Below are 72,089 nucleotides of genomic sequence, written 5' to 3'. Positions count from 1 at the left end.
TACACAAGATAAATAATCTCTATGTCAGAAACATAGAGTAGATCTTTATAGTAGGCAATATAAATTGCTGCCTAAGCACGGTCTCTGGGCAGAATAATTCACAAAGAATTAAATGCAGCCTTTGTTTAGGACTCTAATACCTTGTGTAATAGCAAAATAATATGATGAGAAAGAGCAATCCAAAACTTTTATTTTGATTAAAAACACAATGTAGGTAATCATCATGTTTCAGAGAAACAAGATGTAGACCTCTCAGTAACAGATGATTAGATCACTGCTATGGCACGGTCTCAGGGCAAAATAATTCACAAGGAATTAAGCACAACCTTTGCCATAGACTCTATTACCTTGTGTTAATTAATCAAAATAACCAAGATATGTATATTGCAAATTTTTTAATCCATTAAAGATGAATAATCTTTAATGATATTCATATCTTAGTTAAATTGCAACTAAGTTACTAGCAGATTTAACTTGTATGTGGCGCAAAAATGTGTTTTGGGTGCACCAATATACCCGATTCTATTATAAAATTACAAATGTAACATATATGTTAGTGCAAAACAAGGGGTTGGATGCACCAACATAGTTCAATTGAATTATCAAAGTCACATATGTAAAGAATATAATAGAATCAAGATGGCATTGTAATATAATATAATCAAACCACAAAATATATTATAAAGTCAATATCCAAGCAACAACAAAGCACAAAGTGCTATAGTTAGTTAGTAGCATTAATTATGCAAAATCCCATAGAATCAAAGCAAAAAAATATTTCCTATATTAGCCCTCGTAGCAAAAATGGTTTGACTGCCATTTTGCCCTATTGATTTAGCCTCACATGAGCCTAAATCTTAATTAACTATCAATTAATTAAGAGAATTCGATTTTGTTGCAACTAAAAATATTTGCCAAACAAAATTGACAAACTATGTATATTTAGACATGAATAAATTTCTGGTCTTTGAAATAAACTATGTATAGAGTAAAAATTCTACCATACTGATTAGATCCATGATGAAATCAGGAAATCATAGACACAGAAAAATATGTCTAAATATTAACATAGTAAACTAATTACAATATATTATTATGATGCGATTTATGAGAATCGATGCGTTTCAAAAAAAAATTATTTACAATAGGTAAATAATTCGCATCATAATTTATTTAGATCAGATATCTAAAACGAGCAATTATATGAGGTATAAATGCAATATATATTGCAGTATTATATGGAAGGCTAAACAGGATAATTTAGCGCCTCAAATATAAATATGCAGAACTAAATAACCTAAAATGTAATAGATAAAGTTTTTTTAGAGGAATAGATAAAGTTTTAGGAGCCTTATTATAATTCTGCATGGAAGAGAGAGGGGATGGGCTTGGCTTGGCGCCGGCGGCCTGCTGCTGGCCCATTGACTCGGCTCGGCCCGTGTAGGAAATGAAGGGGGGGGGGGGGGGGGGGGGGGGCGGTTCGGGATGCATCCAACCCCCACCCCACGAACGGCCGCCGCCTGCCCCAGGGGGCGCCGCCTCTTCCTGCCCTTGGAGCCCGCCGACGCCCCATGGTGCCACCGCCGCCGCCCCTTGGTCGCCGCCCCTTGGCCGCCGCCCCTCCAGCCCTTTGCGCCGCCGCCGTCGTCGGGGCCTCTTGCCGGCTGCACCGCCGCCGACCTTTGTGCGCCGTCGCCGGCCGTTTGGGCGCCGCCGCCGGCTGCTTCAGCACCGCCGCTTGCGTGCCTCCCAATGCCGCCTGCGAGCGCCGCCTTGCGCCGCCGAGTGCAGCGCCATGGAAGGCGCCGCTCTGTGCTGCACCGCCGCCTCCATTTATCTTCTATCTTGGCTACGCGTCGTGCCCCCATGGCTTGCTGCCGGCCTCCGGACCGGAGAGCCCCTGGGTGGCGGGGCGCGGCGGTGCACAGCCGCGACGCAACCGAGTGGTGGGTGGATGCCGTCTCTGGTGGTGCGGGGATCCTCGTCGATGGCGAGTACCCTGGTGGCCTGGCATCCAGTGCCCCTGGTGATTGGTGAAGCGGCGTTTGCGACCAGATCGGCCATGAAGTTCTGCAGGGTGATGGCCATGGCCTCTGGCGAAGAAGCGTCCGCCCAAGTTGCGGAAGCAGGAACCAGGGCGACGTCCAGTTTTTTTCGAAGTTTAGCCTCGTGGCCTTGTTCTTCTCAGTGGGTGCAAGTTCCAAAGTTGTGAGGCCAACAGGCCTTGGCCATCTCCAGCGCTCAGTTCTTGGCGAGAGGGTCGACTCGGCGAGTTCTTGTCTCGATGGAGAGCAAACCTGTCAACGTATTTGAAAGTGAAAAGGTTGTCCTTTCTATTATGAATAATAACTTCCTAGTGACATCATAATGATATCATTAATCTAATTAATTATGTAATTATAGAATTGATCACTAATTCATAATTCCTTCGTAATAAGGAGAACTACCATGACATCACCTATATGCATGCAAATCCGAAATTAAAGAAGGTATAACTATTAAACCGAGTATCCATATTAAACTTGTATTACACCATGGACAAGATCTTCAAAAGGAATATATCTGGTGGAAATCACAACTTTCGTGAAAAACCATACAAATCACGACAAAAAAGTTGTCTAAATTCAAAAAAAATCACAGATATAGATAATATGATGATACACAACTTTGTAAAATATCTTGTCGAAACTCGACTTCGTTTGTGAGATATAAAAATAACAAATTTCTAACAAATCATTTGGACAACTTTCTGGTTTGAAATTTGTTATTTTTATATCTTACAAACAAAGTCGAGTTTGGGCAAGATATTTTACAAGGTTATGTATCATCATATCATCTATATGTATGATTTTTTTGATGAATTTAGATGACTTTTTTGCCGTGATTTGCTCGGGTTTTCACGAAGGTTGTGGTTTCCACCAGATATGTTCTCATCTTCAAAATAAGACCACTCTTGTCTATATTTGCAAAATATTTTTGAAAAATATATTTTTAATACTAAATAATTAGTTTCAGTAACTAGACACAAATATTTTAATAACACAAATAAATTAACATAATAAATAAATAATAATTTACAACGCACAAAATATTAAAATTTGCAAACATTTAATTGTATTGTCTAAATAATAGAAAATAATTATTGCGAACAAACAAGCTAACATAGCCGAACAATTTAATCTACAAAGCGAACAAATTATATTATGAACATGGAATAAAATATTACTATCCAAAAAAGATTAATAGATGGATTGTACAATAAGGAGTAGCACAAGAATCTAAAAACTATAAAAAAGAAAGGTACATAAATAATAGGTAAACAGAGTGGAATAAAAAAGATTAAAGAATAAAAGAAAAAAACATGAGAGAAGGAATAATGGGAAAATAAATTAGAAAAATATATCAATAGTTAGTACAGTTGTCGTGGAGTGAGTATGTAAAAAAGAATAGATTAGGAAGTAAAAATATTAAGTGAAAAAAAATTAGATGGGAATGAGGGAAAAGCAAACCAAACAAAAGGTTAAAAAAAAGAAAAAAAGTATAAAGTGTTATAAAGAAAATAAAAGAAATAACTTTATACATCTAGAACCAATTTTACGAAATAGTGAAATAAATTAAGATACAAAGTGATCTGCCATGCCAAAAAAAAAGAAAAAAAAAAGAAAAAATATTACAATGAAGTAAGAAAGAGAAAGAAAGGGAAGAAAGAAGATCACGTCAACAGAAAAAGGGAAAAATAGCGGAAAGCAAAGATAAACGGAAAATATGAATCATCTCCAGTATGTGTGATCCATTGCCTCAATTAGTTAACATTGTAAGAGCATCTCCAAGAGTTTTTCTAAATTTCACTCTTTAAATCATCATTTAGAGATTCATGTACATAAAAATCGCTGTTTATCTTCACTCTTCAACAGTTTTTTTATATCTTGTTTAGACTCTAGAGAGTTATTTTTTCTATTCATCTTTGGCTAGCGAGAAATCCGGAATAGATAATGGCTATATTTGGATAACCACTTATAGAAGCTCTTAGAGGCTATTATCAAAATCTCTATTTCTAGCAATTAGGATGAATATAGAGAGTCTCTTTGAGATTCTTTGGAGTGCTTCACGTGGGAGGCAAAATGGGGGCGCGTCTATTCATCGCGCGCGCGAGTAGGATCGTGCGGGTCGCACACGTACGGCGGCGAGGCGGAGACGGCGGCGGCGAAGAGGCGGCGGAGGAAGGCGGCTCCGGTGGCAGGGGAGGCGGATGAAGGCATAGGACGGCGGCGGAGGTAGAGGGCGGCGGCGGCGGAGGTGGAGGGCGGTCGGCGGCGGGGCAGCTTGTGCGATGAAATCACGGCCACCCACACGCGCTGTAAATAGACGTCCCCGGCAAATGGAGCCACACCCAACTCATCGGGCAACAGCAAGAGGCCAGGAGACCAGAGGGGTCCAGTAACTGACCACTTATGCAACTACTAGCAGTGTCGTTTTATCCACGTCCGATTCGGTCTCATCCAGACCTCCAACCCCCAAGTCGTTCCTTTTTCTCATTTATCCGGTGCTTCCGGATCCGGAAAAGCGGGCGAGGCGGTTTTTTTTATTTTTTATTTTCGTTTTTTACAAAAATATATTTTCGATTTGAAAATTTACAGGAATATACCCCGGCCGCCCGGCTGCCGGGCGGCCAGGACCTGGCCGCCCGGCAGCGGGGCGGCAGGGGCTTTTGTGCAAAAACTTTTGCTCAAATAATTGCGCGCAGGTCCCTGGGGGCCGGTCGCCCGGCAGCCGGGCGGCCGGCCCTGGCCGCCCGGCTGCTGGGCGACCGGCTCTCCCACCCTTATATAAGGGTTGGCTGGTCCTCCGCCCCTCATTTACATCACTAAAATTCCAGAAACCAAGAAAAAAGAGGGAGGGAGGGAGGGAGAGCGGCGAAGCCCTGCCGGATTTTCGAGCCGGCGACTGCAGGTAACCAAAATTCTTCTACGCTTTACAAATTTATTATGTTGTAATTATTTTTGTTGAAACAGTAGATTAGCAATCAATTTAATTATTGTTAGGAGTGCTTAGTGGTACATTTAGGTGCAGTTACTTGTAATGATTAGCGTTGATACAGTACCTTTAGTGTTAGATTAAGTATTAGAAAGTACTAGAAAATTGTTATAGAAGTATTAGAAAGTCTTAAAAATTGGGAGATAATATTAAAAAAAATTAGAAATTGTTAGAAAATTATAGAAAATTTTAGAAAATGTTAGAAAATAGTTTAGCAATCAGTTTAATTATTATTAGGAGTGGTTAGTGGTACATTTATGTGTAGTTACTGATAATGATTAGCGTTGATATAGTATATTAGCAATATAATTGCTCACTTGTGATTGCCAGGGCTCAACACCATGGCATCCTCAGGATCCACCTACATTCCATGGAATAAGGTGACGGAAACAGTCCCCCAAAGAGTCCGGGTGCCTATGTGTTTTTGCGGATCCTTGTGCAAACTAATGAAATCAAGGGTTTTGGGGGACGACTTTGGCAAGAGATTCTTCATGTGCGAGAATTACGAGTACGACCCGCCCATGCATTACGGCAAGGACCGAGCAAATATACTACAAAACACTATCAGAGTTTGTCACTTTCAAATCTAGTAATGACTTCTAACATGATTTGGGGAAAGACTCCACCGCCTCTATGTGATTTCGTGCAGTGGTTAGACACCGAGCAATCTCAGCAGGATAAGGACCACGTGGAGCGTCAAGCAAGGTGGGATGCACAAAGGTGGCAACGAATGCTGCATGAAGAACAAATGGAGGAGAAGCGCAAGAAAAACCAGGAAGAGATTCAGAAGTGGATTGCAGAAGTGGAACGTTAGAAGGCAGAGGAACGTGAAGCTGATAGGGAGAGGAAGCGAGAGAGGGCCCGCCGTGCTAAGGAAGCAGGGTCTGAAGCTATTAGGAAGGGAAAATATCCCCGGTGCACTCAGTAAAGCACCACCATGTAATCCCGGCATTTTATATTTCCTAAGGCATGTTAGGTTTACTCACAACACGATGTTATCGTGTTGCACATGCCATGCTTTTCATTGTTCAAGTTTCTAGTAGTACGAACGCCTTAGGCCTCTGCTTTGTAATCGTAGCATTGTTTACAAAACTGTATTGCATACCGAAAATTTATGATTCGTAACTACCCTTCTATTTTTAGTACACTACATTCAGTGAGCAATATAATTGAAACAACGTACACATTTAGAACTACAATCAAGAAATCTTACTACACAAATACCTTCGTAATATTATATACTACAATCTGGTGCAAATACATATCCATACATAACGAAATGTAATTATCACACACAGGTCGGAATACATATCCATACATCTGGTTCAAATACATATGCACACATAACGAAATCTAGACGCGACGGGCTCCAAAATCCGGAGGCAATCCATCGGTGGGATTTCCAGAAGGTCAAACCTTAGCACCAGCATTATCTTCTTGCATTTTAGTGCACTTCTTGTAAGTGTGGCCATCTGCTCCACGCAGGTTGCATCTTTTTTTCTTCTTTCCTGCCTCAGACTCATCCTTACCGTTACGGATACGAAGTGTCTGCCGTTGACCTACCCCTCTCCTAGCATCTGGATTGAGAATGTACATTGGAGAGATATTTGGTGTAGTGAATGATCCCAGACTGACTATGCCATATATCTCATGGCCCCAAGTGTGGACAGCTATTTTTTTTCTGTAATATTGTGAAACAAAAACCCCCAGGATCTAACCCAGATTCTGAACATGCCGCAATGACATGAGAGCATGATAAGTGGAGAAGCTACGGCTTCTTGCATCTGCAAAAAACCTTGCCTTCCGGCGTTATCAAGCAATCATGAACGACCCTTTGTCTACAGACCCCCTGCCCTGTCCTGTCCTTGCATGAAACCTCAAACCTTTGATCCTTTGTGCCCATGGAGACCACTCTGTGATATTGAGCTTTTTCAATCTTTTCTTTCATGTAGTTAGTGACCCTATTACAAAAAATCACACCTGGATCATTAAGTAAGACAGCAGCTGCCTGGTACCGCTCTTTGAAGTACCTTGTGCATCAGTACATGATGAATTCAACTATGCCAACAAGAGGAAATCCATGAACATGACGCATTACCATATTGTAACACTCTGTGTGGTTGGTTGTCTCGATCCCATATCGACGACCACCAGTGTCGTATAGAATTGACCACTTCTCCTTAGGTGCATCCTTAATCCACTGTGCGAAAGGTCCGCCGCCGGAACGTCTCCGGCTGGAGGTTGAGGCCTGTTCCTTTAGCAGCTCGGCGCACATGTTATCTAGAACCTGCCACAATGTATCAAACTTCCGCTACTGATTCTGAGTGCACAATCTCTTGAACAAATTCATAAGTTCCTTATTCTTGAAGGGCTCATAAAATTTTGCACCCATATGCCTTATGCACCACCTACTCACAACATCTGGCCATAGAGGAGGCTGTCCTCGACTTCCTTCATGTAGTTGTCTTATTGCTGCTAGAAGACCACATGTTTGTCACTGATGAGGCAAACATCAGGCCTTCCAGCAACAATGTGAATCTTCACACGTTCAAGGAACCAGTACCAGCTCTCTGTGTTCTCATTCTCAACAAAAGCAAAGGCGATGAGAACCACCTGCTTGTTGCAATCAACTCCAATCGCTGTCAGTATTGTCCCCTTATATCTTCCTGTCAAGAATGTGCCGTTAATACATAGAACAGGAAGACAATACATAAATGCCCTCACACATGCACCAAGGCAGAAGAAAGCACGAAGCAGAAACCCAGGTCTCCCATCTAAACTCGGTACAATGTAGGTATCAGCCGCGCTTCAAGGATTTCTCTGCACAATTGCTGACAGCATGTGATGCAGGTTATCATATGATGCCTCATATGTGTCAAATCTCATCTCAAACACATTTTGTTTTGCCCGCCAAACCTTTGCATAACTGATTTTGTATTGAAAACGGTCGTCGATGTTCCTAATTATCAATTTTGGCTCATAATCAATTTTATCCAGAATCACCCCATACATCTTCTTGGCAACGAAAGTGGATGTGATGTTACGGTGAGTTTGAGCAACAGTAGTTAATCTACATGTATGTGGTGTAACAATTGAACACTCGCAGTGTGTCTTGTACTTGCCCTTGTAGGCATGTACTCGCCATGTATAATCGTCATTGACACACTTCACCTCATATTCTTTGCTGCTAGACTTCACAACTCTGAATTCCTTCCTCAACGATATAGCCCAAAGCTTCACAACATCTTTCACAGCTTCAATGCTAGGATACTTTGCCCCCTGCACAACCTCATTCTCTCTGTATTCGTACTCATTACTCCTAATATCCTGTATCACTAGATTTCCAAAATCCTTGCCTCGCCATTCACCTAGCAACGGGTAGTCCTCATCGTCTAATGAGTCCCCCACATTCTTCCATCATTCGAGCCTCTTGGTCTTCATTCTGTACAGCTTCCACTATTCCAGGTATCCGCTCCCCCTCATCAGCTAAACCTTGCGGCTCAGGTAGAATGACATGCACGTTCTAATCTTCTTTTTCTCCTACCTGATCAGCTATACCTTGCGGCTCAGGTTCTGTGACATGCATGTTCTGATTTTCATTTTCTTGTTCCACTAATTGGTTCATATGAGATGATGTACTTGTTGACCCTTCACCGAAATGGGCTGCCTTCTGGTGAATCTGAATTAGCATTGCAAGAGGCTACCCGCGGTCAAGAGCTGTTTGCATATAAGTCCGCCATTCTTCGGTGTTTCCTATAAGCATCAACTCTCAGAAATCCCCTTCAATTTCTCAATTTGTCACAGTCTGAACGGTTAGGAATGAGTCTTTGGATTCACATTGAATATCTCGTGAAGCCATTTGCGTATGAAACCAAAAATCCTCTCTAAGGGTTTATCTATTCCGCACTCTCTTCGTTCAAAAGCTGATAGATCTACTCCATACACATCATGAGAAATATATCCGTCACCATAATGAACTTTAAAACGAAGCTTGCTCGACAAATCTGGACACATAATCATGATATTAAATTGATTGCTAATCTATTGTTTCAACAAAAATAATTACAACAAAAATAATTACAACAAAAATAATTGCTCGATATATCTGGACACACAATCATGCTATTTGTAAAGCATAGAAGAATTTTGGTTACCTGCAGTCGCCGGCTCGAAAATCCGGCAGGGCTTCGCCTCTCTCCCTTCCTCTCTCTCTTTTTTCTTGGTTTCTGGAATTTTAGTGATGCAAATGAGGGGTGGGGGACCAGCCAACCCTTATATAAGAGTGGGAGAGCCGGTCGCCCAGCGGCCGGGTATATTCCTGTAAATTTCCAAATCGAAAATATATTTTTGTAAAAAACGAAAATATAAAAATAAAAAAATAAAAAAACCGCAGCGGGCGAGTGTAGATCGATTGGGCCGAATATGCTAATATAGCCCAACAGCGGGCGTGCTTCATCAGGATGATAGATGTGGAATTTGCAGCATATGCGATATATAGCATATTCGGTTTTAGAGAGCATCTTATATACTACCTTGTCCTCTTTTGATTTCAAATCTAAATTTATTAAGACATCGACGGCATCAACAATGTACTTTAAAACCGATAGTATCTATACGCATATATTATTTAAATAAAGAGTGTTACATAGTTGAAAGTATGTACCATGACAAATTTAGTAACATCAGCATTATGCTATCAATCCATGAATCTATAACCTTTTATTATTGATGATCAAAGCTAAAAAAGCTTGACTTATGATAAAGCTAAATAAACTTATATTTAGGATCAGACGGGTGTAAATTCAGGTGATGTGTAGGGGAAAAAAGAGAGATGTAAGATAGAGGGTGCGCTCTTGCGGGAAAATAGTATAAGGGCGTTATAGCATAAGTTACTTCGGCAGGAGGATTAAATATAAGTGTTAATGCAAATTGGTGGATAAATAAGTCATTTTCTTTGCTACCTCCCCCTGGTCATTTTTCATAAACTTAAACATCTTAGAGCATCTCCAGCAGTCTCCCAATTCCCAATCCAACCACCGTATTGGGAGAGTAGATAGGAAACTAGTGCTCCAGCAGTCTCCCAAAACCTTTTCCTTTTCCCAATAGTTATTGGGACATCCCAATAATTCACCTCACCTCTCCCTAAATAAAGGGGGAGTTGTGACTCTCCCAATAAGATAGTTCGATTAGGAGAAGGTTATTGGGAGACTGCAAAAGCAACTCTCCCGATAATCCTAAAACTGTTATTAGGACATCTCCCAATACTAGTTAGTGGGAAGGAATTATTGGGAGACTGCTGGAGATGCTCTTATCCACTTTTTAAGCAGTTTGTGCTTTAACAGTTGGTGAAAAATATTTTAAAAAACAGAGTACAGTGTGTGCGCACACCCACGTGAGGGCGCGCTCACGCACCCACTCTTACGAATGCACAAATCCACACCAATCTGTATGGCACATCTAAAAGACTAGTGGAGATGCACGTACCACAGGCACGTGTTTTAAAAAATTAAACCCTAACAAAATTTTATATTTATAAAAACCCAAATCAGCGATGGATCAAATGGAGAAAAGATTGGGAGCCGACAAATCTAGACCGAAATCAAGCGCTGCCGCTAGCCGCGTTCACTGTCCTTGATGGATTATGCAATTGGATAAACCCTAGCGAGTCACCAGAACAAACTATGGACAACAAAAGAAAGAACAAGAGATAATTACAACAATAATCAATACGAATCAGTAAAATAAGAAGAAATTCAATGAAAAACCTTGGATTCGGGGGCCAACGTGCTGGTCCTGCTCGCCGTTGCCGAGTCTGGACTCCAAGACGTGGTCTTGATGCTACTTCTACGGTGGCGTCAGTGGAGACGGTATCGTGACGCCGCAGCCCAGCAGCCGGCCTAGGGCGGCTGCCCTTGCCACCTCCACGACGGCCACAACCCCGGCGATGGGCCCTGGAATAGCTGCGGCGCCTGCGCCGACACCACCGCCATCGGCCTCCACGCCACGTGTGCCTCCCACAGCCGCGAGCAGAGGAGGGAGGCCGCGGCGCTCTTCCTTGGAGCGGGGACACTTCGCGCGTTTGAGGACGCGGAGCAGGAGGTGTTGCGTGGCGTGGCACGGCGGGCGTCTACTTCGGGGACGGCGAGGAAGACCCCGAGGACGGCTCCCATCGCCTTCCCCTATGCACCGGTGAGATGTGGAAAGAATGGGAAGGAAGGGGTAGGGGAGTGGCGGGGGATGGGGACAGGAGCGGGAGTGGGAGGCGCGAGCCGCGCTACGGCGGGCGAGGGGGCGGGTGGAGGAGACGGCGGTGGAGGTGCAGAGGCTAATTGACTGATCGATTGATTGATTGATTGATACTAATTACCAAATAATAGGAGCAACAATTTAGGAAGAAATTAGATTTGGGTGCAACAAAAAGCAGGGCTGATAGTTTGTCCCACAAGACATGTATTTTTTATTTCACAACCATGCCATATATATAATCATACAATATTTATTTCATTTAATCAGAGAATACACGACTGATTTCCATCTATAATAGTATCCATAATGTAAATATTTTTAATTGAGAGCTACTTAATTTGATTCGATATATAGTGATTTATATAATCTTCTTCTATAGAAAAGCATCATGTGATTACATCTCTACCGTGCAAAGTCATGTATATATTTAGAGAAATTCCACACACCTGTCATTCTTCCCTCTCCAGAAAGTCATTAGCTTTTTTGACTCACCATGTCTTCTCCTAAGTCGACTACAAGTCTACAAGCCCCACTTTCCAATGGTACGACTTACCTGTGGATCCAAACAGCATCATCATTGGCCATATTGATGTGCTGGACGTACTCAACTTCTCATCGATGTGCAGGTTCTGGGCATCGATCTGCAAGGAAAGTAATATGGATGCTAAGGTTACACAAGGAAAGTAATTAATCAATTCTAAGTGAATAAGAAAAGTAAATAGAGAAATTTTAGTAAAACATAATATACATGCTAAGATTACACAAGTAATTAATCAATTCTAAGTGAATAAGGAAAGTAAATAGATAAATTTTAGGAAAAAATAATATGCATGCTAAGGTTACACAAAGAAAGTAATAAATGGTACAAAGGTGAGTAAATAAAAGTGCTTGGTGTAAAAAGTATTGACATTTTGGCAAAAAAAATTTAGAAACGTCAAAATCAAGGGTCTCCATATCTCCTGTCAAACCTCTCGTGCTGACAAGTGGGATCTCTGTGAAGAGTAAGGTGGGCTTAATGTAACGAACATGGCACCATTTATGCCATTTCAAGTGATTTTGGTGATCGAATGACAACACAACACTTGGACTAATATGATTGTTAAGATGATCATTCTCAGGCTTTTAGGTTCAAGTGATGACAAAGAGAAAGAGAAAATAGGCGTAGCAAGGCCCGAAGGGCAGCCCCTACGGGGGTTCCGCTACCCGGTTAGCGGACGGGGGTCGAGGGGGAGCCGCCCCTCGCGGGTCTCAGGGCAGCGCCCTGAAAGCTCTTCGGTCAGTAGCACCGGAAGAACCGACGCCATGGGCATCGGAGCATCCGATGGTAGTCGGAAGAACCGACGCCATGGTACTTTGGTGCAGAAGGGAGTCGAAGCCAAGTCAGCCTATAGGCACCGGTTGAACCGACGGATCAAAAAGGGGCATCGGTGCATTGGCCGTCCTTTGTACCAGAGACGATGTCAGGTGCCCAGGAGAAGTGTCTTCAGCACCGGTTCAACCGATGGGGCATCGGTGCATACCACCGGTGTAATGACGTCAGCGTCCAGGAGAAGATTCCTTCAGCACCGGTTGAACCGGTGAGGCATCGGTGCAAAGCATCGGTTCAACCGGTGGTCTCTGCGTCAGCCATCAGGAGTCCAACGGCTACTTCGTGTTATGAGTGACCGGATGAACCGACGCTACCCTGCCAAGAGGCATCGGTTCTTCCGGTGGTACGCAGATTTTCAGCTAACCGTTGGAGCAACGGCTACAAGACTTGGTGGCCTATATATACGCCTCACCCCGGCCATTTGAAGATTGCTGGAGTTGCTGGACATCCCACACACACCCAAGAACATCTCCAAGCCATACAAAAGCATCAAGATCATATCCTTAGCCCTTAGCACACTTTGAGAGTGTTGTGTAAAGGATTAGCTCTTAGTGAGTGAGATTGCAAGGCCTTAAGCCTTTGTGCTGTGGTTCTTTAGCGAACCAAAACAAGAGGTTGGTGCGCCGGCACCTTGGAGCGTGGAGCTCGCCGGCAACGTCATCGACCCTCCGACTTGGTGTGGAGCGGCGACGACACCTTTGTGCGGGGGACGTGGAGACCCCCATCCTTTGTGGAGAAGCTCCTTAGTGGAACCCGGGGCCAAGGTGACCGTGATTGTGTTCACGGAAGAGACTTGGTGGCCGAGTAGCAATACTCTTAGTGAGTGCTACAACAACGTGGATGTAGGTGTGCCTTTGTGGCTAACCGAACCACGGGATAAACACCCGCGTCAAGAGTTTGCTATCTCCTATCCCGCTCTTTAAGCTTCCGCATTTCTTTCTAGTAATTTGTATGCCTTTACTTTCATAGAATATTTTCTTGATAGGAAAGGCTATAGGTTGCTAAACTCTTTTGGGATAGGGGTTTTACACTAGAACAACCTAGTTGCACATATTGATAGCATGTTTTAGTTTAAGTTTTGTGCAAACTAGTTGGAGCCATAGGTCTAAGTTTTTATTAGTGCCTAATTCACCCCCTCCTCCTCTTAGGCTAGAGCACCCGATCACTTTCACTTAATCTTAGTAAGGAGTTTCAATTCTTTCATCATTTATAGTATAGATTGGATTCATAAATCTTAAAATTGATGAAATCACAAATGCTTTTAACGAGCATAAATCATCAGAATAAACTCAAAAATACTTATACTTCGTTATTCATAGATCTATAATAAGAAATACTTGTACTTCCATTCGATTTTATATGGATTCCTCTAACCTTGGGCCCAGACCGTGCGGGTCTCACGTCATCCTAGGACAAAACCGCAGTGGCTGTGTTTAGTTTCAAAATTTCTCTCTCCAAATTTCACTATTCACCTATCACATCAAATTTTTTGCTTCATGCATGAAGTATTAAATATAGATAAATAAAAAAACAAATTGCATAGTTTTGATGTACACGACGAGACGAATTTTTTTAGCCTAATTAGGTCATGGTAGGACAATAATTATCACAAACAAACGAAAAGTGCTACAGTGTACTACAATGTTCGATGTGACTCTTTTTACTACTATTTTACGGATCTAAACACAACTAGTCTTAGCTCGACAGCTGAGATGACCAGCCCGTTACCTCTTGCCTTGGCTTGTTTTTCCATCCTCCTAGTGCGCGGTGCGGGCACAATGCGGTTGGCCACACACATGCTAGATGAGACGAGACGATGTCTCTCCCCTCTCTCTTGACCCGGAAGGAGCGTGGAGAAGAGTGGATGTTGGGCATATAAGGAATGAAGATGAAACTCGTATTCATAAAACTTGCTAATGGAATCCATAAATCCAACCAACACCTCTAGATTTTATACAAAATTCAGATTTTTTATTCCATATAAAATTCTAGATTCTCAAAATCCAATGTCCAATCCAAATAGGATCTTGAAATTGTTTGTGCCCGCTCAATAAACACTGACAATATAATATTGAAGGATTCATTTCTTGAGATTTTGATTAGCTTGAGCGGTGATGGCCGCGCTCGATGCAACATCGCAGCTTCTAGCTCTGCCGATCTAGTTGCGGGGTCCCTCTCCTCTGACCCTTGGGTCGTGGTCGTGAGGATCTCCCAGTATCCTAGGATAAAATCACGGTCCTGGTTTGGTAGCCGAAACGACCAGCCTGTTGCCTTTGGCTTGGCTTGCTTTCCATCATCTTGTTACGCGGCGTAGTTGCACACGCGGTGCTATTAGCCACTCACATGTTCGATGAGATGAGACGACCCCTCTCTCCTCTCTTTTGACCCAGGAGGAGCGTGGAGACAGTGTGGATGATGGGCATAGAAGGAATGAATGAAACATGTATTCATAAAAATTGCTAATGTAGTCCATACATCCAAACTGAGACATGTATTCATAAAATCTGCTAACAGAATTCATACATCTAAACGACACCTCAAGATTTTATACAATGTTTAGATTTATAATTCGTATAAATTCTAGATTTTCAAAAATCCAAAATCCAATCCAAAAGAAATCTTGGAATGATTTTTGCCCCTCAATAAACACCGACAAGATAATACCGAAAGATTTATTTTTAAAAGTTTTCATTAGCTTGAGCGGTGATTCCTGAGCGGCGATGGCTCAGGGTGGGCATTCGGTTCTTCGGTTTGATTCAATTCGGTTCCTCGGGTTTTAAAAAATTCGGTTCCTAAAAAATAGAAACCGATCGGTTCTAAGAAATTTCAGGAACTGAGTATTTCGGTTCTCGGTTATTTCAGTTCGGTTTCGTTCTAACCGAACTAATCGAAATTTGTTAGCAGAAACTAAGATAACAAGAAAAACATACATGTTCTATAATAAATTTAAACAATACTTCATCTATTTTAGTGAATAATAACTGAAAAAAGAACAATAATATTACAGTAGGAGAAATAAATAGCAATTGATATATGATACATCACATATAAACTAAATATACTCTTATAAAATGCAAGATTTTATGTAATTCGATTCTTTCAGTTAATTCGGTTAACCGAGAGTAGGAACCAATTTTTTTCCAGTTATTTCGATTCTATGACTTTTGGAATCAAACTAAGAACTGACTTTTTAATTTTGATTATTTTGATTTTGATTCAGTTATTTCAATCTAGTTTTTGGTTCTCGGTTAAGCCCTTGTTTAGTTGCATAATTCAAAATTCCAAAAAAAATTCCGGCACGTGCATGGAGACTTAAATCTAGACGAAATAAAAAACGCATTGCACAGTTTGCCTGTAAATCGCGAGACGAATCTAATGAATCTAATTAGACCGTAATTAGACGCAAAATTGCTACAGTAATGCTATAGTAAACAACCTCTAATGACGAATTAATTAGACTAATTGGATTCGTCTCGCGATTTACAGACAAATTTTGTAATTAATTTTGTAATTAGTTTATATTTAATACTTTAAATGTATAAAAATTTCTTTTCAAAAATTTTACACCTTGCAACTAAACAAGAACTAATTATAACTACCGTGAGTGATGGAAGCGCTCGATGCAACATCGCATCTTCCAGCCGGCCAGCCCTGCCGCCCCGGCCGCGCGGGTCTCCCGTCATCCAGGACAAAACCACGATCTTGGCTCGGCAGCCGAGATGAGCCCACTGCCTTTGGCTTGGCTTGGGGCACTCTGTAAAATTTTTGAAAAAGCATCTTTCTACATTTGAAGTACTAAACATATACTAATCACAAAAATAATTGCAGAACTCGTCTGTAAATCGCGAGACGAATCTAATGACCCTAATTAATCCGTCATTAGAGGTTATTTACTGTAGTATTACTGTAGCAATCTAGCATCTAATTACAGCCTAATTAGGTTCATTAGATTCGTCTCGCCATTTACAGACAGCAGTCGCAATGCGTTTTTTATTTCGTCTAGATTTAAGTCTCCATGCAGGTGCCGGAAATTTTTTTTGGAATTTTGATTTTTGTAACTAAACAAGGCCTTGCTTTCCATCCTCGCGTTGCGCGTAAGGATGGTAAACGGATAGCAGATATCCGAATTATCCAATATCTATATCTGTTTAAATATTAATATGGATATCTGTATCTATATTCGAATTTAATGTGGTAGTAAAGTGGATACATCCGAATTCGATTTTCATTAATTTTCTCTATCCGATTTCATATTCGTATTCGACAATATCCGACACTATCCCTATCTGTTTTCATTCAAAAACTATTTAAGAAATTATTTTTATTTCTGACCACCCATATTATTAATTTTATAATAAAAATATAACAAAAAAGATTAAATTTACTTTTAAATATTCTTATTTTATCTCAAAATTACTTTATATTTTTTTATTTATATATAATAAAATTATTTATATGTTTATTGCAATATATTTTAGTTCTAATTTTATTTTTATGTATTTATTTATTAACAATAAATAATTTTTTTAACTAAATATCTGTATTATATTATTATACTTTATTTTGTACCTGTATAAAATTTTATAAACTAAAACTACTAATAAAGAAATAACTAAACGTTAGCTCATATATCAAGTCAATATCCGAATTCGAATTCAAATCCGAGACATCTGTTTTGTATTCGTATTCGAGAATATCCGAATCCGTATCCATATTCAATTTAAAATGTGATAAATAATACTATTCGAATCCGATTTCATGCTAATCCGAATCCCATCCGTTTCCCGTTTGATCCGTTTCCCGTCTTGGTTGCGCGGCGCGGTTGGCCACACACAGGGCAGGCGCCAGGCGAGACGAGACGACCCCTCTTCTCCTCTCTTTTGACCCGCCACCCTCTCCACTGACGCCGCTCCTCTCCTCGTCTTCCTCGGTCCCTCCCCCTCCCCCTCCTCCCGCCTTGCCTCTCCTCCCTCCCTGTCGACGCGGCGGCACCTATGATCCACCCCCGCTGCCACCCGCTGCGGGCCTCCTGATCCGCGCCCCGGCCCGAGGAAGCGGGCCCCGACCGAGATTCCGACGCTCCACCCCCTGCGCGGCGCTTGTCAGATTCGCCCCGGGGCGGCGCCTCGATTCTGTCCGCCCCCCTGCTGTCCGCGGTAACGAATCGATCGGCTTCTCAACCCTCGCCGCGCGCGTCTTCTTTCCTTTCTCCCGCGTTGACGGTACGAGGTGTTCGCGGCTCTCTGCAGCATCTGGTTGGGGGCGCTCCGGCGCGGCGCTTCCCGTCCCTGGAGATGTCCGCCGTCCAGGAGCAGTTCGAGATCAAGTTCCGGCTGCCCGACGGCACCGACATCGGGCCCAGGCGCTTCCCGCCGGCGTCCACCGTCGCCACGCTCAAGGAGACCATCATCGCCCAGTGGCCCAAAGGTGAGCTCCCCACCCCCCCGCACGCGCTTTCCCTTCCTTGCGATGCCAGCGCCGTGTAGTTTCTTAGCACCGGTGAGTGGCGCCGGAGCTGTGCGATCGGTGTTGGCGCGCCCGTCGCTTTCTCGGGTCGGATTCCACCCCTGGGACGCCCACCATCTAGTTTGGAATCTTGAGGTGTACTGCACTGTGGCGTCGCCATCAGCAGCGGTCAGTTCCAAGGACCAATTATTGTGGCATTGTATCTCCACCAAAATGTGAACCAGTATACTTTTATCAGAGTAATCTGTTGAGCTTGCTGCCAATCACATTACATTGGCGCTATCATTTCTGGAACCTTTAGTGCTCGATGTTTGCTTGATGTACTGATGTGTTCGTATCGAAATTAATCTCTTCTGTTTCTTGCGTAACGTGTGTATATGGTACAGCAAAATGATCGATCCAAATTAACTTTTGAGTGACAGTGACAGCGATAGGAGCTTAACAAATGGAGAATGTTAGAGCTGCAGAAAGTAGAGGAGGAGACCTTACATTTTAAGTGAAGGGAGGAGTTCCTAGGACTGTATGAAGCCATGTGCCTAGGATAGCAGTTCTGTATTTCCTCGGGGCAGCTGAGAAAGTACAGTTGACTTAAGGAACTGATACATTCTGGCTTAACTAGTAATTAATTTTCTGATTTGCACATGTTTTACTACTCTTTTGTACCACTCCTAGTGTTAGCAGTTTGTACATGACTTTTTGTGATACTGAATACACTTGAAACAAAAGGACATCATAATAAGCTGCTGGTTGAACTCCCAAGTCTAGTAAACTGCTGGTTGAACTCCCAAGTCTAGTAAGCTGCTTGTATGGTTTCCAATTATAATCGTGGCTAAAATGACAAAAAAATTCAGAGATAAATAATATAAGAATCAAGTATTTTGGACTTATTACCTTTGTAGCAATTATCTACAACTTTGATGAAATATGGCACCAGAGTAATGGTGGTTGTAACCTCAGCCTTGAACACAGAACCAAATCATGATAGAAGGATTGTGTCAGGCTAATTTGATTGGTGGCAAATTCTGCCCACCTACTCTTGTTTTCTTTTAAGGTTGTCCTTTATGGCTAAGGTTAGGCTCTGCTTGAAACAAAAGGACATCATGATAAGCTGATACAGGTTGAATATCTTGTATATTGAACTACTTGTATGGTTTCTGATTAGAAAAATACTTGGAGAATGGGTGGTGTTTAAAACAAGAGCAAATTGTAGTGAAGGAAAAGGTCATATAAGAATCTGAGCTTTAATTCTGCTTGTAGCAAGTATTCATTGGTTTTTTTAATGAAATATCATAGCTGAATGAGGGTGGTTGTAACCTCAGCATTGAACACAAAACCACACCATATTAGAAGGATACTGTGTTAGGCCAATTTGATTGATGGCAACTTTTGCCAAACTGCTACTGTTTTCTTTTGAAGAAATAAGGGTCAGTTGTGCTTATGGGCTAAAGGCTAGGCTACTAGGTTTCAGCTTCAATATTTAGAACTTTTCTTTGGATAACTAACAAGTGCTTCAATCTAGCCAGGCACAAATGTTTCTGATAGTTTGAGATCAAGCTAATCTATACTATAAAGATCGAAAACAATTGAAAACGTTTCTCACCCATATTAGGTTTGCCATACCCCTCACGCTGGACCCACCTGTCGGGGTCGAGGGAGGTGGGAGGGGGTGCCGACCTATGGAAATCGCATGTTCGAGAGCGTTTCTGCCAAAAAGTAATTTCTTTTCTCACCGCATGTTTTTTTACCCGCCCGCGCATACCCCACCACATAAACAGAGGCTGGCTTACCCCGTCCGCCGTCGCTGCTTCCTCTCCCTCCCCCTGCTTTACACGACCTCAGGTCTCGATGCCGCCGTTGCGGGTCTTTCCTCATCCGCGCGACCTTCACGGTGTGGGAGGAGGCCACGACCTTCACGGGGCCCCATGCCGCCCGCGTCCTGCCGAGGCGCCCCCAGGCATGTCAACCCCGTCCTTCGCCCTCCCATGGCCGCGCCCTACTCCTAGGACACCTCCTCCCACGAAAAGCACCACCAACTCTAGCCTCGCGACCGTCCGTCGCCTAACCTTGCTCCAGCCGGCTGCCGAAGCTAGCTTCCCCTCCCGACCTTCTTGCTTGAGAACCATGGAGATTGTTTCCAAGGAGAAGAGACATGTGTTATTGAGAGAGATTTGGAGGAGATGGGCAAGTATGTAGAGCTGCTGGACATGGGGGTGCGTGGCGCGGTTCCACCTCCACTGCCCGCAGACAGCCACCGGCACCGGAGACGGCCGCAATTGCGAGATGGCGAGTCCACGACGGCCGTGAAGATGCTGCAGGGGTCGGACTGTAGGAGCCCGCGGAGATCATCCTCTACACCATCGTCTAGGCCAAAATTTGCTCCCAGCCCGGATGGTGAGATGGCGTATGGTCACTTGCTTCATGAGAGGTAGAAATGAGATGCTATCCTCTTTTCTTTTTCTTCTTCCCCTTTCCGTTTCTGTTGGATTTTGCCGTGAGTGATTCATTCGTTTCTGGGTGTCCAACTGATTTAGGATAAGGTCAGTTTGCAAATAGGCCTCTAGCAAAAATCGAAAACAGAATTCACTAGTATGTGCCTCTATAAAGATATAGAACTTTAAGATCTAATCCAACCTTGCATAACTAACCTAAGAATTTTTCCAATTCGCAAGCACTATTCAGTGTATCTTGAAAAACCTCCTACTAACCTCTGAAGTATAGAGTTACTAACATTTTTCTATATCTTTAAACCTCAGCTTTGTTCCTGTTGCAATAGGTTTGTATCGACCTAAACTGACCTAAACTACGAGATAGCAGTGACGTCTATCATGGTACATATTTTTGAGGTTTAATTTCAATAGTAATTTAATTAATATATAATTCAATGCATTTTTAAATTAAAGACTAATTAGGTTTTTAAATCACGTGCATGTCGCACGTGCATCTATGCTAGTTAATGAGTAAACTAAAGACTGATTGTTACACCAGGTTTTAAGAAGAATAACCATCATAGTAGGCATAGGCAATAGTGCTAGAGATCTCGTGATCTTACCACCGGTAATTGCTGTGATGCTCCAGTTAATACATATTACAGCAACTTAAGCACTGTATATATGTAAATTACTCCCTGCAAATGCTTAGTGGCTTCTGCTTCCAATTTGAACCGCAGGGTGTCTTGGCAACAACAAACTTTTTAAATACCTGACATAACTTCATGTGGCCATTTAAATGAGTTATCTGACAGCTGGCCATTATGTGACATACTTTTACATGGTAAGGAAGAGTGGAGTGACAGAAACAAAACCTAATTTAAAGTTCCATGGTTCTAGTTGAATAAGGGTTTCGAACAAAGGGATCATGCTACCAATCTTCTAATCTGATAATACTCTCGAGACAGTGAATTTCTAGGAAAATTTTCTAGTGCCATCTGCCCATCCTAGCCTTCTTATTATTACATCTCTTGGACAGTAGATAGGGGGAACCCAATTTAGTGCTGCTTGGGTAGGCTATTTTATCCTTTTGTCTTGCTGGATCTGTTCACTTCATCTAGCTATTTCAACTTGAATATACTCAATCTAGTGCTGTGTCTCTGTACACCACCAAACTGCATTCAACTTCCTTTCAGCATGTGTTATCTTATTCTGTTAAGCTTGTTTGCGGTGTTTTTACTATTCCTTCTCAACAGATAAGGAAAAAGGTCCGAGGACTGTGAACGATCTTAAGCTTATTAATGCTGGGAAGATATTGGAGAACAACAAAACCCTGTCAGAATGCAAAAGCCCGATCTGTGACTTCTCTGGGATGACAACGATGCATGTCGTCGTCCGTGCACCGACTTCAGGCAAACAGTCTGGTAATTTTCTTCCTTTTGCAAGGCCATGTAGCTTCTTTCTGTCACATGTCCTTGAATATGATTTGTATTCCGTGTGCTGATAACAGATAAAAGAGCAGCAAAGAAAGCAAAAGATTTCAGGTGCGGTTGTGCCATCATGTGACAGCATTGTGAATAGTAGCAAAAAAATGTTGCTATTTCAGCTCCTCCCCCTTTGCCCCTCACCCCTTTTTTTCCGCTCTCGCTAGAGTGTTGTATTATGTTCGAGGCGCTTCTCCTTTTATTTCCCTTTGATGTATCGCGGGCAAGCTGCTGCTGCAGTTAATCACCCAATCATGAGTTGCGTCAAGTACAAAATTTGAAGGATGCTGGCTGTTAACTACCCTTAATCATGAGTTATGACGAGCACACAGTTTGAAGGCAGCCATTAGTGTCTAATTTACAAGATCCATCTTATGCAATTTTGCATGGTTTCACATTCTCTTCTACTATATATGCCACCCCGGTGACTTGTATTTAATGTATGCCTGACATACTAGATGAACTTTATGGAACGGCATTCAATTCATCAGCCATCCAATTTCCACCTTTTGCTACTAAAGCCAATGGCAATCTGGTACGTGATCTTCCTCTATCAGTTTGCTGGCTATATCCTCTGAAGTTAAGATGAGTACTCCTATGTTTTGTAATTATTGTCCACCGTACAAGTTGAGACAAGCCATCAGTCATCGCCTGTTGATCTCATTCTGCAAACAATCACCATGAGGCTGTAAAGCCCCAAGTGGCATCAAAATGCGCTACAATAATACGAGTGACGGTGATATTTACCTGTCCGGTAACAAGAGTTGGTGTCTAATAGGTTGTATGCTGTCGAACTTTGTTAAACTGCAGTTATCTTTCTGAATCTTTAGACTGCATGAAAATGCTATGCGTAGTTTTCCTTTGGGTAAGTCTGTACTCTTTAACTCTTCCTTCTGAGCACTACCAGTGTAGGAATGATCTAGTACAGTAGTGTTTTTTTTTTGTGGCCAGAAAACGCAGAAATTAACGCTTTTTTTGTGCGAAAAACGTGAATTCTTTTGCTGGGGATTTCGGAACGCAACAAATAAAACAGGGCGCACGCCGGGCCAGAGCACGGACAGGCGGGGCGGGACTGGAGCAACTCGGAGTCTCGGATCGGGACACTCGGTCACCGAGCCCTCGGCGCAGATCCCGGCCGCCCAGCGCGAGATCCGACGGCGCCGCGCGCGCACAGCACGCCCCCCCCCCCCCCCCCCCCCCCCTTCTCCCTCTATCATCATCTTCCTTGCGCCTCGCCGTCTCCACGGCCTCCTGGTTCGCACCTGAATCTCCCAGAACCTCCGTCTCCTTCCTCGTCCAAAGGCCCCGCGCAAACCGATTTATACCCTTCCGCCCGCCGCATAGAGTCATCTGTTCACTCCTCTACCCAATCCAGAGTTCCATCCAGTCTTGCAGACTCCGAACTGATCCTCTCCGAGCCCTCTGATAAACCGTCGGGGAAGTGTGTTACCGCCGCCGCAGGGCCCCGCCATGGCCGCCGCGCCACCGATGTCAGCCGACGTCCTCAGCTTCCTCCCGTCCGCGCCCGCCGCCGCCGCCGCGCCGACGCCGGTCGTCGCCGCGGCGTGGGGCGCGGCGAGGGCGGGGTCGGTGAGGAGCAAGGCGGCGCTCAGGATGGCGAGAGGAGGAGCTGGCCTGGCTCCGGTGGTTGGGAGGAGGCCCCACCGGCGGCCTCTCTCCGTGCGGTGCGACGCCACCAGCCGGGACGGCAGGGTACGACACCGTTTGCTCGCCTGCCTGTTCGGTCCGATTTGGGCACCATTTTCTTTTCTTTCATTTGGAATAATAATGGCATATTCAGTTTTCAATTCCGGTGTCACATTCTTCGTATGTACTTTTTTTTTAGAAAATCAATGATTCATTTGCATCCCATTTCTATTACAGACAAGTGTTTTTGACAGCTTTATAGTACTACGTATGCTTTTTTGAAGAGCCAGCAAATTCTACAGCTAACCTTGGTTATCTACTTCGTCAACAGATTACACAACAAGAGTTCACCGAGATGGCATGGCAATCAATTGTCTCATCACCTGAGGTGGCCAAGGAAAGTAAACATCAGATTGTGGAGACTGAACATCTGATGAAGTCCTTGCTGGAGCAAAGGAATGGGCTTGCCCGGAGGATCTTTTCCAAGGCGGGAGTCGACAACACAAGGCTTCTTGATGCTACAGAGAAGTTCATCCAGAGACAGCCTAAGGTAGTTTATCCTAAACACAGTTCGAGAATGTTTATACCCAAATGAAGTTTACCTTCCAGTTCCAGAGGGCAGTACATCTTGCTGACTAGTATGAACTAGTAAGAGTATATCACAACATGAAAAATGCATTTTATTTCACTTCACTGAACCAACATTTTTTTTATCTCACTATATATTGCTTGAAACTAAAAAAAAAACTTCCGGTGAGAGTTTTTTAAAGTTCTGTTCAATGATTCAGGTATTAGGTGAAGATCCTGGTTCCATGTTGGGGCGGGACTTGGAAGGTCTGATACAAAGAGCAAGGGACTTCAAGAAAGAGTATGGTGATTCATATGTCTCAGTTGAACATCTAGTCCTTGGCTTTGCCGAAGATAAGCGGTTTGGGAAACAACTATTCAAGGATTTTCAGATTACTGCGAAGACCTTGAAATCAGCCATTGAATCAATCAGAGGGAAGCAAAATGTAATTGATCAAGGTATGGGCCTTCTGTGTCGACTTAATTCTTGAAAAGATTGTAACAGTGTCAGAATAAGATTTGTTCTCCCTGCTATAACGACACTGACATTAGAATGCTTGGACCTCATTTGTTTCCCTGTTTGTGCCCCAATAAAATTGCATGATGTATTTTCTTGTAACCTGCATGACGTAACATGGGAAGTAATGCAACATGTGCTGAATTAGGAGCGACATATTATACCTACTGGATATGAAAATTTTCACCTGAAATTATGAATTTTCAATAGATCCTGAGGGCAAGTACGAAGCTTTGGAGAAGTATGGAAAGGACCTGACAGCTATGGCACGCCAAGGGAAGCTTGATCCAGTTATTGGAAGGGATGATGAAATTCGAAGATGCATACAGATTTTATCGCGGAGAACTAAGAACAACCCGGTTTTGATTGGTGAACCTGGTGTTGGAAAAACAGCTATAGCTGAAGGGTAGGTCAACAGTACATTTTACACAGCATCTCACCGAGTATTGAAACAGTTCCACTAACTTGAGTTTTGTTCCTTGTTTAGGCTTGCTCAGAGGATTGTACAAGGAGATGTCCCTCAAGCTCTGACAAACCGTCGAGTAAGTTATCCATTAATGTCTCATGTTCTGCGTCATATAGACATCAGAAAACCTTGTTTCACATGTTTCTGGAATACATTGCACAGAGGTGGCCCTTGTTGGCTATATATATATATGAAAATTAGATCTTCAGTTGCCATTATGACAATTTTTTCATGTTGCAACTAACATTTGAATGATTCATTTGTGATTTGTACGTAGGCTATCCATTTGTTCAATTTCTTTGACCTTTAAGTTACTGGTATTATTTTAATGTTTGATGCATACAAACAAATTCATTCTGTACATGCATTTTACGTAGAGATTGAAATATCTTGGAAGTTACTGAGTCCTTTATATCATGGGCAATTTCTGGCGATGTATCTTTAGATGTTTTAATCATTTTCAGAAGTATTCAACTATCACTAAACAACTTGATACTAGTTTATGAAACTTATTGTTTGTTTGAGTGCACCATCTACTGATCTTGGAAGTATTAGTGTTATCTAAACTGTAAACTATTGTACTTTCTGTAGCTAATTTTTTAGAATTTAACCTGTCATTGTTAACTTTCTTTCTATATTCTTTCTATTGTTTTCTTTTGAACAGCTCATTGCACTTGATATGGGTGCTTTGATTGCTGGTGCAAAATATCGTGGAGAATTTGAGGATAGGCTAAAGGCTGTTCTCAAAGAAGTTACAGACTCTGATGGACAGACCATTCTTTTTATTGATGAGATTCACACAGTTGTTGGAGCAGGTAACTATATGTAGGATGCTCTATTGTTTCTTTGATTCTTAGATCTTTTCTGCCTCACATTTAATTAATTTCAAGTGAAATCATTTTATTTGGTAATACTACCATTATTTGTTTTTTCAAAAAAATATTATGAGCCCCAGTATTTGAGACCATTATTCCTTGGTCTAGGGATGGGGGTACTAGGTTTGTAGGTTGGAAAAAGTAGATGCTCTAGGGCAAACTACAGTGTATTCCTTATATGTCAAAATGCTTGTTGTTTTTGCCTTCTTTATGATTTTCAAAATATTTGTGGTTCTACAACTTCTAGGCAACTTTTACATGCCTTTTCTAGTCTTATCAAGGTTGGAAATAGCGGGCTATGAAGTTTAGCGGTAACTTTCTCTAAAAGCTATAGAATAGCTATAGCGAATCTATAGCGGGCTATAGCGAAAGTTAAATCATTTAGTGGAATGATAAAATAATAAATAATCTCATACAAATTATAAGTATCGTTGGTCTAACACCTAAAATTTGAGTCTTAACACGTCTCTTAACTACCCAACAGTACCCAATTGACATTTAGCGCTGCTAAGTGTCACAAAAACCTATTTAGCGGACATTTAGCATGGCTAAATCTCATAAAACCTCCTTTAGCGGATATAGCGAACAAATATTGTATAGCGTAGTGGTAGATCTCCTAAAAAGCTATTAGCGGGCTATAGCGAGGCTATAGCGGGCTATTTCCAACCATGAGTCTTATCCATCATTATTTTAGGAAATTTATCAAGGTTTTCATCGTATTCCAGGTGCCACAAATGGTGCAATGGATGCTGGTAATCTTCTCAAACCAATGCTTGGGAGAGGAGAGCTACGTTGTATTGGTGCAACAACACTTGATGAATACCGCAAATATATTGAGAAAGATCCAGCACTAGAGCGTCGCTTCCAACAAGTTTATGTTGACCAGCCTTCAGTTGAAGATACAATCTCAATACTACGGGGACTACGAGAGAGATATGAACTGCACCATGGTGTACGCATATCTGACAGTGCCCTTGTGGCTGCCTCTGTTCTTTCGGACCGTTATATCAGTGGACGATTCTTGCCTGACAAAGGTGATTTATCTGACTCAATACCATTCTTAAGCTTGTACCCTGCTAGATGCTGCTGAGCTATTACTACTGCAAGATGTGGTATTTCTAATAGGAGGTTATTCTTTGTTGCAGCAATTGATCTGGTTGATGAATCAGCTGCCAAGTTGAAAATGGAAATAACATCAAAACCTACTGCTCTGGATGAGATCGATCGTGCTGTCCTGAAGCTTGAGATGGAGCGTCTCTCACTTACAAATGATACAGACAAAGCTTCAAAGGACAGACTATCCCGCCTTGAAGCAGAACTATCACTCTTGAAGGATAAACAACGTAAATTGACTGAGCAGTGGGAGCATGAGAAGTCAGTGATGACTAAAATTCAATCTATCAAAGAAGAGGTAAAATTACTTCTCCACAAAGATTTGCTGTATGATTGATAAATGGAGCAGACAACTGACTTACATTTACTGTTGCCACAGATTGACAGGGTAAATGTGGAGATACAGCAGGCGGAACGTGAGTATGATCTCAATCGTGCTGCTGAACTGAAGTATGGCAGTCTGAATGCCTTGCAGCGCCAGCTTCAAACAACAGAGAATGAACTAGATGAATATCAGAGTTCAGGAAAATCCTTGCTAAGAGAAGAGGTGACTCAAGATGATATAGCAGAAATAGTGAGCAGGTGGACAGGTATTCCAGTCTCTAAACTAAAGCAATCCGACAGAGAGAAGTTGCTGTATCTGGAGGAAGAGCTGCACAAGCGTGTAGTTGGTCAGGACCCTGCCGTAAAAGCAGTTGCAGAAGCTATTCAGAGATCCAGAGCTGGTCTGTCTGACCCGAACCGTCCTATTGCCAGTTTCATGTTCATGGGACCTACAGGAGTTGGCAAAACGGAGCTAGCAAAAGCCCTTGCTGCTTTTATGTTTAACACTGAGGAAGCTGTTGTAAGGATTGACATGAGTGAGTACATGGAGAAGCATTCAGTCTCAAGATTGATTGGAGCTCCCCCGGGTTATGTTGGGTATGAAGAGGGTGGTCAGCTAACAGAGGCTGTTCGCCGGAGGCCATATTCTGTTGTCTTGTTTGATGAGATTGAGAAGGCTCATTCAGATGTCTTCAATGTTTTCCTTCAAATATTGGATGATGGTAGGGTTACTGACTCCCAAGGCCGGAAAGTGAGCTTCACCAACACTATCATTATCATGACGTCCAACGTTGGGTCGCAGTACATACTAAACATGGACGACGAAGGCGGATCATCTGATTCAGGCTATGAGAACATAAAGAAGAGGGTTATGGATGCTGCAAGATCAGTATTCCGCCCCGAGTTCATGAATCGTGTAGATGAGTACATTGTTTTCAAGCCTCTGGAGAGAGAACAGATCAACAGCATCGTCAAATTACAGGTAAAGTTTTGTACTTCTGCAGGGTTCAATTTTAATACCTTTTTGCATCTACAAATACCTCAGCTGGAATAATAAGATAGCAAAAACAACCATGTTCCAAGATTGGTGGTGCCATATGAGATGCAAAAATAAAACTATACTCATCTTTCTACTGAATACTGATCATATGTTGTATTATCTTGGTTTGAACTTTGGTTCTTCCTGTGATGCAGCTGGCAAGAGTACAAAAGAGGATTGCCGACCGAAAGATCAAACTTGAAGTCTCACCTGGAGCAATTGAATTCCTAGGAAGCCTTGGGTATGACCCGAACTATGGCGCAAGGCCAGTGAAGCGGGTGATTCAACAGTATGTGGAGAACGAACTCGCAAAGGGCATCCTCAGAGGTGATTTCAAGGACGAGGACAGCATCTTGGTAGACACCCAGGTCACAGTGCCATCGAATGGCCAGCTTCCACAGCAGAAGCTTGTTTTCCGGAAGGTGGGTGAGGAATCAAAATCCACTGCCGAAGGCGAGAAGTTCTTGCCAGCCGTCTGATGGAGTACCATTGCAGACTTGGCAGTTTACAGATTATGAGCAATAAAATGTGCATATAAGGGTGACAATGATAGTTTGTTCCTTCTGGGCATAGAATAGTAAGAATTCCTATTTGTTCTACTTTACACTAAGCGAAAGTTTATGCCGATTAGTGATTTTTGTGCGGGTGCTGCCAAGATTTTTTGGGCCAGTGATAGAAGTGTCCGTCCTTTCCGGTAGCTGTTTGAGACGCAGCGGTATGGGAAGAACTAGTCTGATCGATGTTCAGTTCACTCGGTACGAGACGAGTTTGCGTTCTGAACCAATTGATCATCCTTCTCGGTTCCATGGCTCTAGTTTTGAAATCCAACTAATCTCTTGCCACTAATATTGAAGCTGATCTGAAATGGTAAAATAGCACTTCGCAAACAACATATGGTTAGAACGCTTCAATTTTTGATGGATGAGTTTTGATATCATAGTAATGACCATATACGAATTCTTCATCAGGGGGTTTACATTTTAAAATACTTTTACACGATGCTAATTTCATGGTCATGAATATAGTCATACTAATGGTGAAATGGGGGCACTTGAGAGTGGCGGACGCAGCAATTGAAGATTGATTGTACATAAATATTAGCTAACTTAAAAAAGATAAAGGTTAATGAAAAAAATATTAAAGGGCACATGGTACAGTACAAATGCTTCTTTAATCTATTATATCCATACAATATTTGAAACTAAGCTATCAACTCATAAAGAAGTTACAAATTAACTTGACGAGGCTGCTTTTGGAAATGGAGAAGATGTCTTCATCAGCAACATATAGAAAAACTACTCAATAAAATGAACCAAACAATAACTTAGGTATTGATCCCCATGCTATTTTTAGCTTGTTTTTCACAAAATTCAAAGCTGAAAAATACCTTTTCAACACTTGCTGCTGCAACTGGCAGCACAACAGCACTAATTTTGAAAGCTTATATGAATGTATGATATGCTTATTTGTTCAACAAATGAGACTGAAAGATGTGCAATATTCTTTACTTCAGTAAATCTTTCATCACCATATATCTGCTATGGCCTAGGCCTACGGCCGGGTGATGCTTCCGCGTGGAAGCAAAGCCCGCCATCGCCGACGTGCACCCAGCCACCACGGTTACCGGGCTGTGCAGCAACAGGGCTTACAGGAGGGCATTGGGCGCCAGCAAGCTGAGCAAGCAGGCCAGCCCAAAGGCCTAGTTCTCTAATTCGGGCTCAAATAAACAAGATCTAGCCCACATACTTACTGAAATTTTGTCCAAATTATCGGGTAATGTACACCCATGCACCTCTACGCCCCTGATCTGAGACCGTATCGGATCAAATCATGCTTCAAGAAGGTTGGAAAAAAAAAGTGTACCTAATTTTTTTTTGGGACAAGTCACTCTATTAGTATCTCATTTACGTGATAAGGTGTATTGTTTAGAGATACACTGTTTACATATGTACCTCATGTCATGAATTTGTGTAACAAAAATTATGTATCAATAGGTGATCGTTGATTAAAAAGTCTTTTGCGACCATGTCTAAGCATGTTTTTTTCATTAAAAGGATTATTGATTAAAGACTTTTTCATACAAAACAAGCTCAATTTTTTTTGCGAAGGGAAGGGGACTTATATTAAATCTTGACAAAGTACATCTCCAAAATATACATGAAAAAAATATGTAGTAAAAAATACAAAAAAATTCTATCCAGATTCCTCCATTATCTTCTTTCCCAATGTCTTCCCTCAAATGTCGAAACCAAAGTGTAGTCCTCATACCGAATCTAACGACCAACCCCAAAACATTGGACATACCGCAAGATCCAACGCTTCGGAACTAGTTCAAAACACATCTAAATCGCTAAAAGAATATTGGTGGTTGCATCGTTGGGTATAGCATAGAATGTAGATTTATCACCTTTAAATTTTGATTTTCTCTCGTGATCACCGACGATGAGATCGATGATCCATAGTCGTTGTGTTCGTAGGGGGTTCCCAGAAGGACCCCTCCCTTTGCAGATAGGGGCTACAAATTGGCCACCTACCAATGAAATCGATTCTTGTAACGACGATCTTGTCGTGGCAATCACCCAAGTCATTGGAGAAACACACAAACCCGAGATTATTTGGAATCAAACCCTAAGACACTAGAAAATTGCAGGGAAAAGGAAAAAGATGGGTCTCCTTCCCTTCTCATCTCCAAGTAGACGCACCGGAGAAGAAGGAGAGGGGCCCTAGGTGCGACGGCGGTGGCGGCGGTGGGCAAGAGCGGCAGCTCTCTCCTAGGGCAAAGGCGGTGGCTTCCGAAACAAATCGAATCGGCCTTTGACGCTTTTCAAAAACAAGCTCAATTATACATACTTGTAAATGGATGACTGCGGTAGCAATGGAAAACCAACGGGACGATATGACATATATGGCGAGTGCTACAACTGGAGGTTCAGGTTTGAGACCTGCATGATTCGTGCCAAACCCCGTGTCCCCATCTCGGGTGATACATAAACCATGATGCCTATGCATCATAATAACAGTAAATTACATAAAAATAAAATTACATAAACGTAGACAGCTAATTTTATTTTTTTTTGTTTTTCGTGACATGTAAATCGCGATTCAGGACTAGCTGGCAGGGGTCTGACGTCTGAACTTATTTCCTCTCTCTTGGAGTCTTGGCGAAGAGCGAGCGGGACAAAGGCTTGATTAACCAGAGATCGGCTCGAGCTGTATGGGCAGGCCCTTCTTGAATTCCACGTACTGGTGCAGCATGGGAACGTCCTCTTCATCCATCCTCCACCTGCATGCATTTACTTGTTGAATGAATTGATAAAGAAAGAAAGAAAAGCTTCTGCTACTGTGCAAGTTAGTTAAGCATAAAACATGAATTTCGTGACTGATTAGGTAACAAAATTAAAAAGCAGAGTCCTACTGTTACTTAAAACGACTACTAGAAAGAAGAGAACTGCAGGTTGATTCACAAAAAGGTCTGGGATTTGTTTGGAAAGTACATCCGTGACATTGTGTTTGTTATTTTGCGTTCAGTGTCGGTTTTCCTGATTTTCTGCCTGTTTTATTTAGGTATGTTTTCGTGCGCTTCTTATGCGGTTTTATTTGCCTGATTTCCTCGTTTTTTCATGACTGACGACTGGAGTCTTGTTCAGTTCATTAACAAGTAAAGTACCTGTAGTTGAGCACAAGGTGGTGCAGGAAGAAAGCAGCCTCCACTTTGACAATCTCCGATCCAGGGCAGAGCCGCAGTCCACCTCCGAACGGCGCGAAGCTCTTGCCAGCCGGCTGGCTCAGCCCCTGTTTGCAATTCGGAAGACAGATAAATTATATCGATCAAAGATTCCTGAAAGATCTCTCTCTCCCCTGATGTGACAGCCAAACTAAGGTCTTGTTTAGTTCCCTTCAAAATTCCAAAATTTTACAAAATTCCACATCACATCGAATTTTTAAACACATGTATGAAATATTAAATGTAACTAAACAAAATAATTAATTATATAATTTGTCTATAATTTACGAGAAAAATCTTTTAAGCCTGGTTAATTTATGGCGGGATAATAATTACCAGATACAAACGAAAGTGTTACAATACTTTACAGATTCATTTTTATACATCTAAACAAGACGTAAAAGAAGAAAGATATACATGAAGGACGAAAGATAGATATATGTATACCTCCCATCTGCCAGGCTGAAACTGCTCGGGCTCCAGATGATGCGATGCGTCAACGTGGACAGCACCCAAGATGGGCAGGACCTTCCAACCAGCCGGGATCACGTATCCTACACCCATCATAAATGAATAGGGACCATGAATAGGGACCACATCAATAGACTCATTATATTAGTATTTGCTTCAGAGTTTCAGAAATCACGAGTTGTTTTTAGCTCATTCAGCCGTAACATCAGCAGCTTGTCTATAGCTTTTACCTTTGTAGGTGACGTCCTTGAGAACCTTCCTGTGCACTAGCTTGACGATGTTACCACACCTCAGCCCCTCGTTGATAACCTGGCACGCACGCAGCAGGGCGAGCAGAAGAATCGGCTCAGCAAACAGTTAAGCAAAATCGCTAAAAGTTTAACAGTGAAGTCAAATCGCTGATGGAATTGGCCACACATGTCTGGTCGGTAGCTACTTACACGAAGGGTGTACTCCATCTTCCTGTAGTCGTCAGGCGTCAGGGGCTCATCCTTCCCCTTGGTGGCTCTGATGGCCTCATGCTCTTTCTGCAGGCATGCAGGTGCAGAGATCATCAGCACAAGTAATAGTAGTAGTAGTAGTTTAGCACTTTAAACTCATATAGATGCTGATGAACTGACGATAAGCTAGCAGCAGCGTGTTGGTACCTTGAGTTGGTCGATGATGCTGGGAGATTTCCCAATGAAGTACACGAGAATGGAGAGCAGCACAGAGGTGGTCTCGTGGCCTGCTAGCAGCGAGTCCAGCAGGAAGGCGACCTTGTCGTCGTGAGACAGGTCCTTGTTGGCGAGGAGCACGTCGAGGAAGACGGACTGCTTGGATGGGTTACGCTTCCTGTCCTCGATGAACTTCTCCATGGTCTCAGATATCCTCTTCCTTGCCTGCCGCATACAGGTCGTCCAAAAGTCAGAGAGACTGATACGCATGCCTGCGAATTAAAAAGGGAAAAAACTCAAGATGCTCAAAAAGAATACCTTGACAGCCTTGGCAAATGGTGTCCCAGGGACGGTGATAGGGAGAGAGATGATCCCCTTCATGAAGATCTGGTACTCTTCCAGGATCCGGCAGGCCACCGGCCCGTCATGCGGCAGACCCAGCACCTGCTCCATGATCACCTTGTAGGGGAACTGTGTTCACGGCGGCAAGACCAACCGAGATGAGAAAAAAAAAATTAAAGCTCGCGCAGAGTTCAGAACCAAGCTAAGCAGGCAATGGCAGTGCTTCGATTGCTTGGCCGCAGGTTGCTTGATATATCAAAATATATAATTAATCACCGGCCGCCGTCTCGTACCTTCCTCGCCTCCTCGCAGAAGCTGATGGTCTTGCGGCCGCTCCAGGACGCGATGAGCGAGCGCGCGGATTCGTCGACGCTGGCGACGTAGGAGGCCTTGAGCCCGGTGGAGGCGACGAGGGCGAGGAACATGCTCCGTATCTGGCGGTGCCGCTCGCCGGTGACCACCAGGGCGGAGGACTCGCCGAGGATGGTGCGGATCGCGCCGGGGTAGCTGCACTCGAACAGGCGCTCCTCGTTGTGCAGCACGAAGTGGTTGAGCTCCTCGTCGCACGACACGATCGCCGGCGAGCCGAACAGGTGCGACTTGAACACCGTCCCGTACTTGGCGACGTGCTCCTGCAGGAAGCCGCCGGCGGTGTTGGACGGGTGGGCGTGGAGGAAGCCGATGGTCTCGCCGATGAAGGGCCAGCCGAAGCTGCCCTTGGGGAGGCCATGGTGGCGGAGCAGCGGAAGGTAGTGGCGGAGCACCGCCGCGGCGGCGATGGACGCCAAGGCGACCAGCAGGAGCACGTACACCATCCTGGCCGCACTCTGATAGATGCTGTCTACAAGACCAGCGTGGAAAATTAATGAAAAGCTAGGATGATGCCGCCCGCCCTTTTTATAGGTGTATACCCCAAAACGCAGGGCTAAGTGTACTAATCAAGTACTGAGGCGTGCCCAGTTCCCTCTCTATTCACCCAAATGCTAAAACATAGTATGATATAGGGAGTAACACTACGTTGGATTCAAATAATCCAGCTCGTGTAAGAGCTGTAGCTCGTATAATCCACTTTTGGTGAGAAACTGTTTACTGCTTCCGCTGAGGGTAAAGAATTAAGATATATAGATTGTGTAAATTTGCATTCAAAATTACTTCCATGATCTCATAGTTTGTTGGGTTTTCTAGTAAACTGTTAAGAAAACTAGGGGATCAAAGTCAAACATTGTGACCATCTCATTTCTTTTTTAACAGTTCATATGATAAATCATTTCAATTTCATATGCACAAAACTAAGTCACTTGGATACTGAACGGATACTGTTAGCGTCCAGGACCGGAGCCTCCCTGACGATTCACAAATGGGCTGGGGACTACCGTGACAGAGACCCCACCATGAAAAAATTCCCCGGAACCGGACTGGTGAGGTCTCGTGTTCCTAAGAAGGTTTCCCCGTGGAGTTTGGTTAAATCGTTTGAGCACTACATCACAACACCGCATTACCAACAGACATCAGTTGGTAAAAATGCAGTATTATCGATGAACAGTCAATCGGTAAAGCTCTGAAACTCACGATCAAGGGTAATTCTTTTTTTTTTCAGAAACAGTTAGTAGATAAAGATATCTATATTTACCGATTAGCGGTCAGTTGGTAAATATGTTAACAACATTAACATGTAGATTCTGCGGAGGTCACGTTATACAAATAAAGAAAGCGGTCCCTGCAGAGGCCACGTGAGCTGACCACTGCATGCTCCCCATCTGCACAAGCACAACCCACCTTTATTGTAAAGACAATGGGGGTGTTTAGTTTGCAAAAAAATTTCTACGGTACGCGTCACATCAAATATTTGAACACATGCATGGAGCACTAAATGTAGTTGAAAAAATAACTAATTATACAGTTTAACTGATTCCTATGAGATGAATCTTTTAAGCCTAATTAGTGCATGATTGTATATTAATTGTCAAATAACAACAAAATGTGCTACAGTACCAAAACCCAAACTTTTTCACCAACTAAACACACTCAATGTGGAGATACGAATATAGCATCTTCAAATTACTCATCCTTCTTATTATTAAAATATTTTTCTTTTGTAACTAGAGATGTTCCAACAGATTACTAATTTCATCGCTAATACTATTTTTTTTTGAGATTGCCAAAACACACATCCCTCTTGCTCAAATGCAGGGTATTTCTTCCTCCACCCTAACATTTGAGTAATTAATCTGCTCTAGCATTGTCTACCACAAATGAAAAAATATTATTAATGATGGAGAGAGAATATATATATATATATATATATATATATATATATATATATATATATATATATATATATATATATATATATATATATATATATATATATATATATATATATATATATATATATATATAAGAGATAAGTAATCTGCTGGAGATACTCAGTATGCCGTCCGTGCCACTTTTTAGATTTGATGGTCTTTTGCCAAGGGTGGAGGGCTGGAGGTAGATTGGGGACGAAGCGTGCTCCCAAGGCCTCTTCAAACGTTGGCAAAATAAAAAAAGCCCGCTTCAAACGGCTAGCTCAAAACCTGCTCATATTTTTTTTAATCAATAAACAAGACACACTAGCGCTTCGCTTCTCTCCTACTCCTATCTTGCACGCTCGCCTTCCCATCTCGCACACACGCTCACCCAAGCACTTCTGGCACTCTGCCGAGCTTCTAGTTGCTAGTTTAGAGCTAGCTGCCGCTTGTTTATGTCCGCCCCACGTGACCCGCGAGACAGCCTGGCCATACAATTATCAAATTGACAGTCTTCATCCAATGGCGGGAAATTCGAGTTGTGAGTGTCCACGTAAACAACCCATTTAAAACTCCAATGCAAATAAAACCGATCCCTTATACCAACTAATGAACTAAACTGGACTGCTAATATCTTAGCTTATTTGCCACCAAACCAAATAAAATTAAATAGCAAAATCAGACTATTAAAACTGGACTTTGCCCAAACAATTAGCAGCTTGACTTTTACTGTTGTTTTCGTAACAATGTTTTATTTGTGCAACTAACCTGCAATAATTTCATATTGATTACATCAAATTCAAGTTCTAATAGTATACTTAGAACAATCCCAACCATTGTTTTCCATGATGTCTGCCTCCGTCCTGGTGGTGATCTATCACTATCAGCCCTATCCGCCCTGACCTCACCGGTCACCATGTGCGAGGAGGCGAAATCCGAGGGCAAAGAGGACATGTGAGATGGGAGGAATCGGAGGAGCCGCACAGAGTCACATTTTGTGTCTCCTCCTCCATCAAATCGCTCCAGAGAGTACGAATTCTGAGGCTTCACCATCTACGAATTCTGAGGCTTCACCATCGGAGCCGCATGCGTGTACCCCAACATTTGGGAGGACTCCAGCATAAGCTAATTGTAACACCCCTGTCTTAATTGTGCTCGCTAAGTACGAGTTAACTCGCTAATCGTGAACTCAAGTTCGTCGTTAGCGCTAATCGCATTCGCATAGTAAACATCTACTTAGCCGTTTTCGATCTCGTTTTTCTCACCGATCCGAGCCTCAAATCAACTTTCGCCCAAAACGAAAGTTGTAGCTCTTCTTTTACTCTACAACTTCTATTTTGACCAAATTTCAAGTTCCTATATGAAATTTGGAGTTTCAACTGGTCAAAAATCGAGTCAAAAATCGTCAAACGTGTTACTGTGTTTCCCTGTGCTCCACTGTTCTCGCCACGGTGTCGCGCGCCGCCCATACCGGCGACTGTGGCCGGCGGCGCCTCCTCCACGCGTCGGCCGTCGCGATGATCGACCGCCGAGCGAGCGAGCTTATCCAGTCGCGGTGCCGTCTCCATTTTCGCTTCGCCATTCCCCTTCCTCGCGCCGCGAGCGGAGCCGAGCCCGTGCAGTGCCACCGCCGAGCTCTGCGCCGACCACTTCTCGCTACCCCGCTTCGTTTCCGCGCACCCAGAGCCGCGCAGCCTCGCCCCGGGCCTCTTCCATCCATCCCCGAGCTCGGCCGTGCCATACGCCGGCCGAAATCAGGCCCTAGACCGTCGCCGCCATTGCCGTTCGTCCCGGAGCTTCGCCCCTTCCGTCGAGCTCCCACCCCTGGCCCTCCTTCGCGCCAACCAAGCCCCCGGTGAGCTTCCCCATGCCGCTCTCCTGCTCCCCGGCCTCTTTTCCCCTTGATTCCGCGGTCGCCGGCGTCGGAACGCCGCCGCGCCGCCGTGACCGCCGCGTGCCACCGCCGGCTCACGCCGCGGGGCCCCCTGCGCGCGCTCGCGGGGCGCCGCCGCGAGCCGCAGGGCCGCCGGGGCCCCTGGCCGTCGCCCGCCCCGCCGTGTCGCCGGTCCGACCCCACCGGCGGGGAATGCCGCGCGCCGCCGCCCTTGCCATGGCGCCGCCGCGGGCTACCATGTGTGCTCTAGATGTTTAGGCGAATTTAGTTAATACTCGCTGTACTAAATGGAGCTAAAATATTGAAGGTAAGGATTCACTTCTAGCAGCTTTTTAGCAAAAGAACTCCAGAGCCAAAAAGCTTTGCATGTCTAGATAATGGGCTAAGTATACCCAGAGTCGGGTAAGCCTTGCTGAGTATTAGTATACTTAGGGTTGTTGTTGTAACCCTTCTGAGCAGGTTGTGTCTCCGCAGACTTCGAGGAGGTCTGTGCGTCCTGGATTGGACAGCCGCTTCCTCCGGGTTGGACCGTCGAGTGGGCCCCATCTTCTCCGAGAAGATCGGGCATGTTGGCATCACATCGGTGGGCAGGATGTGGAGCTCACCTTGTATCGTCGTCGTGGTTATCGTATTGTATTTCGAACTCAGCTTTAAACTTCCGCTGTGCTTTTGAACTCTGTCGTTTGTACTTAAAGGCTTTTATATAAAACCTGTGTTGTAAATTAATTTGAAGATTTCTGTATACTGGCATCACCTGTGCTCGTCTTCGTACGGGTCTACTAGTGCAATTGTGATCCTGGAGTACTGTAGTTTAATCGGGATTTACCCAACAGCTGTCAGATTACACCGTTTTAAGTGCACAGTAACTTGATTAAGTATTAAGATGATGGTTAGCGCACTTAAGCCGGTTTAATTTGGGCGGTGCTACTACACTAATTTGGAGTCGTTTAGAGAGCCCTGTCAAAAGGACTCTAGAAGTCAAATAGCCTAAAAAAAATCAAAACCCACCCTGTCATGAGCTTTTTTGGCTTGGCTTTTAGGGACATCAGGTTTTTGAACATCCTAAAAGCTAAGAGTTCAAAATTATCAGAAAACCAAACAAAACAGGATCTTAGATGCTAAGCTAACTGTTGATTAATTTTTCTCTAGGTATGGAATCACTTTCTAACCTTCAGCTCAATAAGACAAGCTATATACAAATATCACTACTAGAAAACAACACCCTATGGGTCCACCCAAAAATACAGGTAGTAAAAAGATCCGGTACCCATGCTAGCATCAGTATCGGGTCTTTCTACTACCCGTATTTTTGGGCTGAATGCTGAAGTAGAGGGGAGAGAGAGAAAAGGAGGGAGAGGAAAAGAACTAAAAATTTTTATGAGAGACAAGTGGATCTTATATTAATAAAGAAGAGCTAACCAATATATGATTAGGTAAGAGATGATCTGTGTAGATTTTTACAGCCAGCGCCGGCTGTATGATAATATGTGTTTTTGCAGAGAACACACATGCTACAGTACCGTCCAAACCGCAGCCCAACTTGACAACTTACATGCCGGGCCTGTTTGGTTTCACTCGTGCTACTTGCGCTACAAGAGAATCTTACATACATAGAGTGCTAACTAAAATTTATTTGCAAAATTTTTGTACGGATGAGTGTAGCTTTTCGCGACGAATCTAATGATAGTAATTAATTAATAATTGGTTACAATAATGCTACAGTAACCCATCTCTAATCGTGCGGTCAAAGACCTTATTAAATTTGTCTCGTGAAGTAACGCATGGATTGTGAAATTAGTTTTGTAAACTGCATTTATTTAGTACCAATAATTATTTGTCAAAGTTTATGTTACTGTACAAACCAAACAGGGTCGAGCTGGTGGCCCCAGGGCGTCGCAAGCGGCTCTTCACACATTTTCAGGCGAGAAGGCAGCAAGAGATGGATCCCTGTGACAGTGGGGCCCTTTTGCCTGCGTGGCCTCTGTTGTTTTGTAATACCCGTTGGCATTGTTCAGCCCTTCTCGGAGGACAGATCTGCTTACGTTTTATTCTTTCTTCAGGTAAAAGATTAATTTGAAGGTGCTAAAGGATAAAAATTTATATTTCAGCTTAACTCTTACTCAACTAGTAAAGTATTACTAAATTTGTGCACGGAGCACTCGTGGGCTAAATTTAAATTAGGCCGGGTGTCACGTAAACTTCTCAACACGATAAAGTAAGAGAATCACTTGCTCCTTGAATCTCAAGGTCCAAAGACGGTGTTAATACCCAGCCATCGGGCCTCAAATTATTCTTTAAGTGTGAGGATCAAATATCTTCTGATCCTGTGATGCAGCCGGGAAGGCCCGTTTAGTTCCAAAAATTTTCACCTCCCCTTTGAACATATGTATGAAGCACTAAATGTAATTAAATAACAAAACTAATTACACAGTTTGGATGTACACGACGAGACGAATCTTTTGAGCCTAATTAGTACATGATTAGCCATAAGTGCTACAGTAACCCACTGGTGCTAATGATGTGGTCAAAGGCCTTAAAAGATTCGTCTCGCGGTTTCCAAGTGAGTTCTGAAATTAATTTTTTAATTAGTATTCGAAAAACTCTCCCGACATCTGGTCAAACATTGACGTGACTCCAAAAATTTTTGCATTCCGGAACTAAACGGGCTCTAAATAACGTAAAATCTTCTCTCAGCTCTCCTCGATACTTGTAGCTCCGACAAACACGCTCTCTAGCGGCTTTGGCCAAACGTGCTATGCGCTACCGACCAAACAACAGCTAGCTGCAGCAGATTTAGCACTCTGCCCGATGGAGAAGGCCAGAGAACTGCACGTGAGGTCAGAGATCTTGGTCCGCATACCCAGGTCATGGCGCCATCGATCGATTGGCTAACTTCCGCAGCAAAATTAAAGCTTGTTTTCCGGAAGGTGGGTGAGGAATCAAGGAGCGAACAAGGGGAGAGATAATTCTTACCTGCCGTCTGATGGAGTACAATTATTGCAGTTTAAAGATTATTAGGGCATCATTAGCTATTTAGCTAGCTAGATGTGCTAATAAAAAAAATAGGAGAGAGTAGTAACTAGCGATGAGCAAATAGTTGATCTATTTCACATAGTCTAAGAATATGTGAGAGGGACATATGGATCCAATAGTATAAACTAGTCTTTTGTTTTCTCTCTCACTTTCACATCAACACACTAAATAGTTAGTACTAGCTATTAGCATTGGATGTATATGTAATGTAAAGGTAACAAGTGGTAGAGTACTCCGTCTGCTGGGCATACCCTACAAAATTGCTACCGCACACTAGCTAAGAGAGTTCATGCTTATTCCGGATTTTTGTGTCGGTTCTGTCAAGTTTTTCTTTCTTTCTTTTGGGCAGTGTTAGGCAAGTGTTCTTATTACCGTGTCTGTCCTTTAGGTGCACGAACATTACTGTAGCCCACTCAGCACTCTGTTTCTGTGTACGTCGTGAACCTCTGGGCCCTTGCCGGTACCATAGCTCTCGTGGAAAACTGGAAATGCACAGATGAGTCTCGTGCCACAAAACTGCTGGAGCTGTTCTGAAATGGACGGTAAAAGAGCACCTCTTCTGTTCTCATTAAGACACACCCAGGACCTAATATTAGAATTTAGAACTCTTTAATATTTTACTACCAACACTCAAAGCATCCCCATCTCCAGTCCCTCCCGCCGCCATCCTAGCCTGATCAACGCTGTGTCGCTTCCGGCCACGACCTACCCTCGGTCGCCCAACGTAGACAAGGGGTGGTGACGACTGGTGCGGGCGAAGATGAACAAAGAGGCGGCTGAAGCGTGTGGCTATGTGTATGTGTGTGTTGGAAAGAATTTATGAAACAAAATTATGTATTAACTAGCATATCAATTCGTGTTCCCACGTGAGCTAATTTGAATTACTAGCATATCAATTCGTGTTCCCACGTGAGCTAATTTGAATTAATATAAAAATAAAGGTTATATCTAATAATTATAATTATCGATCTCAACCTCTCTTTAATCTATTAAATATTCTAACACATACTCTAAATACATATATTTATAATTATCTAGTTGCAATGTAATTCATTTTGCATCACACCTCCATGTGTGTTTGATATATATTTAAATAAACTATTTGTTTGTAAATAAACTGTAGCACTACTCTAGCAAATTATGGATTAATTAGACTAATTAGATTCGTCTAGCGAATTAGTACCCATCCGTCAAAAAAAATTTATAAACAAATTTTTTTTTAATATCTCTAAATGGTAAGATTCTTTTTGATGTGATAGGGGTAAAAAAAACTGCAGAAACAAATAAGTCAAATTGCTGGATGGAATTGGCCATGCATGTCTGGTCTCTAATTAATTTTGGTGAGAAACAAACTTCTCTCATAGAGGGTAAAGAATTAAGATATATAGGTTGTGTAGATTTGCCTTCAAACATACTTCCGTGATCTCAAAGTTTGTTGGGTTTTCTAAATACTTCGAGGAAAATAAGGATCAAGTTTTATAATAGGATTATAGTAGCACTATTATAGTAGTTGGTTCATATGGTCCTGTACCTATTTGTTTTGCTTAATTGATGGCAACTAATCAACCAATGTGTATTATTTTGTATTAAATGATCAACAATAAACTTTGTTTTATTATGGTTGTTGTTGAGCAAGCACTATCACCATATATTTATGATTGATTTGCTATTACAAAATTTGATCCTTGTGTTTTATAGTTATTTCCTTTTTCATGTTCTGCAGCGCACCGCGCATTCAATATTATAAGTAGATCTAGTTCAAATAGTATATTTATTGCTTTGACTGAAGGAAAAAGATGTTTGAAATAATTCATTTCTTTTAGTTGGCAAGCTCACTATCAATTAATTATTCTCTTGGTAGGCAATCATATTATTTACTGTTGTTTCTATTCACTAGCATGACATGACATGCTATGTATATAGTAATACTTTGATATCACATTTATTGTGCCTACCTCAACTAACTATATTTCTTAATGTTGTGTGATAGGGACAATGCTGCAGCAAAGGATTGACAAAATTCTAGCAATTAAGGCCTTGTTTAGTTGCAAAATTCAAAATCCCAAAACTATCACATCGAAAAGAAATCTTACATGCATAGAGTATTAAATCTAGACGAAATAAAAAACAAATTGCATAGTTTGCTTGTAAATTGCCAGACGAATCTAATGAGTCTAATTAAGCTATGATTAAATACTAAATTGTTACAGTACACATGTGCTAATGATTGATTAATTAGACTTAATAAATTCATCTCGTAGTTTACAAATGAGTTTTGTAATTAGTCTATGTTTAATACTTCAAATTTGCAAAGATTTCATTTTTAAAACTTTACTAACGCAACTAAGCGAGGCCTAAGTTTGCTACTCCGTCATTTTTTTACATGTCATGTTAGTAAGGATGGAAATGGATCGGATACACATGAAAACAAATTCGGGTATCTCAGATATCCGTTTTCCTGTTTTCTTCCAGTTTCCATTTCTTAGGATGAAAACAGATTCAGATATCTTGGATACCAATTTTTCTTTTTGCTTACCATTTCCATCCCTACATGTTAGGTTTGTCCCAAGTCAAAATTATTTAACTTTGACCAAGTTTATAAAAAATATAACGATATCTATACTACTAAATATATATATGCACCATTAAAATATATTCCAGGGTGAATTTAGTGAAATAAATTTGATATTGTAGATGCTATATTTTTACTATAAATTTGGTCAAATTTGAACAAATTTGACTTAGGACAAAACAAATGTGGCATTTAAAGTAAAACGGAGGTAGTATCGATTGATTTTCCCCATAGGTATGCAATAATTAGATTTATTTTGAAAATCAATTGTAGGTAGCTCGCACAAAAATATGTAGAATTATATATGATACTTGCAAAAATGGCAGAAGACTGTCTAGCCTATGGAAAATAAAAGGTTCTAAACTCCTTAATGCCTTGAAGTTAGAGGGTCACTTACTGCTTGTTTCCCATGATTCAAACACGGTGTTAGACATGACTACTGTCATGTCTCAGATATTGTCCTTTTGTTCGGAGACAATCATTTTTATATTGCTCTTTGTAGTATTCTTCAGCTATATTAGATATGTTATTTTGAGACTTGTGCGCTTATCTTGCTAGTGCGCTTATCTTGTACCCTCTTATGGTATAATTAGAACTATTGTCCTACGACATACGGGTCTCTGCAACCACCCCACAGTTTTAATGGTGGATATCCATTCTTGCGTTATGGTTACTTGACTGCTGAATATAATTAAAGTGCACCAAATAATTTACAAACTATAGTTATTACATTTATTTGCTTATGTTAATGTGTTCAGTGAAAAATGATTGTCATTTGAACATTAGTTTCTTTAAGTATTATTGGTTAAATATGAGATAATTTACATTTTTAGGATGCGATAGGTGGAGTAAGATTTGTTGGATCTTAACATTGATAATTTACTTTTTCTGTTCAACTTGTTTGATAATATTATAATTTTGTGGGGTTTTTGAAATGCATTTTGTGGCCAAATATTGATTGAAATGAGTTTTAATATGCATTCAAGGCATGAAATTTATTACAAAAATTATATATTAATAAGTGATAGCTAGCCAAACTCTTGTTGTAATGAAACAAAAAAAATCATATGAATTCAAACTGATGGAGCAGAAAGAATGAGCACAACACGTGAGGAGTACTCCAACATGCTCTCTAATTAAGCCTTATTCTAAATTTAAAAGCCGGTATGACCTCTAAAATAGGGAGCCCCCCCCCCCCCCCCCCCCCCCCCAAAAAAAAACCTAGGAGTCTCTAGTGAACTCTCTATACGTGGCCCTACCCACCCACCTTTCTTCCTTATCTCTCTGTCCACACTCTGTTCCCACACATCGTTTGCTGGAGTTCCTCAACACTAGCGTTGCGCTCGCCCATCGTCCGTCAGCACTAGCCTCCTACCTAGTGTTGACCTTGCGACCCCTTTGTTGCTCCCATGCTAACCATGCTAACATAATGCCGTCACTGCTCAAGTAGCGCGAGAGTGAGGGAAAGAGAAGGAAGCGAGCTCTATATGCATGTCACTAAAGGGGAGAAAAGGCTGTATATATATTGATAGGGGGGTTTCGTCTGTCAAAATGAAAATTAGGGGACGTGCTTAGAGTATATTGCTGAAATTGGAAGGAAAAATCAAGCTTCTTGATAGGGGTAGTCTCTACTTAAAAGTAGTAGTAGTTTAGAGTGGGCATGCTTAGAGTATATTGCTAGAGTTGCTCTAAGCTGTGACAGCAACGACGGAGGATATGATATGATCATCTTGATAACTTTTACAAGAATTTGAGGTTTGTGTCTGAGACATGAGATGCATGTGCAAAACCCAGCTAGGGTGATGCTTATAAGCCATGATGCGACAAAAAGGTATGAACCCATTTATTGAAAATCGCAGTAGTCCGTAGTCAAATTCTATAAATGTAGATAACTTTGTATTTTTATTTCCCCTGATTTGACGCCCCAATTCTGGTTCTGCGGGTGACCGGATGGAAGCAAATTTACGGTCAATCTCAACGTGGCGGGTCCCACCACGTGACTCCTTCCCACCCTCTTCCAGTCTCCCTCCCGTGAGATCTCTCTTCTCCTGCCATTCTCTTTCCTCTTCCTCTCTTTCCTTTTTTCTTGCTCGAGATCTAGCGGCGCGCCGGCCGGTGATGGGGAGCGCGGTTCGGTGGCTCGCTCGCGGACGCTGGGGACGGAGGCAGCGACGGCGAGGATGCTCACGGAGGATGCTGGAGGCAGCTGCTAGGGTGCTCGCGGAGGATGGAGGCGACGGTGAGATGCTTGCGGAGGATGGAGGCGACGGTGAGGTGCTTGCGGAGGATGGAGGCGGCGGCGGCAAGGCCAATCGCGGAGGATGGGGAGCCGGCGGCGAGGGCGCTCGCGGAGCATGGGCGAAGCGGCGGCAAGGGCGCTCGCCGGCGTCGCTACCGACAGCTGCAAGAGGGTAGCATTTTTTCTTTTTCTTTTTAAATTTTTGGGTGCAAAATTTTTTACCAAACTTTTTATCTCGGTTTTGGATGCAAAAGTTTTTACGAAACATATTTTCCCATAATTTTTATTTTTTGTTTCAGATGTAAAAGTTTTTTGTTCAAGTTTTTTTTCCAATTTTCTCAAAATGTTCTCTTCCAAATTTTTTCTCATTAAAGTTTTTCTCCTTCTCTCTGCAATTTTTTTTTGAAAAATTTTCTTGAAAGTTTTTTATCGGAAAACGATAAAATAAATATCAAAAAAGGAAAAAAAGTGACGGTCGGAAAATCGACCGTAGGAAAGCCTCCCTACAGTCGCCCGTAAATTAGAATCGCCCATCCAAGCCTGACGAGGTCTACTCTCTCTCTTAGTCCATAGTCTCGACAAATAGCGAGGGAGGCAAAGATTAAATAATCAGAACGGCTCGAGCTGTATGAGCATGCAGGCCCTTCTTGAATTCCATGTTCTGGTCCAGCATGGGAAAGTACTTGTCATCATCCTTCACCTTCCTGCATTTACTTTTTGATTAAATAAATAAAGAAATGAAGAGAAAAACACTTTTACAGATCATATTTTTAGGGTGGGTAAAACAACATTTCTATTGGTAGGTGTGGTACCCGCTTCTGCTTTTTGTAGCTACAAATAGGAGTTGGCAGGAGTATCCTTGTATAAATACATTTTTCAGGGATGGGGCACCCAATGATCTGGACCTAAAAATTCTAAAAAAAAATCCTATTTTTAGGGACAAATCATGGCACACCTTAGTACAAATAAAATTTCAGAAAATACCCGCCCCTACAAATTAAATTTTTAAAAATAAAAAAATTGAAAAAAATGAAAACAAGAAAATTAAAATATAAAATATTTTAGCCAATCAGCTAACACCACAAGCTCCTTTAATATAGAGGTAAATTTTTTTGATGAAATATGGACACTTGCATTAATCAGGTTTGAATATCTCATGTCTCATGCATAACCTTCTCTGCACCATGCTATACAGTAACTTGTGACTTTATGAGGTATGCTATTAAATTAACCATTAAATCAATATCTAGGAGCGGATCATATCCTTACCCACCGCTAAAAAATACTTTTTTAGGGGGTGGGTTACACCCCACATGCTCCTAAAAATATTTTTATTTTAATTTAAAAATTTATTTAAATCTTAAAATGTAGAAAAATAAATAAAAAAATTGAAACTTGTACACTATGGTCATTATGAACTATAGATATAGAAAAAAATATACCAAGCATGTTTTATTATACATAAAGGTTAAAAATGTGGAAACCTCAAAATATAACTTAAGTTGTATGAGATAGTAATGTGGGAAGTCGATGAGTTTGAATGCACATCGAACTCTAAGCATAATGTTTTGAATCTTCTATAATGATAAAAATTTATTTAAAGTATGAGCCATGTCAATTTACGGAAGATTTGGATCTCTTTTGTATAATTGCACTATCCATATCCACAATACTTCAATAGTATAAAATTAAAAAACTTACAATAATTTTTTTGGGAGTATTAGATGATCTTAAATGGAAAAACTATCAACTACAAAACTTTAAGTCTCGGCAATTTCTAAAAGTTTGATATAAAGTTTCACTTTAACTAAGATCACACGAAAAGTTATTTTATTTATGTTAAGTTATTTGTAGAGGCAGGTCATGCCCTCAGCCGTCCCAAAAAAAATAAAAAAATGCATTTTCATGACAGGCGATGGCATCACCTACCCCTGAAAATGGTAGCCTCTTCTTGGTAATTTGGAGGCTACAGTAGCCCCGTTCTTTATTTTAGAAATAGGTTATTTTTGGACCGCCCTAGAGAAAAGGAGACATTGTAAACATCGTTTTTTGTAGCAGTAAAATCTGGTGCTGTATTTTCAGCACAGGGGATCTGAATTTTCTTATGACTAGCTAGGTAATAATGGAACTAGGCAATTATGTCCGTGCGTTGCTACGGACAAAGTTAGTATAAGCATCGGATACATATAGTTGTGCGTGTGTTAATTTGTAGAGATCTACATGATTGAGTTGTGGATGAAGGGCTGATCGGACTCGTATACGAGATGGACTAATGTCCATTGGCAATGATACATAACAGACCAAACCAAAAATTTAGGTGGAAACCTTACTCGCTTTAGAAATCTATATACACCAGTTTTGTGCTTGTTCACTTCATGTACAGGCCGTGTTGTGATCATGTGATACATTGATTGTTCGAGATCCAATTGGGATTCCAATTGATTTATCCAGGTTCTGATTGTGATTCCAATTGATTTGTCCTATTCCAATTAGCATTCCGATTAATGAAAGGCTAGTCCAACTCGAATACGGGATGGACTAAGGCCCACCTACCAACGACATAAGACGAACCAAACCAAAAATTTAGGTGAAAACTGTGACATCCCGGCCCAGGGCTTAATAGGATTAATAGGATACTCATACCAACAAGTTGCAACTTCTTTTTCGGAAGCCGATCTCCAAAAAACTCCGAGGTTAAGCGTGCTTGGCCCAGAGAAATTTGGGGATGGGTGACCAGCCGGGAAGTTCTTCTCGGGTGCGCATGAGTGAGGACAAAGTGTGTAGAAAAGACTTGTGTTGGTCTGTAAGGGTAATCTATGCCCTGGATAAGCTACCAGATGTAAGCGGGCTTGGCCTCGGAGAGGCAGGACGTCACAGAATGGTATCAGAGCCAACTCTCGAGGTTTCACGGGCACGTCTCTATGCTCTGGATAAGCTGCCAGATGTAAGCGGGCCCAACTTCGGGGAGGCAGGACGTTACAGAATGGTATCAGAGCCAACTCTCGCGGTTTCACGTGCACGTGCGGGCGTAAGTGCACGGGCATGTGGACGGATGCGTGGCGGGTCAGTGCCCGGGCATCTGGGGTGCGCCGTTGGCACTGGACGAACGGACGTCGCACATGGACCGTTGGCACTGGATGCACGGACATCACACATGGGCCGTTGGCACTGGACGTACGAGACGTGGCCAAGAGAGGACGTTCCTGGCTTGGGATTGACCGACGAGGACGTCGGTCTCTTAAGGTGGCGAGTATGTGACATCCCGGCCCAGGGCTTAATAAGATTAATAGGATACTTATACCAATAAGTTGTAATTTCTTTTCCGGAAGCTGATCTCCAAAGGACTCCGAGGTTAAGCGTGCTTGGCCCGGAGAAATTTGGGGATGGGTGACCGACCGAGAAGTTCTTTCCGGGTGCGCACGATTGAGGACGAAGTGTGCAGAAAAGACTTGTATTGGTCTGTGAGGATAGTCTATGCCCTGGATAAGCTGCTAGATGTAAGCAGGGACAAAGTGTGCAGAAAAGATTTGTGTTGCTCTGTGAGGGTAGTCTATGCCCTGGATAAGCTGCCAGATGTAAGCGGGCCCGGCCTCGGAGAGGCAGGACGTTACAGAAACCTTACTCGCTTTATTAACAGGTACAAATTTTAGTCTGGTCCGTAATGTGTGATTGACAGGTGGACCTTAGTCCATCCCATATGCTTAGTCTGACAACCTTTCATCAATCGAAATTCTAATTGGAACCCGAAAAAATAGTTGGAATCATAATGAAACCTGGACAAATCAATCAGAATCCCAATCGAATTCCTGACAATCAATACCTTGCATGATCGCAACACAACTTGTATACGAAGTGAATGAATACAAAATTGGTGATACTATATAGATCTACTCCCTCCATCCAACTATGCAAGGCCTATTTTTGCTTGGCTCAAAGACCAAGGGAAGCACTCCTGTTATTAGGTTTTTTTGAGAAAAAACAACCAGCGCTTATTGCAGATTTGATTACTCTCTGCATGTGCTTTCACTCTCAAGACATGCATGCGATGAATTACTGTCGCACATATTCCCGAAGCGTCACTCCTGAGAAAAACCAGAACAGTCCTTGCATATTTGGATTTTTCAGATTTCCTAATAAGCCTTGGATAGTTGGATGGAGGAAGTATTATATTACCTGTAGCAATACACAATAATGTACTATGTATATAGATTACGCTTGGAACAACTACTAACGACCAATCGGTCAAAGACCTTCGAGACTCCGTCTCTATTCCTGACGTGCAGCAAATTGAAAGAAGATATTCAGTGAACACTGACCTACCATCATCTTCAAGGCTGAAACTGCTCGTGTTCCACGAGATGTGACATGCAGCAAGCTGTGAATGATTATGGGTTGTTTGGTTCTAGGGGCTAAATTTTAGACTATGTTTCATTTAAGAGAATCTTGGTATTTATTAATATTAAATAAAATCTGATTACAAAACTAATTGTAGAACCCTGGGGTTAAATTGCGAGACGAATCTAACGAGGTATATTAATTCGTAATTAGCGGATGATTACTGTTGTATCACTGTAGCAAATCATAGATTAATTATGCTCATTAGATTCGTCTGGTAAATTAGCACCCATCTGTCAAAAAATTTTATAAATAAATTTTATTTAATATCTCTAAATAATAAGATTCTCTTCGATGTGATAGTGACTAAAAAGAAATCTCTGGAAACAACAGGGCCTATGGTACAAAGCCATTATTTGCCTCATCAATCCCATCACATGGTTCCGCGCGCTGGTCTAGCCATTACCTGCGGTGACGTGCACAAAATGAACAAATGATCCACTTCGGACATCACCATCTCATGGTCCCTGCATGTCGTGACGGTGATTTCCCGTATAGATCAGTGACGAAATTTCAGCGACTTAAAAATTCGCTGTCACTAATTAGCTTCTACAACCATCACTAATATACTGTTTCTGACGTAGTGTTACTTGTTGGTTAAATAAAAGAAGAACGAACTAACCTGCTACCTGCTGGTACTGTATTTTTCACAACGGGGAATCCAAAAATTTTGTTGCTGACTAGCTAGGTAATGAAATTACAAAGCACAATAGTCTTGCGTACATGGAAACAACTACAACCGACGAATCGACAAACGACCTCCATCTGTCTCTATTACCGAGTCCCGACGTGTCGCAAATTAAAAGAAGGAATAAGATATTCAGGGGACACAGACCTCCCATCTTCAGTGCGCTGGAACTGCTCGTGTTTTTATTTCAAAAAGAAAGAAAAGAACCGCTCGTGTTTCACGTGATGTGACGTGACCCAACTGAATTAATAGGGAACAAATCATTCAGAGCCATTATTTGCTTCAGACGTCATCATGGCATGGTCCCTGCTTGTTGTGTACTTCTAAGTTTATTCAGACTTTTATTTGTTCCCACTCCATAAACCGTAAATACAAAAAACCGTCATATCAAATATTTTGACACATACATAGAGTATTAAATAAAGCCTATTTACAAAATTTTTTGTATAGATGGGCTGTAAATCGCGAGACGAATCTAATGAGCCTACTTAATCCATGATTTGCAACATTGATGCTACAGTACCATCCGCTAATTATTGATTAATCATGGATTAATTGGCATCATTAGATTCGTCTCACGATTTACAACCCATCTATGCAAAATTTTTTGTAAATAGACTTTATTTAGTACTTCAAATTAGTAAGATTTCAATGAAAAAAATTTTACGCTTGGCTTGGCTATAGTTCACAACCTTGGACCTTGGTAGGTGACGTCCTTGAGGGCCTCAAGTGCACCAGCTTGACGATGATATTGCCACATATCTCGGTGCCTCGCTGATAACCTGAGCAGGGCAAGCAGAGAAATCGCCTCACCAAACTAATTAAGTCAAATCGCAGATGTGGAATTGGCCATGCATGTATGGTTTCTGTTGCCTCCGTTACCAATGTAGGTCGTTTTGGCTTTATTATGTTTGCTATGCATGCATGTCTGGTTTAAAACTATGAATCTAGAAAAAACAAAACGACCTATATTTTGAAACGGAGAGAGTACTTAATTTCTACGAGAAACTTTACTAAGATACATCACTTGTGTGGATTTACCTTTAAACTTTACTAAGAAATTTGGATTCACTACAAAAATTAATTTTTAGGGATGGATAAAACACCATTTGTAGGAGCAGGTGCAGTACCCGACCGCTCCTATTTTTCGTAGCTACAGAGAGCTATGTGCAGGAGTGGCTTTAAATCCATTTCTAGAGATAGAAAAATAAAAAAAATCAAGAATAATGAAAACAAAAATAAAAATAAAAAGAAAAATCCAGCCCACCAGCCACCATCAAGAGCCCTCTACTGTAGAGATACCATTTTCTTGATGAAATATGCACAACCGCTTACCTCAGACCTCACACACCCTCCTCTCCATCACACTACATAGTCACTTGTGACTCTGTGAGATATGCTATTGTTTTGTATTAACTCTAAAATCATTTTGTAGGAGTGGGTGAAGCCATCACCCGCCTTGCAAATCCGTTTTCAGGGGAAGGTGACATCATCACTTGCCCCTAAAAATATTTTTCTATTTATTCTAAATGTTCATTTAAATATTTAAATATAGCAAATCAATAATGTATAAACTATATAAAATTTTAGATCTTACCACTACAATTTGATATAGAGCTACTCTACAACGGGATTGTTTGAAAAAAATTTAAAACTTCCAGATTTTATAACTAGAGAACTTATAATTTTTTTGAACTATTAAATGACCTTAAGTAAAAAGATTATCAACTAAAAAAACCTTAAGTCACGTCAACCTCTACAATTTTGATATAAATTTGACTTCATCAGAGATCATATGACAAATTTATGGATCTATTTGTGTAGGGCCATTTGTAGGAACGAGACATGTCATCACCCGTCCGTAGTAAAAAATATTTAGGAGCAGGTCATGCCATCGCTCGACCTTAAAATGCATTTTTAGGGATGAATGATACCATCATCCGACCTTAGAAATGCATTTCCAGGGGCACCCACCCGCACCAAAAAATGTATTTCTAGTGACAAGTCGGATGCAACAACAAGTCTGCTCTATTTGTAGGATCGGGCTACCTTTTGGCCTGTCCATAGAGAAAAATGGACCTTTCCTACATATCATTTTGTTGTTGTACTAGTGATTCTGCACCAACTATGCTCTAGCTATGCGTGTATATAGATTAAGAAAATATCTTGTTTCCATAGATTCAAATATCATGGTTCCTGTACATATTTATTTTGCTTATTAATTGATGGCAACTACCAACCAATGTATATTATTTACGTATTAAATGAATCGACAATAATTTTTCTTTTATTATGGTAGTTGAGCAAACACTATCATCATACATTTATGATTGATGTGCTAATACAAGTTGGTCCTTTTGTTTTATAGTTATTTTTTTATTGTTTATAGTGCAACTATACTTCAATCAATTCACATTTACTATGCGCATGCAGATCTAGTTTGAACAGTACATTTTATAGTTTTGCTCGAATGGGACAAGGACGTTTGAAATGATTCAGTTGTTTTTTTTTCGAACGCTATGATCATCTTGTTTTATATATTTTTTCCTTTTTTTTCATGTTATGCAGCGCAATTAGCCTTCAATCAATTTACATTTATTATAAATAGACCTAATTCGGATGGTATATTTTATTGTTTTGCTTGAAGGGAAGGATGTATGAAATGATTCACTTGTTTTAGTTGGCAAGTTAACTATCAATTAATTATTCTCTAGCTAGGCAATCATATTACTTATTGTTGTTTCTATTCACTAGCACGCCATGACATGGTATGTACTATCAATAATATATTTTTCACAACTGGGGAACCTAAAAGTTTTGTTTCTGACTAGCTAGGTAATGAAATTACGAAGCAGAATATAGTCTTACATACTTGGAAACAACTACAACGGATGAATCGATAGAAGACCTCAATCTGTCTTCATTCCTGACGTGCAGTAAATTAAAAGAAGAAAGATATTAAGGAACACAGACTTACCATCTTCAATGCTGAAACAGCTGCTCGTGTCCCACGTGACGTGACATGCACGAACCGAACGCGGTCTCGGTGGGATGTATCATCCTCTGCTAGAAATTTTTTTAGACGGATAAAAAAGTATTTTTTTTGGAGCGGGTGCGTTACCCACTCCTAATTATCGAAACTAAAAGTTGATTTGTAGGGGTGAGTAAAGTGCCCGCCCTACAAATATATTTTAGGACAAGGATATGGGCTAACCCGCAACTACAAATCAATTTGTAAGGATGGATGATCCCATAATCTGCTTCTACAAATTATTTTCCAGAGAATGGAAAGTAATTAGAGAAAACTCAAAAACAGCAAAATAGAAATAAAAATAAATTCCAGCCAACTGGCCACTACCACTAGCCCATCTACTATCAAAGTACAATTTTTTTTTAACAAAATATGCACACTTACGTAAATTTATATTTGAACTGCTTACCTCAAACTTTGCGCGTACCCTCATCTCCACCACATTACACAGTCAATTGTGACTCCATGAGATATGGATTTGTAGAAGCGGGTGAGGCCATGACCTACCCCTACAAATCCATTTACAGGGACTGGTGACGCCATCGCCCGACCCTAAAATACATTTTTATTTTAATTTAAAAATTTATTTATATTTTTAAATATAGTAGAACAAATAAAAAAGTAAAACTTCTAGATTATAGTTATTGTAAACTATAGATACATAAAAATATGTTTAAAATATTTTTATGTATATAAAGGTTAAGATTGTGGAAAATTAAAAGAATATGAGTTAGATTGTATGAGATACTATATAGTCATAGCCATACGTAGTGCAAATAATATCTTGTGATACTAAATATTCTTAAATCAATAATGTATAAACTGCAAATTTTAGATTTTACAACTAAAACTTTGATATGGAGCTACTCTATATTCTACATCCAAGATTGTTTGAAAACAAATCAAAATTTTGTAGATTTTGAACTACAAAACTTATAATAACTTTTTGGACTATTAAATAACCTTAAATAAAATAATTTTCAAGTTTTATAATTTTAACATAAAGTTTATCTTCATCTGAGATCCTTTGAGAAAGTTATAATTTTTTTTACATGAGAACATATGTAGGGTTGGTCATTACTTAACCCACCCCTAAAAATTATTTTTATTGGTGGGCGACGCCATCACCGACCCCTACAAATGACCACTTACAGGATGAGTGATGATGTCATCAGCCCCTAAAATGATATTTCTAGGCGCCCAAAAATGGTGGCCATTTCCAGAAACGGGTGACACCGTCACCCGCCCCTAGAAATATATTTTTAGGGGTGGATCAAACTAATACAGTATAGCTCCGCTCTATTTGTAGGAGCGGGTTACACTACTACAAAAACCATTTGTAGGGGCGGGTGAAACACAAATTTTAGGGGCAGACAGCGCACCCATCCTCGCTTTTCGCTGCTAAAAATAGCAGTTTGCAGGGGCGGATACGTTACCCGCTCCTGAAGATAAATTTTCAGGGGCGGGTGACCCCCCACCCCTGAAAAACGATTTGTAGGGGCGGGTGACCCCCTACCACCCGCCCCTACAAATCGATTTTCAGGGGGGGTGGGGTTCACACCCGCCCTTGAATTCCCACAATTTTATTCTATCAAAGCGGACCGTCACGTCCAAACTATTTTATGTTCCCGGAATTTTGTTCTATCAAAGCAGACCATCATGTCCGAACTATTTTACGTCCGCTAGTGCTAGTTACGTCCTTACCTTTTTCCTTCTTTGTTTTAAATGGCTTTAGACAGTCATCGTCCTTCTTCATCCATTTTGGTGCGGCGTGCATAGCCTCGTAAATCGCTACGAGGTCAGGGTACCAGACCTTTTTCTTTAAAATAATGGCATCCATTGTTTGCATCCCGTAGATATAATATATGACATTAAATATTTATGCATCTATAGTACTTTAGACCGTAATATAAACATATTAGTATCGATATGGTACTTACATGCACCATAGTCAAACTATTTTTACACCAAGTTGTTGGAGGTGGAACATGTCTTGGATGTCTGCAAAATCGAACGTGATATCATAGATTTGTGGCCTCTTAACTTTGAATACATCCGGATGGTGGGGGAGCATATATGGTTTTCAGCCCAAGTCTACATGCCCTCTTGTACCAATTATGCATCATCTTCATGAAACTAGGACAATCCCTTAGTGCCTAGTCCGGTAGCAAGTCTTTTCCGTACAAAAACTCTAGAGAAGCATCGTCTAAGTTTGGAATGTCATCAACCACAATCACCTTTTTGTACTCCGTGTCAGTGCAAGGTGTAGAAAGGCCAGACCGTCTACTGGCAATAGAATTTGCTGGACTATTAGCCTTTTCATGAGACTTCTTGTTTGTGGCATGCCATCTATTCACAATTTCGGAACCTTCCTTGTCATTTTGGTAAGACTGCAACACTTGAGGTAGCAGCGATCTGTCTAGAGGAGCCGAGGCCCGTGGATTATTCTCTTGTGATCGAGCCAGTGGTGGTACTGGTGCCTATGGGGATGGCTCTCGTGGTGGTGGTGATACCGGTGTTGGGTTTTCGGCTTCTTTGTCACCCAAACAGAAAGCATAAACAATAAACACAAAATTGAAGGTTAAAAGAAATGCGAGGAGACAGAACTTCACCTTCGTTAAAGTTCGTGTACAGTACATGTTCAGTGGGAGTATTTATACCCTAACATTTATTACATCATGCCTAAAGTGCCCCCGGCCACCCGGAATATTCAGGGGAATATTCCGAGCGAAGGGTCATTACACGGTGGTTTGAGTGTACAATTTGCCTACTCCTGCCGGAGCATGCTTCTCATGCCACCCCGAAAATTGTTGCCACCTTTGGGGCTACCTTCGGGCCTGACAGTCACCTTCGGGGACCGTCCTCTACCTTCGCCAGTGATGTTCACCTTTGAATGGCCTGAACCTTCGGGAGCATCCTTCGGGTTCGACAACCATCTTCGAGGGTCGTCCTCCAGCTTTGCCTATGTTGACTGTTGGTGTCTCTTGTGCTCAATCTGAATAGTATTCTGCAAGCGAATAGAATCACCGGTGTAGCACTTCACCACGGAGTATTCTGGGGTATCGTGAAAATCCTCAGGGAAGCACTATGGTAAAGTGTATCGTAAATTGTAATGACAACCTTTACTGAATATATCGACCGACTAATTCAGCAGGGGTAAGCCAGATAACTGATAGGATAAATGGCTAGTCTATGAGTGTCCGACACACAGGAGACTCTATGCCTTAGAGGGACAGCTGCTGGGAGGACAACGAGTGATAAAGGACACCTGATACACTTCTAAACTACCGAGCTTGCCTCTCTAGAACTAATCAAAGCTTCTTCCTTGATGTCGACAACCTAAAGCATACGTCTGTGGCCTAAGAGAAGGACTCAGAATGGGATGAGAAGGGAGTCCGATGTCCTTCGGCAACTACTACTATGAAAGCGCCCGGACGTAGTTGACTACAAAGGATGGACAAGGCTGTTGTTGGCACTCCTTAGCCTAACGAATTACTCCGCAAGCGCATAGAGACCGATTGTAGCTTTCAGCAGGGAGTATGCCTGGGATATCGAATCCAAGGACCAATAAGCTTTGACTAGTGGTCTGGAGTGATTCAGCCGGACCCATCAAGGAGCTGAGGTACGAGGGTAGAGGGCTTATCTTCAGATAGAATTCTAATTACTAAGATAACTTGATAGACTACTAACTTGATCTGCTTCGGCGGCCTAAGAAAGGGCTCAGAAATGGATGAGAAGGGAGCCCGACGTCCTTTGGCAACAACTGCTATGAAAGCACCCGAACGTGGTGGACTACAAAGGACGGACAAGGCTATCACCACTTGCTGCCTACCACTGCGGTGCCGTGGGGTGGAACACAACCCGAGATTTCTAACCAAGCCTGGGCACCACACCCATAGCTATCGAGCTACTTACTCCTACCGTGTACTAAGGCAGAAAGTAACCTCAAATAAGTACAACTTGCTACTTACGCAGACTCAGGATCCCGTAGATCAAAGAAAGTAACTAAGCAAGTAACTTAAGTAAAAAGTAAAACTAGCAAGAAACTAAAGATAAGCGAGGAACTTACTTGATTATAAATTCCCCGGAGGTGGGTACAAATTTGGGGTAAGGTCGAGAGAGCTCGACTCCACCCCTTTAGCCCGGCTTCCTCCAAAGCTCTCACCTCACACTCTCCCTTTCCTACTAAGATGAAAACTGAACTATGAGGCACTCAAGCTCCAAGGGTGTGTGATACAAGTGAGGTGAGGGGGTCCTATATATAGTGTGCTATGGCCGGTTCTCGGTGGTTATTTCAGGTAGCACCGGTTGTAAGTAACTATAGAGGCAGTGCTTGACTTCCATGCGAAGGCTGGAGGTGAGACACTAGAAAGTGGGGCCGGGCGGCCTAGCCTAGGTCAGCCGACCTGGCCCTACCTCCATGTGTCACCGCCTTCCTGTGGGATGGTCCTGATTGCCTCTGGAGGTCGGTCCTTCAGGCGGTTCGCTCAACCGTCATTCTTTGGGCCGGGCGGCCTACTTGGGGCCGGGCGGCCGGCCTCTGGAGGCCTTTCGCTCCTCCGTTGCACCGACACGCTCCTCTCTAGCTATGGATCAATCCTTGATGGGGTGGACGTCTTATGTTGTATCATGGCCCAGGTTGTCTTCACTTTGGATATGGGTTCAAGCCTTCTGGGTCCAACTTGTATATTTTGGGGTCCAACCCGTTGGAATGGCTTGAATTCTCCCTCTAGGTGACATTGGTAAAGTCTCATGCCAAGATTCCACAAAAAGTATGCCAGTCGGCAGGATTCGGGCCTTCCGGTCCAAACAACGTCTGTTTTGGGTCAACTTTGGATTTGTCATTCCTGAAGTCAAATAAACACCAAAACTTGTGGAACTCATTAGTAATAATGGTTATGGCCTAGCTTTCATGAAATCAGGCGGAGCATTGGTGGCGAAAATCATCGATATCAACCGCCAACACACCCCCATAGCCAGACTTTGCTCGCCCCGAGCAATAAGGTCGAGAAAAGAGCGAAGACTGGTTTCATGAACTCAAACTATACATAAGAATTATTTCTTAGGTTTCTTTGCATACCTTGGATTCCAGGTGGCTAACATCATCACTCTCATCTATTGTTCCTCAGAACTTGTCACCAATAATCATTACGAGCCTTCCTAACACTATCAAGTTACGTACTCCTGCCTCTCGGCAAGACAGAAAGCACTCTCAAATAAGTCTAACTTGCTACTTACGCAGACTAGGGATGCTTGGGACTCTTCTCCTCTCCAAATGGTGTGTGCTGAATGAGGGGTGGGGACTCCCTTTTATAGGCCTCCAAGGTGGGTTGCTTAGCTTGTAAGCAAGGCTAATGTTGCTTAGCTTGTAAGCTAAGCTATGGTTGGCTTGACTTGAAAGCAAAGCTGTCCACGCATGCATGGCGGTTGTAACTTCCACTTGAGGGCTACACACATGGCGGTTGTAACTCCCTCTAGAAGGCTGCACACATGGCGCAAAAAGGTCAGGCCGGCCGGCCTCCCCTAGGCCGACCGGCCTGGGGTGCCTTCTGTTTTCCTCCGCCTTTCTACTGGACGTTCGGGATCACCCGTAGATGTCGGTTGCATTGGCGTTGGTCCGAAGCGAGGCAGTAAGGGACCGGGCGGCCCGGCCTAGGCCGGCCGGCCTGGGGTTGTCCCCCCTCGGCCCTCCGTTCCACCGACGTGTCAATCAACGCTTGTATTTTCCACCTCAAGTCAGTTTAGGACTTGGTTCTTGTCATGGCTCAAGCCTTTCAGTCTTGGTTTGTGCATTTTGTATAAAACCACATTGGGTTTGCTTGTATTTGCACTCATGAGCACTTTGGACAAAGATGAGCCTGAATTGCCAGGTTGATAGGCCGGCCAGCCTGGCCTAGGCCGGCCGGCCTGGGTTTTCTCCCATTTTGGCCAAATTTCGTACATGTTGTTCCTGCATTCAAATACTCACCAAAACTTGTGGAACTCATTAATATAAGTGAATTTAGCATGATTATGGCGTGTCTTTCATGAAATCAGGCGGAGCGTTGGCAGGGAAAATCACCGATATCGACCGCCAACAGAAGAGCAACCATTAGACTGCATATCACCCTTCACGGTTATCCTTGGGCACATTACCACATTTTACTTTCTAGTCTTTATTTTTCATGTATTTCCCTTCCAATTTTAATGTGCCCCCATTTTTATAATTCAATAAAGATCAACTCCCCGGTTTCCAAACCGGCAGAGTTTTGTTTCGTTTCCATGTGTTTTTGAATAAGATTGCAGGTAAAAGTCCAATGTGGGGGAGCAGCACGTATCTAACACAGCAAACAACACAAAGACAGACCACGCACAAAAAGGATAGGGCCAGCAGGGCCACTCCTGGGCCGGCCGACCCTAGGGTTCGGCCCCAGGGAAGGCCCATCTTGGCCCTACATTTTCCCGGACTTCGGTTTGTATCTCTACTTCTGTTTGCCTATGTTCCAAAGAAAATCCTGCACAAAAACTGCATAAATAAAAATTAAAAAGAACCATGCACTCCATGCACTTCATTATAAAACTCGCATACTTTTTATTCCTTGTTTTCACCTTATTCTTGTGAACCAATATCTAACAGGAACCCCATGCTAATCTAGTAATTGAATTTTGAGATATGGTTAAAATGAATGGAACCTAGTCCTCCCTTGCAAAAATACTTGGAATTTCTTTTATAAAAATTAAAATATAATAGCATGGCTCCTTGTTTTTTTTAGAAAATTCCTATCCAAGGCCTTATATTGTTCAAAACTTGAAACCTTCTACATATGCAACCTGTTATCTCATTGAGCTTTGTCAAATTGTTGTGACCCTCTGTGAGATGCATTTCATATTCCCTTGATCAAGATCACGTACACTCTACATATATTTGCCAACTTCTACACTGGAAGTTGCGCGAAGACATTTCACACATCCATGTCCTTCCACAAAATGAAAACTCCATAATTTTTCATGTCTGTTCTCTTTAAGTTGTCAGGACATGGGCTATAGAAATAAAAAGACATGCTCAAGAAAGCATGATGAAAAAAAAGATTGGACACATGAAGGTCCAAAGTATTAAAAAAAAGAACGGACACATGAATGTCCAAAAGAAAGATAGCCCATGTCTAAAGAAAGAAGAGAGAAATAGTTCATGAAAGGAGTTCATATACCATCCACAAAATTCCACACACTTGCACATCTTGATCAAAGTTTATGACTTATTTCTCCTAAGGATCCGGTCTTTGACTTAGCAACATATGAGGAACAGGTACGCCTTCAACTTTTTCCCTACCCTAAGCTCCACATAAGTCTTTCTAGAGGTAGGTGAAAAAGAAGGCGGCAATTTGCCTTGATGAGGAATTCAAAATGCAAAAAGAGAGATCCAAGAGAACAAACTGAGGAGCTAAGCTATGCTTGATTTTGAAAATTCATAAAACCCAAATATCTGAGCTCGGGAGACTAAGGAACCTGAAGTTTAAACCGTTCCAAGTTTCAATTATCAAGATAAGCATGGTAAACACTTAAAAGTTCACAAGTCTGGGAGAAACTTGGAATAACTTGTATGCAGGTGTCTTCAAGGGAGTTGCATCCACCTTAGTCTTCGCCTCTTCACTCGAGGATGAGCAAAGGCTAAATGTGGGGGTGTTGTTGATGGTGCTTAATTCATAAATGAAGCCATCAACTCCTACATCTTTTCATAACATTCAATCACCAAAAATAGTTATAGGGCTTATTTCTAACCATTTCCACGAGTTTTGGTGATTCTTGGATTGCAGGCACCCATATGCGGAATAAGGCAAAAATACAAAAATCGCGACACAATTGCACAGGATTCCCAATCCTACATCACACTTACAAAGAGGGCCCACAAGACAGAGCAAACCGACGAACGAAGCCCCGGCATCGACATATACTCAAGAGGGCCCACATACCAGTCACCCATCTGTTGATGGTCATTAAGTAGCATTTCTGACTGTCAACTAGACTCAATAATAAAAGAAAATTATACACCTTACTGATGTAGGCTAGGCCCGATCTTCCGAGAGGTAGGGTAGATTCGATTAGTGGAGTACGTGACGTTGGCGATCCGACTTCAAATCAGACACGAATTCGAAACCTGCAAATGTTACACCACCGCTCTGTTGGTTATCAACCAAGCACAACTTGATCGATCTCGCCAAGAAGGCTTTTCCTGCAAGCGAATCGAAGAACACAAGCAAGAAAGGATAAACACGCAATCAGAAATTGCAGATGTGTATGAAGCGAAAATCAAAGTAGGGGTTCAAGAACTCAATTCCAAAGGACTAATCGACACAGTGGAGGAGATCAAGAATGGGGGCCTTGGATTACTGTAAAAGGACTTGTCGCCACAGTTACAACGAATCAATCTCAGTTTCACAAGGAAAACTTGAACTAAAAAAACCCCCTAGTCTAAGCAGCGACGGCGGCTACTGAGTTTATGGAAGAACCAGGCGACCTAGGGTTGGGGGCAACCAGGGGGGCATCCACATCATGGGCTGAAGGCCCGACACGATACACGGGCCATTGGCCCAAAAGAGGTGGCGCAACACCTTTCTAGATTCTGGACGTCGACTTGTTTCGTGAATTGCCGTTGACTCTGAATATCTATGGACCTGAATCTGGTGGAGTTGGAAAGGTTATGAAATTATCTTTCCAACCATATAAAGTTCACCTCAAACGGACTCCGTATGTGTCCATGGCGTCAATTTTGGTGCAGACTATTTTTGGAATCCGAGAAGGAAATGAAGTCCAAGTTGAAGATGAGTTGGACTTAAACGTGTACGTATCCAATGCAGCGATGTCCTTATCATCCAAATTGAGCCAAAATGGAGCACCGAGCGAAAAGTTATGCCCGTTTTACCGAAGGTACCTCAAGTTATCGTTTTGAATGTGCACAACTTGGCAGATCGGGTGACGGCGGCTAGGGCAAAGCTTTCCTATTCTCCAACATAGAACCACGGCTGAGCAAAGCGTCTCAACATGAGAACAACTAAGGGAAAAGTATCCCTAGTTTATGCAGCAAGGGTATTGCCAGATGAAATCAAGAAGGGCTGCGATGCAAGGCGAAAACACAAGGCAGCTTGCAACCTATCTAGGGCTTGCGCGGCGAGAGTTCACACAAGGCGGCTAGCGAGGGCAAGTCAAGTAACGTGAGGGCTCGACTTGTCATTTGGGTAAAGGTGGATGGGACGGCGGCGGAAACAAAAAACAGTGACGGGCAGTTGACTACGACTACGAACACACTAAACCAGCAACAAGACTCGACCATGGACACGGACTCAACTAAGCGAAACTGAAACGAAATTTGTAGATGCTAAAACAGGTTATAGGACAGCGGAAAGTGTAAATTTTTTTGAGCTTTTTGTGGACTCTAGGTAAAGAAACAAGATGAATCTAAAGGGGGACACAAAATTATACCTCACGGTAAACCTGAATCCTGATACCACTTGATGTAGACTAGGCCCGATCTTCCGAGAGGTAGGGTAGATTCGATTAGTAGAGTACGCGACGTTGGCGATCCGACTTCTAATTAGACACGAATTCGAAGCCTGCAACCATTACACCACCGCTCTGTTGGTTATCAACCAAGCACAACTTGATCGACCTCGCCAAGAAGGTTTTTCTTGCAAGCGAATTGAATAACACAAGCAAGAAAGGATAAACACACAATCTGAAATTGCAGATGTGTATGAAGCGAAAATCAAAGTAGGGGTTCAAGAACTCGATTTCAAAGGACTAATCGACACAGTGGAGGAGATCAAGAACGGGGGCCCTGGATCACTGTAAAAGGACTTGTCGCCACAGTTACAACGAATCAATCTCAGTTTCACAAGGAAAACTAGAACTAAAAAAACCTGAGTCTAAGCGGCGGCGGCTTCTGAGTTTATGGAAGAACCAGGTGACCTAGGGTTGGGGGCGACCAGGGTGGCCCACAACATGGGCTGAAGGCCCGACACGATACACAGGCCATTGGCCCAAAAGAGGTGGCGCGGCACCTTTCCAGATTCTGGACGTCGACTTGTTTCCTGAATTACTGTTGACTCCGAATAGCTATAGACCTGAATCTGGTGGCGTTGGAAAGGTTATGAAATTATATTTCCAACCATATAAAGTTCTCCTCAAACAGACTCCGTATGTGTCTGTGGCGTCGATTTTGGTGCAGACTGTTTCTGGAATCCGAGAAGGAAACGAAGTCCAAGTTGAAGACGAGTCGGACTTCAATGTGTACGTATCCGATGCAGCGATGTCCTCATCACTTACTCACATTTAAGTTTCACTAACCTAGTTCCATAGTTATTTTGGAGTTTGTATGATTTCAGAGGAGCAAGAGCCAAATAAGAAGAAAACACGATGAAGACACCATGCAACTACACAGAAGATCGCAATCGGCATCATTCCCTTACAAGAAGGGCCCACCTGGCAGAGCAAACGGGGGCGCCACGAAATATGCATGGGAGGATAAGGTTGTGGGCCCACAAGTCAGCCTGCCAGAGAAGGATGAGGACCAGAGGTGGCAAGGTGGGGCCGGCCGACCCCACAGGTCGGCCGGACCTGGCCGGCCTCCCGTCCAGGTGTATTTCGAGGAGGAGTCGCGGCCAAGACACCTGATCACCTTCCATATGTGTAGATATTGGGAAACCGACCTCCACTAGTATAAATAGGGCCCCCTCTCACCCCTCACAACACACACACACACACACACACACACACACACACACACACACACACACCCTCTCTCTCCCAAGGCTCTCTCTTGCTCTTAGTTTAGGGTGGTGGAGCTAGGCTAGTTTTCACTTAGCGAATCAAGTCGCCCTCGGAGTCGTTGAGCGATCCTCAACTCTCGGTATGGCTTTGTATTCTTTCTGTCAGTACTCTATTCATAATATAGAGCTTGTTCATATAGTTGTTATGCTATCTTGATAGTTTATCAATCCATGCTTATGTTCATCATGAGTTGTGTGACGAGTATGGTTAGGCCAGATGTTCAGGGGTTGGATAATGGTTCGTTGTGCTTTCGGGCTTGCTCTAGTGCTTTGCTTATCCATTCGGAGGGTGCGAGCCCTGGGGGCATTAGAGTAGTGACCTCGTACACGAGTGTGGTGCTCGGGTATGCGGGATCCAGGGGATATTCCCGTGCTCCACAGTGTGAAAGGGGTAGACGGCATGAGGTGACAGCCATGTCCATCCGGTGTAACAACAGTTGTTGAGTTTAGCGAATTCCCTGACGTTCGGGTTCGGTGTAGGAGGTACATAAAGAGGTAACGGGACTGGATGTTCTCCAGTGCGGGACCTTTTCCCCATTATCTCATTTTCCTAGTGTCTATAGCCTTAACCATGTTCTAACATAACCTTTGCTTTGAATAGATACACTAGGACTCCTAACCTAGCCTAAACTCCAGCTAATTTAACATAGGATAGTTTAGTTTGTTCTTTTGTTCTTTTGTTCTTTCTTTCTTTCTTTCTTCCATGGGTGCTGGATGTGTGATCGTGTCACATTACCCTGCTTTATCTTTTATATCATAGCTTACCCCTACTAGAGTTTTGCCTATTACTTGAGGAACGATGTCATGATTAATGTTAAGTACAGTACCTTTGCCACTGCCATCCTTTGGGAAAATATAAATAACGATACCCTTACTCTCCGGGTGAAATGCTACAACGGTATATCCGTGCGCTTGCAGATCCCATCTGTAATCGTATGGACTATACCACGACAGTGGCAGTCCTTGGTGCAGTTGCTAGGGATGTGCTTAACACCCCCATTCCTAGTGATTAAGCCAAGGAAAGTCAACACGCGTTTCTGGCGCCATTACCGGGATCTAACCCGTCCTGGTGGCGACATTAAGAAATGCTAACACCAGCAAAGGACTGTGGCCAGAGGCGGCAATGTGGGGCTGGCCGAACCCCAGGTTTGGCCAAACCTGGACGGGTTCCTGGCCCCCTCAGCTTTGGAAGGAAGGTTGCCACCGCCATCCTAACGTCAGTTACCAGCATTCCCGCCCTTATCTCACCCGGGAACCGACCTCTCCACACTATAAAAGGGCCTCCACACACCCGCTCATGGCATTCAACTCATCCCACTCTTTTCCATCACATACACAAGGAGGAGAAGTAGTAGTAGGACTCCACTTATATCATTAGAGTAGGGAGTGTGCGAGGTGGAGGATCGGAAAAGAGTCGGATGTGTCGGCTTCTCTTCGTCTTGTACTTCTACGGATACGAACCACCTGAGTAAGTATCCGAAGTTAATCTTCTGTTAAGTTCTTGGTTTAGTATTCTTCAGTTATTCATTTATTTACGGGTTCATCGTCCGTTCTCGTAACAGATACTCTGGTAGAGGGCCCCTGATAAAGACGGGTAACCCTGCGCAATGCTAGAGTAGTGGTCGAAGGCTTGAGCGTGGTGCTTAGGCCCTAGATTGACTTTGTTTGCCTCGTGCTCCACAGTATTGCGGGGTAGACCATGGGTGGTGACAGCCCCGTCGGTCCGCTACGAAGCTGCTTCATGGTTAGTGCACTCCCCCCTGTCCGAGTACGCCGTAGAGCTACAAACCGGAGGTCCCTAACAGTACCTGGGTCAGACCGGTGCCCGAAGTAAATGAGTGACAAACCTAAGTCTACCTTGCCTTGACCCATATTCTTAGATAAACCACACTACCCGAAGCTCTCCTACTTCTTGTTCTCCTGGGTTAAACTAGCCAGAAGATCGTTACACCTCCGCTCCCAGTGAAAATACGAAACCTTGAATACTCTCCGGATGAAGTGCTACAACAATATTTTCTGTGCGCTTGCGAATCTTATCTATGATCGTTAAGAAATACCAACACTGCCTTCACCGTCCTGCCCATGCGGTGGCCGCCCCGCCAGATCCGGCCATGGAGGGCGCCGTAGAGGGGAGGGGGCCATGGATAGGGAGAGGGGGGATTGGAGGGAGGTTCGCCGGACCATGGAGAGGGAGACGGAGGGAGGGAAATGCGCCGTCGGGCTGCTGGGGGAGAGGGAGAGCAAGAGAGAGGGGGAGAGTGAGGAGAAACCCTAAAATCTTGTATATATACATGTGCTCGCAACTGGGTCTCCTGAGCTAGCGGGCAAGGCCTCATTTGCTGAGGCGGTTGAATTACAATGACCATCTCGGTTTACGTTTCAATAATCGCCTCGGTTAATGTCTATTATCTGAGGCAAACAATTTAAGGCATCCACCCCTGTTAATAAATTTTGAGAGATGGTTTTTTGGTAACCGCCTCTGTTAATGAAAAAATCACTTTAGTTAATCATAGGTATTAACAGAGGCGGTTTAAAGTTATGCCTGCCTCGGAGCTGCTAAAAAAGGTCGATGTTAATCAGTTTTTGTAGTAGTGAATATCAAATGAGTAAAATTATATAAATTCAAACAAAATTTGAGTTTGGGTGGTATAGGAGGGGAGGATAGGGATAGAAAAGAGATTTAGATGATAAGTCCTAAACCCTAACGGGTATATATGTGGAACCTGGTATCGGGACTTCTAGGTCTCTTTGGACCTAGGTATTTTCTGAGGCCGGCCTCATAGGGTGTCGGCCTCGGTTAATCTATTAACCAAGATGTTTGCTTTAGAACAACTACCTCGGTTAATCTATTAACCGAGGTGGTTATTGTAAGTGTGCTCGACTTGATTAATCGATTTTGAGAGACGGTTGAAATTCTTGCCCGCCTCTAAAGTGTTTTAAAAAGGTCATGGTAAATCATTTTTTGTAGTAGTGAATCCTCATTAGCTTGTGTCCCCAGTCATAGTAGGGCACGAGCTCAACGGTGATTCACTTCCTATTAGTTTTCTACCCGATAGCCTGCTACGGCTCTTTAACCGATTGTCTGTGCTTTAATGTCCACAGCATGTTGTCGTGATTTTGTTAAGGTATGAATAGGTATGTTTTGCTTTAAGGGTTTAACCCGTCATCCTTATTGTAGCTGCCATCGACCCGATCGAACCCCACTGTTAAGGATAATAGGATAGATTTGACGAGTCTGCAGATTTTTTTTATATCAAATAGTTGAACTGTACGCATGCCATACTCTCTCTTGATTTTATTCATTTGCTCAGTGTTCTTATTATTGATCATATTCTGTGTTAGCCGGTAATGTTTATTTATAACACTGTATTGTTGGATATCGACTATGTAGTCGATAGCCATATCAATTGGCTATTTAGCCATGTGTTGGAACTACAAGGTGCAACACCAATATGTTCCATCTTAAATTACTGACTATCCTCTTCTTATCAATTGCAGGGTCAAAATGACTGGTATACTAGTGCACACCTCACACGCCAATTTGGGTTCGGTATGTTGGAGTGAAGCAGATCTCTCTTATCTTAATATTTGTGGAGCATAGAGATCCAATTTATGAATTTTTACATCAACAGTAATCCTATATCCTTCGCAACAGAATTTTAGACACGTATGATGAAGATACATGGGTGGAGTACTTTGGGTCAGATGTTTGTGTTGGCAGCCAAAATTGGCAATGCCGAAGGCCGACCGGTCTGACCGGTTGGGCCGACTGGTCAGACCGGTCTGGGCCTACAGTCCGAGTAGAGTTAGGGATTGTAGTTTGGAATCTGTTTGTAACTCAATTTGGAAAGGGTATGACTTCCTCGGCCTATAATTATAAAGGCCACGGCCGATTGAGGTCCTTCTACCCAATCGAATCAATCAATTTACACTTTTCCTATTTTTCTCCAAACCCTAGCTTTTCCAACCTCGTGCTGTTCTCTGCTCATCTCTATGGCGTTCAAGGACGTCTTGGGTGGCCTGCCGACTCCAAGACAACCCTAGATCTTCGAGCTCCGATGGGGTCCCTCCCGAGCTTGAGGTTCTAGGTCTTCGCGAAGCTTTCTGCGCCCAATCGGTCAGACCGGTTGGCGCTACCGGTCAGACCGGTCGCCGGGGGGTTTCATCTGGTTGCTGATCGTTGCGATCCATGCGTTCTAGCGCTTGTGTGTTGGCCAATTCAGTGTCAACATACTTTTTGGCGACTCCACTAGGGACAGATCTGAGTTCATCGGGCGCAATGGCCGATGATAAGGGTGACCCCAAGGTAGATGCGACTCCCATCAACATCAAGTATGAAGACATACCTGAGAAGACGCGCAAGCAATTTGAGGCGGTGTTCCAGAAGGAACAAGAGGACGCCAAGAATAGATTGCTTGCATGCTTCGGGAAGACTCGGCAAGGCATGTTCAAGAAGGAGGAACCCAAGATGCCTACATTCACACCGCCGCCACCGAACCCATCTACTATGGTTACAGCTGCTGCTTCGTCTTCCACTCCAAGCGAGGTAAGTTTTACCTTCGATTCTATCAAGCAGTTTGCCGATGCCTTTTTGAGTCGATTAGAGCAATCACAAAAGTTTACATAAGACATGCTTATCGACTTGACTATGCAAAATAAGGGGAAGAAACCTGTCAATGAGTATTCTAATTTTACCCCTAACCCTAGTCTTTCGGCCGCACCATTATATTATCAGTATGGGATGCCGTCGAATTACTTCGTGGGACAGACACCCCCACCGGGCTCAGTTCGGCCGTCCAGGGCCGAACCTGTCAGACCGGTCGCACCGACCGGTCAGACCGGTGCCCCGGTGGGCGGACCGGTCAGACCGGTCCCTCAGACCGGTCAGACCAGTGCCATGGTGCTCGGTTCTGTGTCACAGCCGCAAGTCACGCCTCCTCCCACTTCGGCTGATTATAGCCTGGAGCGAGAATCGGCGGATTTTGTGCTGCCGTATAAGACAAAGTCATACAGTGAACCACCTTTTCCTCCACCGTTGCCCAAGGATGTTTGGGATGATTGGCTTAGGACCAATCCGCAGTATGCCGCACAAACGATGTCCACTACTGATCCTGTGACACATCGTTTCGGCCAAATGTCCACGGGTAACTATGAGGCCGATCTTGCTAGGATGAAAGAAGATCTGGCTGATATGTTCAAAGAAAAGTTGGGCTTTGTTGTGGGTAGGAGTCGGCTATATCGTAGGCCGTATGTTGATTCTTTTGATTTGATTCCCTACCCCGCTGGTTGGCGTGTTCCCGATTTTGTCAAGTTTAGCGGTGATGATAACCCATCCACTTAGGAGCATATTAGCCAATATATTGCTCAACTTGGAGAAGTCGGTTCTAGCAAGTCTTTGCGCGTTCGCATGTTTTCTTTGTCTTTGACTGGAACGGCTTTCTCATGGTTTTCTTCATTAACTCCTAACTCAATTCGTTCTTGGGACGAATTAGAGCAAAAGTTCCATGATCATTTTTACAATGGGGATAACGAAACTAAGTTAACAGATTTGACATCAGTTAGACAGGTTAGAGATGAGTCTATCCAAGAGTACTTTAAGAAATTTAAGGATATTAAGAACCGATGCTTTAATTTGTCATTTTCCGAGAAGGATTTGGTTGATTTGGCTCTTGCGGGTTTACGTTCTAACTATAGGGAGAAGCTTGATGGTTCTAGTTTTTATTCTATAAATCAGCTTCAAGCTAAAGCTTTGACTGTAACACCTGGTTTATAAAAGGACATAAACTGAGCAATCATATACGTGCCAGGATCAAGTCACACGTATATACAATAGAATGAACAGTATATCATAGCACATATCATGTAAAAAGATATAATAAAGCGAATACGAAAGTTATTTATTACATTAATGACAAAAATGTCTGATACAGCAGAAGCGAAGTGCAAATACGATAAAAGCTCTCCGAAGCTGAGCAAGGCGCCACAGGGACGTCGACTAGGAGACGAATGCCTGGAAGTCCTCGTAATCCTAGTAGCGCTGAGCGAACTCCCTCGTGTCGGCAGGAACTGAGCAGCAGTAGCGTATCCAAGAGGAAAAAAGTAGAGAAGTGGCAAGAGTGAGTACACAACTTGTACTCAACAAGTATAACACAAACTATGAGGCTCTAAGGTTGGCTGACTCAACTGCATTAGCTTTTAAGTGTTGGCAAAATTTTATTAAAGCTATTTACTACGAGTTGATGAATTACCATAAACCCAGTTACATAGTAATTAATCAAGATTAAACATGTTACTACTGAGAACCAAACCGAAACCACCAAGGTAACCCCGAGAGGCACCCCCCTCGTCGGAAGGAGATAACCCCACTAATCATAAGGAGGATCTGGGCCGCTCATAACCGTGAGCACGGCTAGTATACCAGTTTTACACTCTGCAGAGGTTGCACATATTTACCCACAAGTCGTGAGTTATGCCAATTGTTCATCACACTTCCTTAGGTGAGATGACTAGCAAACTCACTACGAGGCCTTTACAAAGAATCTCGTTGGTAGGGAGTAACCGCGAGGGTGGATCGGCGACTATGGAGCAGGTCTAGTGGGCGTCAAGACACGAAGCACAGACAAGGCCGCTCAGCACGAGGGCCATAGAAGCTTACCGCCCCTGCCCCGCAGGTAAGTTACTCCAAACCAAAAAGATCTAATTATTACGCCAAGTCTATCCTATTCTAGCCTTGTGGTAGCGCTGTTGTCCCAGGTTGTCGCTCTATGAACCGGTCCTTATGGAGAGTGGCCAACCAAGCACTAAGCACCGTGCTGGCCCCCTAAACCATGTTTCTAACAAAACATATTTTAACGAGATGTGAGCCACCCAAGCACGAAGCACAGAGGGCCACTCCCAGAATTAAGTTGCATAACCCATTAGTCAAATTAATTAAAAAGGATCATTATGTGTTATAGCGCAGCACCTAGCACAACTAACCAAAAATGCAACCCAAAGGATATATATAAAGGATATAAAGTGGCTAGAAAATCCTTATAGGCATACATTATTAAAATGCAGTATGAAAGTGTATTTAAAGTGATAGGTTGTTCATGTTATACTTGCCTTCCTCGTACTGCTCCTACTGCTGCTCAAACTGGTCGGAAGACGGCTGCTCCGGGTACTGGTACTGGGGCTCCTCCGGTAGCTCAACGTCTACTCACGAACACATGGCCAAAACAAGGCACAACAATAAGCATACAAGCAAACACTAACAAAAGCTAAGAAACAGTACATCAATACCTAAAAACAGCACACTAAACTAGTCTAAAACTATTCTACGCGTTACAACGATCACGTGGATATAAAGAACGCTTAAAATGGAGTTAAAACGCATAATCTA

At 42.6% G+C, this 72,089-nt stretch overlaps 3 protein-coding genes across 3 annotated transcripts; 2 read left to right on the top strand and 1 right to left on the bottom strand.

The window, feature by feature from the left end:
• The first annotated feature begins 17,496 nt into the window (after positions 1-17,496).
• Positions 17,497-22,532, top strand: LOC120688208 (membrane-anchored ubiquitin-fold protein 1). The gene is made up of 4 exons (XM_039970399.1): positions 17,497-17,805; positions 17,899-18,076; positions 21,798-21,965; positions 22,052-22,532. The coding sequence occupies exons 2-4, from the start codon at positions 17,944-17,946 to the stop codon at positions 22,105-22,107; spliced, it is 357 nt and encodes a 118-aa protein (XP_039826333.1). The 5' UTR covers positions 17,497-17,805; positions 17,899-17,943; the 3' UTR covers positions 22,108-22,532.
• Positions 22,533-23,269: 737 nt separating this feature from the next.
• On the top strand, positions 23,270-29,228 carry LOC120688205 (chaperone protein ClpB2, chloroplastic-like). The gene is made up of 10 exons (XM_039970397.1): positions 23,270-23,738; positions 24,004-24,222; positions 24,461-24,698; positions 24,967-25,162; positions 25,244-25,298; positions 25,887-26,037; positions 26,823-27,131; positions 27,243-27,508; positions 27,590-28,516; positions 28,729-29,228. Exons 1-10 carry the CDS (start codon positions 23,496-23,498, stop codon positions 29,050-29,052), a joined length of 2,928 nt encoding a protein of 975 aa, XP_039826331.1. The 5' UTR covers positions 23,270-23,495; the 3' UTR covers positions 29,053-29,228.
• Positions 29,229-31,443: 2,215 nt separating this feature from the next.
• LOC120688207 (cytochrome P450 724B1-like) lies at positions 31,444-34,761 on the bottom strand. The gene is made up of 8 exons (XM_039970398.1): positions 34,060-34,761; positions 33,743-33,895; positions 33,416-33,649; positions 33,209-33,295; positions 32,999-33,077; positions 32,745-32,851; positions 32,241-32,365; positions 31,444-31,856 (listed from the first exon to the last, which is right to left on the bottom strand). Exons 1-8 carry the CDS (start codon positions 34,579-34,581, stop codon positions 31,763-31,765), a joined length of 1,401 nt encoding a protein of 466 aa, XP_039826332.1. The 5' UTR covers positions 34,582-34,761; the 3' UTR covers positions 31,444-31,762.
• Between the last annotated feature and the right edge of the window lie 37,328 nt (positions 34,762-72,089).

The sequence above is a fragment of the Panicum virgatum genome, chromosome 9N (assembly GCF_016808335.1).
Source record: "Panicum virgatum strain AP13 chromosome 9N, P.virgatum_v5, whole genome shotgun sequence".
Classification (NCBI taxonomy): Eukaryota; Viridiplantae; Streptophyta; class Magnoliopsida; order Poales; family Poaceae; genus Panicum; species Panicum virgatum.
This window is presented reverse-complemented; position numbering and strand designations above follow the sequence as displayed.

Bases quoted from the DNA above. Each gene is read 5' to 3' on its own strand.
- LOC120688208 (XM_039970399.1), top strand. From the start codon at position 17,944: ATGTCCGCCGTCCAGGAGCAGTTCGAGATCAAGTTCCGGCTGCCCGAC. The intron at 18,077-21,797 runs GTGAGCTCCCCA...CCTTCTCAACAG, and splicing joins CATCGCCCAGTGGCCCAAAG to ATAAGGAAAAAGGTCCGAGG. The intron at 21,966-22,051 runs GTAATTTTCTTC...TGCTGATAACAG, and splicing joins GACTTCAGGCAAACAGTCTG to ATAAAAGAGCAGCAAAGAAA.
- LOC120688205 (XM_039970397.1), top strand. From the start codon at position 23,496: ATGGCCGCCGCGCCACCGATGTCAGCCGACGTCCTCAGCTTCCTCCCG. The intron at 24,699-24,966 runs GTATGGGCCTTC...AATTTTCAATAG, and splicing joins GCAAAATGTAATTGATCAAG to ATCCTGAGGGCAAGTACGAA. The intron at 27,509-27,589 runs GTAAAATTACTT...CTGTTGCCACAG, and splicing joins TTCAATCTATCAAAGAAGAG to ATTGACAGGGTAAATGTGGA.
- LOC120688207 (XM_039970398.1), bottom strand. From the start codon at position 34,581: ATGGTGTACGTGCTCCTGCTGGTCGCCTTGGCGTCCATCGCCGCCGCG. The intron at 33,896-34,059 runs GTACGAGACGGC...CCGTGAACACAG, and splicing joins TCTGCGAGGAGGCGAGGAAG to TTCCCCTACAAGGTGATCAT. The intron at 33,296-33,415 runs GTACCAACACGC...GCATGCCTGCAG, and splicing joins GCATCATCGACCAACTCAAG to AAAGAGCATGAGGCCATCAG.